Raw genomic sequence first — 72,089 nt, forward strand, 5'->3', positions numbered from 1 at the left:
TTTTTCTGTTTATGTTGTTCTTTAGTGGGTCACAGGACAGCGTGGCTTGTTCAAGCCGTTTCCTTTTGACAATTTTCGAAGGGGGGGGGGGTTTACAGGCGTGTGGCCTCAGCAATGCCCCCCGCGTATTGCTGCAGGGCCCCTTCCGGTCGTCATCCGGCACTACAACAATAGCGGGATTTTCGGTGAGTTGATGGGGCAGCCAAGTGATGTTGACTAGACTCCCGGGCCCCTGTACTACCTGCCAGCCCGTCAGTGCCCCACGGTTTTAGAGCGGTATCCTCACGTTCGTCCCTGTCCAGCGACTTGTCTTATTTCCTCCGGCTCTCCCGAATCCGGCGTTTTCTATCGTCGCTCCCCTACTCTTCACGTCGTTGAAGCCCTCTGAGTTGGCTTTTCTCCGCCGCTAGAGTCCCCAGGGTCCATCGTTTCTATTTCACAATAAATGTGTGAGAGAACGATGGGTATTTCCCTGGGGGCTGGTTCTGGTTCGCGCCGGGTATAATTTCCCGGTACCTACCATATCTGAAAGGCCTTCCCCTATCCGCTACCTGGGGACGCGCCCGGTAGGGGTCCAGTAACCCCTTCCGATCGTTGATTATTTCCTACTTCTTTCAACGACCGGACCTCCGGGAGCTAACCCAACAGCTAACCTAACCTTACCTAACTTAACCTTTTTCTTTTTAGGGATTAAGGGCAAATGCATTATGCAGACCAGACATCACTGAATTGTGTTTTCTCCGGTACTGTGGGACTCTCACCCACTAAACTCTAGACCTCTTTATCAGCTTGGGTCATGGTTCGGGATATGTTTGATATTACTTCGAAACCATGACTTGCAGGAACGATCATTTCATCATCCTTCCCTTTGAACCGTCCCAGTCCATCCTTCGTCCTGGCCTTCCTCTTGACCAGATACTCCAGGTCTCGAGGGGGACCGTACTCCCTGTTCTCCTGTTAATACCAATTGTAGTGCATCGAACCCATGATTGCCTGCCCTTCTACTATTCTCTTACGTTTCGTCCTTTCTAGTTGTTCCTTTCGTGTCATAATGTCGTCAAAGAAAGCCGTAACTTTGGCCCAGTTCGTCCTGTCTTGTCATCATATCCACCATATCCTTAGTACTGCCCTTTGTTGCGACTTCTCTGTGTACCTGCTTATCTCTGACCGCTTTAAGTGCCTGGCAATGAAGAAGAGTATGTTCTACTCCGTCCTTCATTCCCGACACAACCTAACCTAACCAAAACTTTTTTTCTGGAGGTTGAGGACGAATGCATTATGGAGACCAGACTTCACAGATTTGTTCTTTGTCTGGCACTGTGGGACTCTCACCCGCTAAACCCTGAGCCTCTTCGTAAGCTTGGGCCATGGTTCGGGATATAGTTTGATATCACTCCGAAACCATAGCTTGCAGGAACCGACATTAGGCTATTATCCCCTTTGTCCCGTTCCGGTCCATCCTCGTTCGAGCTTCCCTTTAGACCGGGTGTGCAAAGTCCCGGGCGGGGCCTTGTCTCCAGCTCTCCCATAAAAGCCGGCTGTAGAGTATCGGGCTCCTGCTTGTTTTGAGCTTGTCCTTCCGTTATTCTCTTGCGGCGCGTCCTTTCAAGAAGCTCCTTTTTTTTCATAATGTCGTCAAAGAAGGCCGTAACTTTAATCCAGTTCTTCCTATCCTTTGTCATCATATCAACCATTTCCTTTACTCCTCCCTTCGTTGAAATCTCTCTGCGTACGTCCTTATCTCTGACCCCTTTTAGTGCCTGGCAATAAAGCAGAGTGTGCTCTACTCCGTCTCCCATGCCTGACGCGCAGAGTACGCAGGTGTCCACTTGTGTTTTGTCGATCGTGGCCATGTAAGTCTGCAACTGTCCATGGCCCGACAGAACTTGCAAGGTGTGATACGTAAGCTCCATGGCTACTGCGAGTTTATTTCTTGACATCTGGAATTAGATGTCAAGTCAAGCTACCCTGGAACTCTTTTCCACTATTGGTCTTGGAGCTTCCCACTGTCGTTACCATTTGTCCATCGTGGCTTCGAGGACCATGTTGTTGTCGTTGTTTTCGTTTCTCTGATGGCGTTCCGCTCTTTCGCTGGCAAGCAGATCCCATGGGACCATTTTAGCCAGTAGAAGAAGGGCTTCAGTTGACACGGTTCTATACGCTCTAGGCTACATGTATTGCAACTATTCTTTGAGCGTCCAGCACTACGTCGCGGTTGGCTTTTGTTCTTAGCGCCATATCTGCCCACACTGGGGCGGCGTATAGCGCTGTAGCCTCCGCTACAGAGGCTAGTAGTCTCCGGCGGCCCTCAGAAGCTCCCCCTACTCTAGGCAGAATGCGGGGGTTGTTGAAGGCTGTTTTTCCCGCCTTTGCAGCTACATACTTAATGTGTTCCCCTCCAGTCATCGCGGTGTCCAGCATCACGCCAAGGTATCTTGCTTTTCTCTGGATACTGCTTTGGATATCCCTCAAAAAGAGATTAACCCCTCTGGTCTTCTTTTCCCAGTAAGGTATATTGCTTCTGTCTTCTCCGTGGCTAGCCTTAAGTAGTCTACCGGTTTATCAGCTGGAGGAGTCGTTTGCTTTATTTTCTAGGTTCTGATAATAAGAGCCAGATCATCTGCATATGCGATAGTTTCAACCTCTGCCGGTAAATCCGTTACTTGTAGTACGCCTTCATAGGCTAGGTTCCGTAGTGTTGGTCCAAGGACCGATCCCTGCGGAACCCCAGCTGTGGCCTTGTATTTCGTCCCGTCTGCCTCCAGTCTTCTGTTTTCTAAATACGAGCTGATGACTTTGCGTAGATACATGAAGATCTTCTTCTCCTCCAGTGCCGCCATCAGTTTTCCTTAGTTCATGCTATTAAAGGCATTTCTAACATCCAACAGGATCAGAAGCACGAAGTTTCTAGTCTTCAGCTTGCATCTCCTCTCTCGCTATCTTGAGGACCCTATCCACATATTGGCATTTTCGTCTGAAACAGAGCAAAATCGAAGATGGAAAGTGCTTCTCTTTCCATGTTCTCTCTCCGTTGCTCTCCGCTCTGACTGTTCGCGCTATCAGTAACACCATCTCCAGAGCCAGTAAAAGGAGAGCGGTTCTAATAGAGGAAATTCTAATGCTAAGCAACGAATTTTTGCTTTGTTTATATTAAATTGATAGTCGTGTAATATAAAAAAAAGGATCGTCAAAAAAAAATAGCGTTCATAGAGTGGCAGCATAGAACGCTATTTAGCAGTAGCATCGATTGTAACAGCGTCGGCGACCCGGTAATGATATAAAAATATCGAAATGTCGTTATTAATGAACTGATTGGACTACGAAAATGGTTTTAGTCATTTATTATACTCTTTTATGGCTAGATTTATGAAAAGCAAGGTATCACATGTATACAAACAATGAACATCGTTAAATATTTTCGTCCTTTTATTAAAAAAAAAAAAAAAAACGAGTGATACATATACATATACAATGCTACCATGCATACAGGATCCAAGATTCTAGCTTTATTAGAATACGCGATTTCAACGTTGAGTTTGAGCGGTATTCATCTTATGATCCTGTCAATAACAGTATTGCTAAGTTAGCCGGCCATCATGCCGCTACTGTTACTGTGTATTATAAGAAATGACGTATTACGTGGATATGAACAATGAACGTTATTAACTGTTTTGTTCTTTTTATTACAAACAAGTTATACAATATTAGCATGCACACAGTATCCAACAATGATTGCTTTCTGTTGAAAAGTTTGTAGTTTAAAATAATTTTAATGTTAGCGACGGGTACTTAAACGTTCTTAAAATCCTGAACGCACACTAACCTCTAACGTTAAGATTAACACTTCCATATATTAACATCTAGATTAAAACCATTAGAGGAAATACTATGTTGCCTGTATTCGTTGACCGTATCAAGTTGATCAGTTAAGTACCAAATACTTAGAAATCTATGTCAATTTGCTTGTATATAGGCCGCAACAGCACATTCGTTAGTGATTCAATGCACGTTGCAAGCGCGTGAAGCAGAGGGCAAGTGACGGTAGTAAATGCGGCTCGCCTACGAATGCACAGCGATTATGGATTGAATGTTTAACATGCAAGGCGTTCTTGAAAACAAATTGACACTAACTTCGTTGAAATAGGGAGCACTGTAATGTACTTATCAAACTAACACAAGCAGTAATTGTTGCTGTCATCTGGTTTTACCACCACCATTATTCTGATTTTATTGTTTTAAAAATATCTATATACGTTGGGACAATTGTTTTTGTTGCTATGGTCTGGTTTTACCACAACCATTATTCTGGCTTTATCGTTTAAAAAAAGAAGAAAAAAATATGTTAGAGCAGTATTTTTGAAAAAAAAAAGATTTGTAATTAGAGTTTTCATAGTTTCGTGAATACGAAAAATTATGATTTCCAAAAATTTCGCGATGTTGATCGTGGTTATTGCTGTTTTTGGAACGGATCTTTTACTGCCAGCGTTTAATTATTGTATTCGATCTGATAATGACGCAGAATACTGAAATGCAATTACTGATGAACGGATTGACTATTACTTATTATGCTTTTTCATGACTAGAGTGCTTCAAAACATTATATAGTTATCTCATAGCACTTTTTTCCCGAATACAGAAACAGCATAAAATTTGGCTATTTAATTCACTTTTGGGGAATTCGCTGGAACAGCGGAAAGAGACATCGTGAAACGAACAATTTTTTCTATTTACTCAAATTATGTACACAAAATAATCATTACGTTGTTTGGACCGCACAATGTTGAACGGGAATAACAGATATCTTAAGCACCGATATATATATATATGTTTCACTACAATTTAAATATATTCCTGTCAAGGAAGCTGGCAATTACGGACGGCCAATCGGCAAAGCTGGATCGCCTGCAAGCACATTTATATCAATTTAAGAGATTTAATCTTTAGATACCTGTTCTTGAAGCTCTTAGAGACACGCCAATATATAATGCGGGTTATACACTTAAAAAGCTGAGTCTCTGACAGGAAGTTTGAAGCAACATTTATATCAATTTCGAACCGATGTCCAAAGACGGGGCTTAGAGTTTAGTGGGTGAGGGACTCACAGCATCATACGAAGAGCGCAGCAATAAAGTCTGGTGTGCATAAACCTGTTAAAGTCAATGCGCTAGTTTTGCAACTGATGTATGTATGGTCAATGTCCGTTATGATGTCCTTTTGCATTAATTGGCGTTAATAAGGTTTAGCTCATAGGCAAGCTCCATATAAACTGAATTGCTGAGTCTGTACAAATATGCATATAAACAACACGTAGATATGGTTTCAGAAGTGCTGCCTGCTATAACCAGACTATGTGCCAATATAGCATTTGGTTTAGGCTTGGCCGGCAACTACAACATTATGGCCTTTACTGCGGAGAGATCGCATGCTTAATGATTGAATGGTAATTCTTAAAGGGACAGGCGGTCTTAGAAAAACCTTGAATCTGGTGCAATATTCTATGAGTCAGTGTTATGAACTTTTCGCCTTGATTTTAACTAACAGTTTCCCTGAATTTTGAGGAAATCATCGAATTATTCCGGAAAAAACACAGTTTTTGCTTTCAGGGGTTGATTCTTTTTACTTGCTCCACACCCCCGAAACATACTCGATTCCAGTCCAGAACGGGCGAATGACATTCTCTTTTTGCTTTACTTGTAGATTTATAAGCGAGAAATCCTCTTCAAAGTCGTTCAGGTAAATGATCGCTAAGGGACATACTCTAAGAGAACAAGGCTTCTGTGGATGACTGTATCGCAGAACTTAGGTTATTTAGTCAACTTAGTGAAGTGGCTTAAGGTGACAACGTTAACGCTTTGCTCTCTGTACACCTTAGTGGTCTGCTTAGTGTCGTCAACTGGTATAATCAGGTTGATGTGCTGCTTTATGCGAATGGCCTTATGCTTGGCAGAAGTCGCCGTACAAACCTTCCACTTAAATGGTTTTGATCCTCTCATCTATTAGCGTATTGCTCGTCAAGTATATCTCAAGTGGGACAACTAGTAGCAGCCATATCAATTAATAAACCACGCAGGCTATCGGTAAAAATAGCACTGAGTCCTTTCGATTTAGAGACAGTCCAACAGCGTACTTTGGTTTTTCGATGATCTGGAAGCGTTTAGCAATGCTTTCCTATTTAATTACACTGAGCTCGCATTCCTAAAGTACGTTCTCATGCCACATACCGCTACTATAAGTCATCTGGTTGTCGAACGCTACTTTTTGTTGTGAATTTGTAAAAGAAGTTCACATTGCCAGCAACAGAAATCTATCAAAAGTTACAACTATGGACGCGTAAAAAAGGAGCGCAAATTAATCTCGCCCTTTTTCTAGTTGGTGGGAAGATGAATGGCTAGTAAAAGAGGCCGAACAGAGCGCTCCCATTACCTTTTACAAACGATCGTGGAACAACATGAAAGAAGACGTTTGTCGATCTACGTGATGAGCGAGTACTGCATTGGTATCGCGCCGGTTAATGTTTGGTTGTGATGTCGATTCATCTATTTATGTCGACGAAAGCCCATGTGTTATGGCAGCCGGTCTGATGCGTTACGTGAAAGAACTCCCATGTTCCTTTCCATACCGATTGTTGTGCACTGCAATGCTCTTTACGTTCTCTACGTTACGTACGAACCTGACTACTGGAGCTCCTTTGGTGAAGGCAGTTCCAGTAGTCAAGTAAAGCGGTAAACCAATGCGCACAAACGGAGTCTTCAAAAAGAGAAACAGAAACAAAGAACAAATCGTTTGCGATGATGCCAGTCGTTGACTGAGTATGTAGTTAATACAAATGTTTTAAAAACTATTAACAATTTTGGTGCCCGAATTCTGTATTTTGAATCTAGTGGCGAATACATCTTCAAAAAAAAACACTCAGAATTTGTGAATACCTTTCAGCCCATTGTTACGATAGTGTGTACCAATTATCGACACAAATGAAGGTACAGGGTTGTCTTAGCAAGCTAAAAAATGCTTTAACTTATCCATTTAAAAACGGCTAATACGATTGGGCACCATGGTAATAATTCCAAGGCTTATGATTTAGTCATTAGAAAGATACCAGGTGAAATACTGAATAAAGAGCTATACAGTGGCACATACAAGAGCGCTATTTTATTAAATCATCTTTAAAGCAAGTGGTCTAAGAAGTTAGAATGGGTTCGACCAACACGTGGAAGATTATGTATATGCTATTCACTCTGTAAGCCTATTATGCACGTGCTGCGAAAATCTTAAGCCCAAACGTGAAAACAGCAGTATGCCCACTTTGCACGCAGTACAGTTTGAGGTACATGCTTACATTCCGTTTCGTTGGAATCCTCATGACTATGTTACATTTTGAGAGTCGCTTGTGCAGTGTGCCCCTAAATCCACAGAATGGTTGAATTTGATTTCAAGGTGTTTATATTCTGATGCCTTCGGTATTGAGTGACCATCTAGAATTTAAGTTATTATACATGCTGTTTTGTTTGGCACCATTATAAAAAATATGTTTATTTTTTTGGTGTTGCACTGTCAGTTCACAAAGCTAATAGTTTTCCGAAACTCTAATTCATTTTTTTTGTAACAGCTGAAGTACATACTGAAAGGTATTTATTGCATATCGGCGTCTAGAATGGCTTAAATATTAGAAGCTGAGTGCAAGGAAAAAGCTTATACAGGTTTTCGGAAAATTGCATATCTTAAGATATATATAACTCAAACAATTGAAGTTACAAAAACTGAAAAGTAGATGTAGCCCAAATATCAAACTAAGAGAAGTTAAAGCGCGACGTAGATTTAGTCGCAGACGTAATTATGCAACAACCTTTGCTAGATTAAATTATACAAATAAAAAAGTTCAGGGTTAACTGCAAAAGGGAGACTCGTCAACGGCGGTACTAGGAAGTTTTATTCTTCCGATAAATATACTTTCCGTAGGCAGCAGCGGGGTCTTAATGTATTCCCAAAGTAGTTACAAAATTTATATGGAAATGTTGGATATCGTTTTTTAACTACCATTTTATACCTGACACATGAGAGGACCTTACACTAATATTACTAATACCTTCATCGTTACACCTATTCACAAGAGAAAACCATTGACTTTATATATTAATATTCGTATGAAGTTACTTCTCATAGTCAGAGTTTAAGAATGCTCTCGTTAGTTCTTAATCAAATCTAAAAGTGACTTTAGCCAACCTCTTTATTCCAGTTTTACGTCCGGTATCTGATGACTGGCTTCTACCACAAAACGGAGTGTGTCTAAGCTTTTGCGGGGTCTTTAGTTAGCCTAGCACGCTAAAAGTAAGCGTCTAAATGTAAGAAGCCATTATGGCATCCTGACATTATTATAATGAGGTACGATAGTATATAGCAATGGGTGTAACATACAAATATCCCATCATGACCTCAGGTTCTTAGCTCTTGTTCGTCATTTGTTGGGATTTATGTCAGATGGCATCAAGACTGCGTTATAATCACTCACCCCCAACCAAGCAAAATAATTCTTCCTATTAGCTTCGAATATTTGAATCTTGCTTTAGCTGTTTACTGCGTGAGTGTACATCAAGGTTGCACGATCCTGAAATTAGTTGGAAAAATTTCATGATCCGAATAAATTTCCCATTTTTCTGATTTGACACATTTTGAGCAATTTTATTTCTTCTGCTCTGATTTCCTTTTTTATCTGGGCTCAGTAAACGGAGCTTCAAACGACCTGAGCACTTTGCGAAATTCTTTAATGCAGTAACCCAGTACAGTATACGGTAGTAATCTTTAGTTCAACATGCACATCTAAAAAGCTATTTTCAGTAATAATATTAAAATGTAAACCATGACCAAATGATTCAAACGTTTTTATTAAAAATTGAATTCCAATTCTATTTTTCGCACCGCTTTCGTAACCGTGTTTGGCTATAGTTCACGTGGCATTGGCGCAAGTATTTTTTTTATCTATCTCATTTGACACAACTCGAGAATTGCGAGGATTTTTATGTGTGTTTAAATTCAATAACTATTTTAACTATATTTTAGTTTTATTTATTTACATTTATCCGGATAATAATAACTTGACGAAAATATTTTTGTAAAAGCTGTAGAGAAAACACTGTAAGGAGCTCATGTTTTTTATACGTGATTCATGAATGTATCCTCCATTGCATTTTAATCCATTAGGTTTATTAAAGTTAAAATTTCTGTCTAAACTTTTAGTATAGCTTGTCAGATATCACTGAATGATTTACACAAAGTGATGCAGGATTTTGTCCCATCCTAAAGTTCTAGTGAATTTACATAAGGTAGTTTAAAATTTCACAAATCGGGTGTCTTCGATCAAAGGCCTGGGTAGCGGAATAATGGCCTAAAGACCAAAAGAACACGTTAAGTTTGCGACCAGTCATTTTATTTTAATAAAAGAATAAACACCCAAAGTACGTTCAGTTTTTTTTTTGACAATTATATCTTGCAGTATATTAGTAAATTCAACAATGTACATTGCTAACCGAAGGCAGAGGATCGCAAAGGCTAAGACTAAAAATCATAAAACAAGAACCGAACTGTACCAGATGTTATACTAACAATTCCTTCAAAAATCGTGAAAACCGATGGTATTAATAAATCAGTGCGGCCTTTTGTACCCAACATTTTTTCACTTCCTTAAGCTGTAAGATCGTTTCTTTAGATATGAAGTAGGATTTTATAGATATTATAAAGCACAGAATGCATTGTGTGTGTGTCATATATTGTACGATTCACTGAATTTTAAAATAGAGCTGGTTTGGGAAACAGAGGCCCATTTGCCTATTTCCTGCTCTGAAAATGCTCTTGTGATTAGCAGGGTGCGTGAGGCAGCTGGCTAGCTAACTAAACTTGCTCCATGCGGGTACTTGTAAAGGTACAGAGGTTATTATGTTAAGAATAACAGCAAAACGGCAACTTTATACACTTCATGCTCGTGCGCAATGCGGGGCTCATAAAATGCACAAAAAGCTTTAGTATTGTTTTTTTCAGCAACCACTAAATATGGCAAGTAACTAAAATGTGATAAACCCACCGTACAATTATTATTGATCTAAAACCCAATGTGTCGTCTTTTTTATATCGTTATTTGATATTTCATAATTAAACTTGTCCGCACATTGTGTTACACCAGACCTTTCCTACGAGATTGTCCAGCTAGGGGATTTTCCGAAACTACCAAAAACCGATCCAATTCTTTAAACTATTTTGGAATTTAGATTTATGGAATTATAATAGAATCTTGATTACACTCTGGCCTTCGTTTTCCGCCATACAAAAGACTTCATTGAAATATTTATTTTTGTTTAAATAGTCTTAGAAACAAAAGATAAGAAAAATGTGTAATAAAAAAAGTGTATGCCAGCATAAGCAGGTTATATATATATAGCCTCAGAAAAACAGTCAATGCGTTTTCACATGATTATGTCAATGAATGATATGAATCTAACGATAATACTGGTAACTTGAATAACTTCACGATAATAAGAAAATTATGTGATGCACAGATGTGCATGTGCCTCATTTCGGCTCAAGGTGTATTGACGGTCTGTGCACATAGATTCTACCATATTGAAAATAAACGTGCAGTCAAGAAACGTGGGAATTCCCCCCCTCCCCCCTCAGTGACTACTCGTATAACAGTTCTTGTTTATAGTTACGCCCATTTATCCATATCTGACATAACACACACAAAGCCGATAGTACTAAGATTTTCACTGTTACAGAGTATTTTATCCTGAAACTATTGAAAACTAACGGTGATCGCTTGCTCAATGTTTTTCGTAACAGATGTTATTTTTAATAAATATTATACTCAGTTATTTACGCAATACAATAATTTTTTTATGTTTTGCTTGTTGTTTTTAAAATGTTCACAATAACTCCTAAAGAAAACCTAAAGATAATAGTTATAATTCTATAAATAAAACCATCTCTTTGGTCGACTAATAAATTTTAGCTTGCAACTGTGACGCAGACGAATTTAACTAGCAATGTTTGTCAATAGAGCAACGCGGCGCCGGTGCACGCGTCTGCCGAAGACATGTTGCAGACTAAGTGAGATGTGTTGTTCAATACGTTGTATTAAAATAACCGTGGAATACAACCGTGCTTGTCTTCACATTTTTCGTGCCGTTGACTGTTACTATTTAAACGTATGAAACCACGATAAAAAGAGCATCAAGGTACATATATGATGAATATTTGTTTGTTTCTTTATTTAATAACACGTCCTATATACTATATATGTATGTCGAAAATATATACATCGACGGGGCGGCTTAAAGGGCCAAGGATGTATATATATATTCAATCAGATAGTATCAACTTCAAAGACCAATTGCGCAGTACCGAGACATTTTTAAATGGTTCTTGACTACAAAACCAGTATTGTTCTACTACTACTAATGCTACTCTACATGCCGACGAAGACACCAGCAAACATTTTTAAATCGCTGACAACCGATGTGATGTGGTCGCGAGCAATAGCATCTCATGGCGGTGCCTCTGGCAGTGGCACTTAGCGCTGCTTTTTGCAGCATACTTTTCGTGCAGCTTTTCGCTATCTCAGCCATAAGTGGATCCTATTGCCACATATTACCATTTTTTTTTCATTATTTCATATATCAACGTTTCTTGGCAAAGCTACTACTCTTGAACCCAATGTCTTTGATTAAACAATGAAGCCCAATTTTGCACACAGCAGGTTTACGGTTTTTTATTATACTCTGCAAGGCATTAAGAGACAAACCTACTTTTTGAAGTTAGCAACTGATCATATGGTCCTTCTACTCTTTAGTATAACTTTTTACTTTTGTTATTAATTTTACGCGATGATGAGGTTTTCTCTTAACTTTCAAATTTAATGATTGCGTACTGGAAAACATGAAGTGTTTTAGCAGTTTCGTGTCGCACATTTATTTTGTCGCAGCATTGTGCTAATCAGTGTTTTCTGCCCCTTAGTAACATCCGTTCTTTTTCCAATTTCGATACCTTACGTAGAAAGAAACTCAAACTAGTCACGCTTACCTAAAAAGCATCATCACTTAGTCGTTCAGCACCGGTCACAGTCGTGAGTGTGAATGCGCTGGCTCGTATATAGTACGAGATGTTACCATGAAATGTGAAGTTGGACTCACTAGGATCCGACTACAGCAAGTCATCATATTTGCGGTCGCTGAAACACGATGTGTCAGTTTTACGTATTTATTTAAAATTACTTGTAAAAAATTTAAGCCAGGCATGCCAGGTGCTAGTGTAATGGAACGGTAGAATTTGTGTAGTGGAATAACGTCGCATATGTATGTATAGGTAGAAGTGGCATAAAGTTTACTACATTTATGGATCATTCATGTCGGAATAATTTTTTTAATATGAAAATTTGAACACAAAACCATACTTTGCAGTTAACTATATTTCCTGTCTCAGTTTACTGATACCGTAGTTTTGAAAAAGCCTACGGTACCCCGTTTTATTTATAGCATATTAAGTGCGCAGATAGTTTTTTCGTCATCGAAGTTGTTATTCTGATGCGTATTTGGATTTTGTAGTGCTAACCTATTTGTCCGTTATGGCCTACAGCATTTTTTTTAGGTTTAAGTCTTGAAAATGACTAGACTAAATTATAAAAGGTAGTCTTTTTTTTAGCGGGAAGCCTAACTTCCATCAGGTGACATCAAAGCACATGCATTTTGAATTGAACCTTTTAAATGATACTGAAAATTAATTCAACATTTGTTTCTATTTCAGTGTTAACCTTGAAAACTGATAATTCATTAGCAGCGTCTGCTTGCGAGCCCAGTCTGGTATTTTTGGACTCAGGACGACAACAATTTTGCACAAAAAATTATTAGCACCAGACGCATAAGTCATTTTTCTGCGAAGGGAGACATTTACATAGTATTTATGTTTGGTACTTTTATTTAGTAAGCACAATTGAAAACTGAATCGGGAAAAAGCCGTAATTTTCAAATCAACTTCACCTTATACTAATGTTATCAAAAACTTTAACGGAAATTTACTCGTTTCTCTAAACTTATTATTAGACTGCTCATTCGAACCGCGATATAATATATGAAATACCACGATCTGGCGGATTTTATCGGTTGGTTGAGATATCGGCTGAATATGATGAAGCATTGTTACGCCATTACTAAATATAACATTGTTAAATATAACGCCAGAAATAAAAAACGTCTCCCTCAACTAGGGCCACTGAAAAATTCTTTTGTACAAAAGTTTCTATCTCAGTGTCTACACCAGTCTAGTCGGAATTTGTGTGGACAAATTTGTTTGTCAAAAGTATATACGATATGCTCAATACGATTTTCAACCTGCTTTTTGCGTCCCTCCTTTAGTAGCGAAGCTTGTGCAAATGACGATTCCGCGAGGAATTGTTGTACTATATATAAGATTGTGGTTCGCGGCTCTAGTTCATATCGGCTGCTTTCTATACTGCAGATGTCGAATATTCTTGATAACAAGCAGACAGCTTCACGACAAGATAACGAGTCATCAAATTGTATTTAGGATACTACTTAATGTAAAAATTCTTGTGGCCGTTTTTGCACCATCGTCATTTTGTAGCGAACTTTCTATCTTGAATGGTTTTAATACCGACACTACTTGGAAAGAACTGCGAAGAATGACAATGCTACAATAACCATGTATGAGCCAGAAGGTGATTTATCGAGGCTATTCCGTCTTTACCAGAGAGCGGGGGAAACCAACAAAAGGCAAACGCCTTTTTTGGTGCTCCAGAACAGTAGAATGTGTTCTGTTCTGCGAACTATGGCAGCAGTTTGCCGCGCAGGAACAGGCTCTGTTGTTCTGTTAAAATTTATAATAAATCATTTTAAAATTAATTTAGCTGATGTAAAGCTATTATATTTTCAATAGAGTATCTGTATGTAGTATTGATCTCAGCAGCTGAGCATGATAGAAGGCGACAAATTTCGACAGGTTTCATATAACAGTCAGTATGATTTAAGCACAATATTATATACAGATATTTTGTTGGTAAATGCTTGTCTCTGTCATATTTGGCAGGATCTCACTGTTGCAGTTATGGATCTTAAAATATGCCGAGTATAATCACCTTTCCGCTTACCACAATTTTTATTTTTGAAAAATTCCTTTACGAGATGTACCAAGTTCAACGCGCCAAAAGATGGATATTTATGATACCTGTTTTCCAGTTCCTAAAAAATGATGATCTACTGGCGAAGAATGAGTGTGCTTTTATTAATGTAATAACATTATAAATGTTTTCATCTGTTAGAGCACTACTACTAAGAGAGAGAGAAACGTTATTCATGTTTTTGTTATGCGCTCTCTTAAGATGAACCTATCGGTGGGGGAACCCTTTGTGGAGAAATGGTTTAAAGCTGGACGGCTGGAGAAAACTACACTGACGGCTGAACTGGAACAGAGCATGAGTCAAGCGCCCATACTTGGATGGAAGTTGTTACACGCTCTTCGTGAAACGCTAAAAACTGGAGATTTGGATGCAGCATGTTGTACACGCATTGCACTTGTAAGTATAGAATATTACGAAATTTAAATATTCATCAGTCAAATTTTTGCTCACATGTAATCCATATTTGTCTAATTTTTTTGACTACAAAAGGTGTTCAAAATTATTACCATTCTGGTCAATACACTGCTAATAACTGTAAGCTATTGATTGGCAAACTCCAATAAATACTACATTTGATGTTCCGGAGCATTCTTGTTTACTCACGGCTTAAATCTTTTAATGTCGTCGATTTTCTGGCCTAGATAACCTAGATTTTTAGGGTATTCCACAAGAAAATCCATTGGCGTTAGAATATTCTATAGCACCTTTTTGCTCAGCCCACCCCATTGGAAAATTTCCATCAATGTATGCTTTTATATCACGAAAATACCGTGCGGATGCTTTGTCTTGTTCAAACTAAATCTTTAAGAAAGCTTTGTCGAATGCATGATGAAGCAAACGCTTGTAGTAAATTCAAGTTACTGATTCCACTCACCGCTCTTTCAAACAAGAATGGTCCAATTAATGCTTTGTTTGAAATGCCGCACCACGCTACAGCTTTTAGATCGTATAGGTGGATGGTGCTTTTGCGTAACATAGTGAATTTGCACAGTAAGTGGAATTATGTCGTCTAATTGTGCCATTTAATACGGATATTGCTACCCTGCTCCAAACAATTGCCCCTGATAGCTGTGTATTCTGTTCACATTTCTCCAAGTATCATTCGAAAAGTAATTTCTTTCGGTACTGTTCTTCTTTATTGATAGTATGTGTCACTCTTTGAATGTAATGTCTTTTTCATCATTTACAACGTTTTAAAGTGCGATAGATGCATGATTTATTGACGACAGTTCTATAAATTGACCTTATTGATGATTTTGGTCTTCCAGAACGGTGCCTTTGAAAATCCTGAACCAAAAGTTTTAAACTTTTATTTGATCAATTGTCAATCGTGTGGTTGCATTATCCTGAAACTTCTTTCGTTTTCGATTGTCTTTGTATTTTGCGCTGCTATTTCTCATACTTTCAATAACGTATTAACATACTCCTTTTTTTTTTAAGGTTAATTTGTTAACGCTATTTTTTAAGGTTAACGCTTTATTTCTAGTTAAATTCTGAAAAAAAACAACGATCAGGAACTTATGATGTGTCAACCAGTGTATATTTATTTAGGAAACCCTGTTGATTTTCAGGTTGTTCGACTATCTGCATGGCCTTGTAATTATAAAACCTTTATTATGGATTATTTATCGATTAATAATGTTGATTGGTAATAATTATAATATAATAATAAAAATAAAATTATGCACAGAAAGCCCTTTTTGTGCATATAGCGTAAAGGTGTTATAAAAAGTAATATTTTTTTCGATCTTGTAGACACTGAAACCCGCGTTAGAATTGCTGAATACTATGGACAGTGAAGGGACCAACGATGCTGAAATAATCTTGCAAGCAATGATTTTCTTTGTGACTGAATTCATGACATCTGTATGTCTCAATGAAGGACCTGATCTAATCGTGAGTAAAACAATTTTATTGTGTGCGATGTCCGAGTCAACTTAAAAACTACGCTTAAAATATTTGGATGCAGAGCTCCTGAAGTCCTCAGGCCAAGCTTGCCTAGCATACATAAAGAGTTTATGCATATAAAACAAAGTTTTAATGATTTTTTGAAAAACAAAAGCGTAGGCTTTTCCTAAAAAGAAAATAGTCAAATGTTTCAAAAATAAAAAACTACCTGACTATAAACAGTTGCTATAAAGTACGTAAGAATCATCTCTACATATTTTGTACAGTGAATAATCCATACCCCTCTTGGCAATGCGTGGTAATATTTTTTTAAAGCATATTGGGATCTGCGAAATACTATCTTTCAGTACGACCTTTCAACTTTCCTCTACGAGACGCTACCTCGAACGCCACTCTTTGTAGAACTCGTCAGTGCCCTTCAGAGCTGTATCGTGGACTACAGTACCGCAGTACCGGACAATAAATCACCTTTAGACTTAGAGAAGCAGGTGAAATTCTGGAAAAATGGCATTTCATACGCGATTGAAGTGTCCAGGTTTGTTGGCCTTACTATTTGATTATCTATAACATTAACAGACATAGCTTGTTTACAATACGCTGTACTCTTCTCACGTCAGTTGTTTAAATGTCTTAATGCTTTTTAATGTATACATGTGTTTGTGTCAAAACGTGTTGTGTAAGACACTGCGTACATTTCCTTAGCTAAATGTTCTATAAGGTCGTATTATGCATTTACAATCTATGTGATATCGACGGATATAAAAAAAGGTAAAGTTCAGTATATATGAATCATTAGCTTAGATGCTGTACTCTGAATGGCACGAAGCTTTAGACGAAAAGAGGGGGAGGTTCATCCTGTTTTCAGATTTCCTATCCGATAGAACAGTTGAATGAAACTCATATCTGTACTGCACTGTACTAACATCTATAATATACATTAACCTCCCAAAAAATTTATTAATTCTCTGTCAAGCTCTTGCGGAGTCGCTTTAACGCCTGTTGCCATGCGTGATCTTGCGTTGTTGTAAAAAAAAATGTGTTTGCCTTGTCTATCAGGTTCTTTCCGTTAGATAGCCTTGTTTAACGAAGTAGCTAGGTCATATATAGATCCTTATTGACTGAAGTGGTAACGATGTATAAAACCCTTGCAGTCGCACCAAATGTAAATCACGGTCTTTTCGAGATAGCGATTTGGCTTGGCTATAAGCTAGACGTGTCTCTCGAAGCTACCCATTCCTTTCTCTACGTTATATTGATGCAAAAAGTCCATCGGTAATCATCAATAATAATTTTGTATTGGGACTTCTCATTGTTGTTTGCGTTGGCTGCTACTGGTACAATGACGAGAGGTAATGGGACACCATGTTTCCTTGTACTCTTTGTTAAGTTTATAAGTACCCAAGGTAATAATTTTTGAGTGAATTGCATAAATACTTGGTAATAGTCATATGACTCTAGTTCCATTTCTAGGTGAATTCACGAGTCGCTTGTTGGCGGTTCGGCTTCAAAAATGCCTTTAAGCGGTCTTTATCGAGCTTTGACGGTCGCAAAAAGTGGAATGCACCTCTCAGTTCTAAAATGCGTTTACTGACTTCACAAACCACTTTTGAGCAGTCCTTTCAGACAAGGGTTATACATATCGAAGCAGCTCGAGATATATGTATCTCGAGCTGCTTCGGCAGATCTTTGGCCTTGACAAGTAGGTGTCGAATATGCATCTTTTTTTTCCAAGAGCATCTATCTTTAAAGCTCTGGAACTTAAATTTCCTTCTCTGCATAATAAAATTGCAGGCTTATGAAGGAGAGGGAGCATTTTCAAACAATATGTAGAAGCATATAAACTGTGGACAAAAGAAGCGAAAAGAAAATACTTGAAAAAGCATATTCGCCATTACTTATATACGTCAATCTAGTACGCATTATTAGGGATGTACAATTACACTCTCTACGACGTTCGCTGATAAGATGAACCATTGGTATTTTTTTGACTTGTCTTCCTTTTGTAGTGTTTGTTTTTGTCCGCAGTAAAACCAACAATTCCTTCTTAAACTTAAACTCGCTGGCCTGGTCTCTTTTTTCTTAATTTTGTTTATAACAACGTAAAAAGTCCTCTTTCCATAACACTGAAAAAAGGAGTTGTACCCATTGTACGCATTGATAACATATACATCTAAAAGTACTACAAATAATACAGATTAGGGATATTTTATCTGATAATGTTTACAAACCGAGTGGTTTTGCTGTCATAGTGTTCTCGAAGTCCCGTATATTTATTTTATTTTTTTATTTATATTTTGATTTATTTATTTTCTATTATTACATGTTTACCATACACTAAATAAAGCTTTAATTTCCACTTTTTTTATTCATGCACTCCTTTATGTTACTCATGAAGGAACTTGTTTGTCCCACTTGTTGTTTCACATCCCAAGAACAAAACACATGCATACAGAAAGTTGATTTTTGTGTTTGAGAGTGCGTTCCCATCGTTTTGTATCAACACTTCGTTTTTCTCTCGCTATATTCTTATGCTGTAATGTGTTGCCCTGAAGGACAAAAAGATGTAGAAAAACCTGTCCTTACGAATATGTGTGCGAATGTTAGAACTTGAAAATGGCATGGAATTTCACGAGTAAATATTGACGAACACTTTCATTGTAAGCGAATGATACAAATACGCGCATTTTCTTTTAGATTTTATAAGCGTATATGACTTTTCTTCTTTTAGATTTAATCCTCGGTCGCATCAGGTTGTGACTCTGTGCCGTTCAATAGCTGGAGCATTTTTTGGAGGTGCAAAGCTGGCTTCCGCTATCAAAAAACTCAACGATATGACAGGACAGGTGGATAAGTCAAGATCAGATATTGGATACCTGTTCGATCACCAGGCAGTGAAGTTTGTCAAGACGTTCGCTGAAAATCGAGGTGTACTTATGGGGTACGTTTTTCTGATAAACACCGTTCAGTCGATTTGAGAGATTATCACCCTAATGTTCACATTCATTCGGGCTCGTGTGTGTTATGTCGCAAGGCTCAAAGCAGCTATGATATTGCAACAATACGCAATAAGTAATAAAGTAATAATAATTATTATTTATATATTTAAAGACTGTCTTTTATTAATAATAATTAATAAAAGGCAGTTCTTAAACGTCAGGAAAGAAAGTGGAGCAAATGGAAAAATAAAAAAAGCAAAAAAAAAAGTGTCTGAACGTTATTCTGACAAAAAATGGAGAATTGTGGACTGAAGCTTTTTGTAACCCTGTACATTCAGCAAGCCTTGCTTCACAATATTGTCATTTGTAGTAAGATGTGAATTTCTTAAATTAATAAATTGTTAAAATCAATAGACAAGATGGGGTTAAAAGCACTGTTACTAAGATCCTAGAGTCTTGTGTCTTGAAATTTTATAATAGAATAATAAATAGATTATTATTGAAAGGGCAAGGCCGAGTTTCCAATATAGTTGCATACTTAAATTGGCTGAGTTTTCTGTCGAAAACATTAAGCTTTAGTTCCTAAAGATTCCAGATCCTGAACAGTTTAAACTAGCTTTTTTAAAAAATTTCGCTATCGAAGCTATATCTTCATACATGAAGGTTGTTTGCTTGTCTATATTGCTGTACTTGTTCAATGTAAGGAACGTAAAGCACCTGAGTTCCGCGATTTTTGCTTTTACGAGTAATCCTTTCCAAAATCATACCATATATAACGAGTACGTTATATATGGAATGATTTTGACACCATGACTGCTCTTTTGTTGTCTATGTTTCAGTTACTCATTTCTATGGGCTTTACTAAATGCCTTTCTGCTTCGTCTAGTGGATCAAAAAGATTATTTAAGTGCACTAATGCTGCTTGTTCATTTTCTACAAGCGGCCGGAGCTCCCATAAAATGTATGCCGACCGCCTCCATACTTGAATATCCGGTAAATAATAACACCAAAAGTCTACTATTAGATTAAAACTACAAGATTTTAGTCACTATTAAGCTGCTGTAGAGTAATCTAGACTTTTCCAATACATCATTTTTACTAAAACCAGAGCACTATTCGAGAAACCCCTACGTCATTTATACTGACTACTATGTTCACGACGGTGGCCAATATTTCATATTCAGCATTTAATCCGTATTATTGATAGTAATAAATTATGTCAATAGGATAGTTACGAACAGACACATGTGTATTAGTGGCTCTATGAGATGATAGCTCTCAAAAAAGTACACTACGTGTTACGTTCCCTATTTAACGCAGCCTTTCGTTATACCATCATTAGTTCTTAGTCATAGCACCAGCTAGTCCAGCACTTGCCAAAAAAAAGATGTAGCCCATATTTTTTCACGACCTGACAGATAAAATGTCTGGCTATATTCTAAACATGCTTATGTACGATAGGCATGTTTATAATCTAAAGCGTTTATCATTGCCAGCGGGAGGTAATGACGTATCACCTGTTTCAATTTTGTTATTTTTGTCCTAACCTATAATTTTTGTTTGCAACCGAAGCGTTAGACTGTCGAGCCAGGAAATCGGCAATCAGGTTTAGGTCGAAATCAAGTCAGGCCGAGACCTACATTAGACTAATCTAAGGGCTATTTTTGAAGCCGTGTCGAGTACAGCGTACGATAAAGAAAGTGTCGTTGAATTCTGCTTCATAACACAAAAATCTTGTAAAAAAGTCAGTTAGAGCAATTGCGTCTTCATTTCAGAGACCTTTAAAAACGATATTTTAGCTCAAGATCTATGCCTGTTATCTCCGTAAAGAAAATAAGTGTGTTGTGTGAGAGACAATAGCTCTACAAACTACAGAAAGAGCACGTAGCTGCACGTTCACGGCGTCTATGGCTTACCGAACCATCTGCAGCTACTCCAATACGTAGAGTAGTAAATTTTCCCACATGTCAGTCAGTCTTTAGTGTCTATTTTTGCTTATGCTTAAGTATCTCCTAATCGTAACAAAAGTTATAGTTTGTTCGTTGAGAAAAATGTTTTTCCATTACTATTATGCAAGTGCCCGTTCAGTACAATATATATATATATATATAAAGTAATAGACTATAAATATGAAAAGTTCCGGCGCTTCTAGAAAACTTCCTTTCCCGATTTTCCCTCATTTGGTGTACTCCTCAAAGACGATTGCTACAAGTGGACAACAGTGCGTTTTTGACGCCTGTACTATGCATTTCGTCAAGGCAAAACGCTGTAGCCACAGCTTGGGGAACTCATGATAACTATGTTAGCACTAAAAGGACTGGTCAAGAAAAAAAAACTCAACATCCGGCGAGATGTTGAGATTCAGCTTGAAACCGCAATTATTTCTTTAATTCAGAGAGGTACCTAAGTTTCAAGTTCCTTCCATTTTTTCGGCCAGTTTTCGAGCTGCTTGCTGAACTTTTCAATAGCACCCTCTATTACTCAACATCAATAGGAGCGCGAAGCACCCTACTTTCGATTTCTTCTCGAGTTTCACAGCTGGTATTGCCATTTGGCATCCAATCATATGGCTGGGTTCCATCACAAGGAACTATACCAGATAGTTTCAAACCAGTCCCACAATTGTACCTTTCTACAGCACTTACGTGACTCTTTTAGTTTTAACAAGACAGCTCTTCTATTTTTATTTTCGTTTCAGCAATCTGAATTGGAGGAAACGGAACGCTTATTTCATGTTGTTAAACTGCTGGAAGTCTATATTTCCTCTGGCATGTACCATCCATCCGTCCTCATCACCACCAAGAAGCGGTTTCGTGGAACCCTTGTATTTAACGACATACTAATGTTTATTATAAAACACCCCGCTAAAGGATCTTCCGATTGGTATCGTGGTTTACTATACCTGGCTACTGTCGCTTCGAATGTCGTAGTACAAAAGCTGAGGACTATCTTACAGAAAGCTTGGTTTGATTGCGTTCCAGATGATCCTGGAGCGCGAGATGAATTCCTGATCTTTCTCATTAACATGTATGACAGGATGCATAAAGCGGCTGAGTTTTATACCCGATTTTTGGGAGCCATAAATGATTATCTTGAGACGGGTGTTCCTGAACCCTCGCTGTCGGAGGTCGTTTTAATCAGGATGAGAATGAATTTTTGTGCCCTTTCTCCCGACGATGTTATAAAAATATGGGCTGACTATGTAAGATATCTTCTTCAGGTTCTCCAGAAATGGAAGGAAAGAGCTGGAGTGATTAACAAGAATCCACAAACATTTATTTTGAAGGTATTTGCCGAATTTATGCAACACTGTTCCCTTGTTCCACTGATGGAAATTACCGCAGAGCAGTATACCACGATGGACAATACAATAGAGAATACGTTGAAACTTACTAAGCTACTACTTAATTTAACCGAAGAAATGCCTGATATAGCTAAGGACACGGCCCTTCACTACGTTAAAATAAGCCAAGCATTTATAAAATGCCGTTTTATCCGCACCTATTACCTAGAAGGAAGTGTTACTGATTCTGGTACTGATGATGCAACACGTTTTCAAGAAGAATTAGTAGCATTAATCGAAGATAACCTAAAATTCTTAAGACAAGAAAAGGCGTTAAAACTTGAAGTGCTCTGCAGCAATATCAAGCTGTCGCAAGAGCCAAAGTCGAGAGCAAATTTGTGCTTAGAAGATATTTGTGCCAACTTTGACAATATAGATTGGCAATCTATACTTTGTCGTCATCCTCAGGTCGTACGAAACGCCTCAAAAAAGAAAGTGGAGCACTTTGTAGCTCTACTTTTCGATTACCTAGTAACGCATAGAAGCTGCACATATGTCCAATCGCAGTTATTCCGGAGCGATTCGAGGCAAGTATTTGCATTTGTGAAACTTGTCACACATAATTTAGCAAAAGTTGTCAGTCAGTCGTATCCACAAATGATCGATACTCTCGAGATAAACAATCGGGAAACGCCAATACGTTGGAAGAGACTACAGGAACTCCTAACAAGAATCCACCCCAAAACCAATTTGATCGATATCGTAGCTAAAACAAAAGACCTTTTGACCTTAGTGCCGGTAGTCTGCCTTCCTCCTGAACTGCGTTTGAAATTGTTTGGCCTCACCCTGATAGTCATACTGGGGCAAAGTACACTTACCGAGAAATTCTTGTCTGATGCGTCTTATTTCTTCGAGGATCTTTCTTCGGCTTTTAAGTTCAAAGGTTGTTGTGATGACTCAGACTTAGGGTCTATTTGTCATCTGGCTACACTCTGCCTTGACAAAGTCCTTGGACTCGATCCTTCGACGTGTATTCAGCAGTCACCACCGGTTAAAAAGGTTCTCGATCTTATCCATTTTGTACAATACACGGTTGTGAAACGGATGAGTACCATCGAACCTGTCCAAACAATCTTCAAGCAGTTCGCACTGCAAAACGATGCTGAATTCTGCGCGGCCCTGCATTTAACAGTAACACTTGTTCAGGTACATCATAAGAAGGTATCCGCAGAAAATATCGCGACAGTCTATCGAGAATGCAAACAACAGATTGACAAGGCTCTGGTAAAGAGCGCTTTCAAGTTACAAAATATGATTTACATAGCGAGTAAGTACGTCGAAGTATTCGGAGTACATGATGCACTACGTGTTCAGAGCATTAAGCTGGCCTTTCAGTCAGCAGGTGAGACGATATTGGCACTTCAGCAAGATGGCACCGCTATGCGGTTATGTACTTTGGTATTGCGTGACAATAATAGCGAGATACGCGAAGTTATACCAGCAAAGGCGGCTGTCTTTTGCGCACTTCTAGTCGGAGGCGAAAATGAGTCAGAGCTCAGAAGAACTATGGATGCCACGTTGGCGAACGAGGTAAGCCAAATGTCATATACTAACGTTCTTAGCTAAGATGTCTGAGAAACTTCCAAGTGTTTTAGTCCGAAAACTTGAAAATTCTGTGCTATGAAAGTATCAATAACAAAAGGTTATCAGTGAATTTTGAGTGAATTTTTTAATTCCTAGATGAATAGAGGTCGCCTTATCACAATGATTGACAAGATTGGATTGTTTCCAATCACTTTTTCAACTCATGCTTTATTATCAACACATTATTACCACCTATCCTAATTAATAGTTATCTTCAACAAATTTTGCTGTTTTGTAGTGATGAGGTAGTAACTCTCAGATAAAAAACTGGTAAGTAGGCGACATTTTGTTACAAGATTACTTACTGCGAAGCTCAAGGAAAGCGGTAATTTTTAAAACTCCGACACAACGTAATTCTAAAAATGAACAAAGAGAATCCTGAAATAGAAATTACAGATGTCGAGAAAACCTCCTACAGCCCAGACGCAAAAACTAAGACAAATGCTGTCTCACCGAAGCAGGTATCTTCGCCATGCATTCATCTTTAGTCCTGACGTTCGTAGATTTCTCGTAGATTTCTAATTTACCTATTGCTTTTGAGAAATTTTCACATTGGTCGCATTTTGGAACGCGGACATGCTCGCAAAATAATTTCTAAGGAGATATTTCTGAAATGAAGATTATCCGTTGTTATGGGTTCGAGCGTGAGCTACGTGATCTACTGATAAAAAAAAATTAGTAAAATCGAGTTCCTAGAAGCTTCAAAGAAACCCGAACGGAATTGGCAAGCACAGTGGGGGAAATCAGATTGGTAAAGGCCATCACTTATTTATCGATTTAATTCCTTCTTCCGATTCATAGAAGTTAGAAAAGGTGTCTTAAATGAAGGACAAACGCTGCCAACATATTAACGATGCCGAAAGGACACATCGAAGTTGTGTAGTTGCGAAGCCAAACTTAACAGAGTTCACAGGCGGCCCAGCTCTAGGCTTTCCTGAGATGAAAAAATATTAATTCAAAGAGTGCGCGGCCAAAAATACGTATTCTTGCGATCAGTGCAAATTGATGAGAAGAACGGGCTAAAATATATACGTCTCAAGACAGTTCTCATTTTTTTCTAAGTACAGGCAAAACGTTTGTCCTATACCTGCAGTTAGAATCGACCCTGGAGGAACTTTCAGATTAGCGCAGCTTTAATAACCACTAGTGACGACTATTCTACGAACTCAATTTTTATAATAAAAGATATAATAATCGCTTCGGGTTCTACCTCTGATACAGCCATTGAACATTGCTTCAGACGGCTGGCCCGTTCAAACTTAGACCCCTAGGTCAAAAAGAAACGTCACCTGTTTTTAAATTTAAAAAGTACACATATTTCCATTGAATTACTACGGAGACTAGTAACAAAATATATTAGATAATAGATAGCTAATAATATTAGAATATAACAAAGCATTTCTTGTTTTTTCATTCATTAAATTTACATATCAGGATGGAATAGTGTTTAATCTTTATTTTACGGGACCTTCACTTTTTGAATGAAAGCGATCACTCTATTCATTACGAAACTGGTTCTGAAACTGTCAGGTTGCGCCGATTTCTGCGTAAATCAGATTAAGAGATTGACTTTCGATTAATATTTTTTCTCAAAGTATCATGTCTGGTTCAGGTCTTCTTTCCGGCTCTATAAACAGTTCCCAGATATACATATCTTTGTCTCTAAGTCTCCTTTCTACTCGCTTTACGCTGGAAGGAAACCCAGGCTATCGACACACCCAACTAATCACATTCTTTAAAACACGGTGGTTTATGATTACTCGAGTAAATTTCGGAGCGTAATGAGCTCAAAACCATCAAAAAAGCACAAATAAAAAAATCAAACGTACAAACTAGCTGGCATTTGTTTAAGATGATCATGTTGAACTACAGAAACAGAATATATACCAGTGTTCTTCTTCGATATTACGCGCCAGAGTCCTAAACTCATCATTTACATGTTTACAATAAAACTAGTCGTGGAACAAGTCGAAGGATATATGAACATGTATATCATGAATTTGAAATAACACTAATGATGCACTGATCATGATTGCAGTTGTGGCCTGTGCTTTCATCAGTGATGGATGATCTGCAGGAGATTTCATCATTTGTGGAAAGTGTGGTCACCGATTCGTCTGATGTAACGTTCCATAGAAACCCTTTCCGTCTAGAAACACCTTTAGGAGTTGTAGGTGGCGATGATATATTGAACCGTTGCCTCTTGCTGCTGACCTCAGTCACAAAATATGGCAATGAAAATGTCGTCCTTGACGTCATTCAAAAGGTAAGAAATTATATGTTGATTTATAATAGTTATATTACGTATTAACTTTATGGGAACCAACGAAATACGTATATTTGAAATTTGTATATGGAGACTAAGGTGAAGGTTAGATGGCATTAAAGAAAAATAGCTCATGTTCGTTAGCAGAGCAATAGACACTGATTCTCCAGAGCTTTGAACTTAACGAAATTTGCAACAGTATGTATATTTATATATATATGTATACTGTGTCAAATGGGTATACATATGTTGACATATGCATTAACTGTTTACTAATGCCAATTCTAAGCTTATGATACGGTATTCTGAAATTTATGGATAAAACGATTTGAATGACTAGAGTGGCCATCGTTATACCTATTGCATTATAAACACATGTTAAAGCTCTAAAATTACAATAGTAGGGAGTATAGGGATACTAATGTGGTACCCCATTAGTAAATATATATATATATATATGTATATGTATTACAGCGATAAATCCATCCCTTGCTGCAATAATTTGTTTAATTCGTACGTCCGGCCACTTTAACAAAATGAAGACTTTCCCACTATCTAGAGATTTTCGGGCCATCCTGGATATGTTCAAACTTCAAAAGGACACATACTACACGACGAAGGGTCATATACATAGCAAGATTCTTCAAAAAAAACCTAGGAGATTTTTGTAGCGACTTTGGTGAAAAATTTTGGGCCATATAGCCTTTTGTTTAAGCCACAAATAGCAATTGTTTGAAACACTCTATTCATGTCAATTTCACTAAAAATATATGCACATATGGCATTCAAAGCTGGTTAGAACTTCCTGAGAGAAATAATGTATAATTGTTAGGTTGAAACATCTAGAATGGCAGTTTTTTTACCTGAAAAAGGCAGAGTTTTATTTGAAATGCACCACCTAAGTCTTAAAACATCCTTTACTAACAATGTGTAGTGATGAATTTAATCTACCAGTGATTGGAAAATGTGGGTGTAAGCTTTCATTCAAACTGTTGCAAGGCAACTTTGACAATCAGAAACAGAAAAACGTTTGCCTATGGTTCACTCAGCAGTATTATAGTGAAATAGTTGGCTGGAGTAATACTATTACACCGACTAACTATTGGAGTTTACTATATTTCGTGTCTTTTTATTAGATTAAGAATTAATATGTATCAAAAGTACATTTTATGTACAAGGTAAAAACACACGTTTCGGAAATAGCTAAGTGACTACGCCGGTATAATTAGAATCTGGCTTTGCATAGATCAGATGGTAAAAAGATACGGAATATAGGGGCTGCATGATATGGTCAATGCCTAGCATTCATTCGTATACACTTTTTCAGTAATGGCCTCATGTGGTAACGTGTCTAACTACTGGTCTTTTGACATGTAAGACGTGCAGTGAGTACGTTTGTTTTATTTTGAAAGTCAGCCGGCTAATACAATACAAAAGCAGTTATCTGAACATTGAACCTGATCTTTTTAATCTAATTGGCCTAAGCTATACGAAAAAGCCTCATCATGCTAAAAATACTAAATTCATGAAAACTGAGTTTTCATATGATGAGTTCGTGTTAAGATTGGTTCTGAAAATGAACCGTATTCAACATTTCTAACATGTTTGAAAGTTATGATAAATACTATTTTATAAGTCCTGTCGTGTCCGGCTCATATTTTTTTCTCCTCCATCTGAGCCCTGGCGTCGTCTGTAGCGCAATCTTATTGTATTACCTTATAGTTCTTAAGAATAGCCATTTCAGGCTCTTCAACTTGAACTGAATGTTCCAGAGGTTAATTCAATTTGACTAACACACTTCGTGCAACTTATCAGTGTTAGTAATGCGTGTTGGTGCTTCTGAGTTTGATTCAGTTGGGTGTTAGATATTCTTGGCGGCTAGCTAACAACACGTATGAAACAAACAAAATCTATCATGAGGTCATGCAAACCTGATGTCTCAAACATGGATAAAGGGTTAAAACGTCCAGACGTTTCAAAGACACCTATGCGACCTTTGCATGCCATGTAAGGGCTTTCCTATTTCTCATTTCCCGCCTCCCCTATTGTTATGAATCATATTCACTCGTTGTTATTGCTCCGCATCCTTTGCCCTTTCCTCTCTTTATTCCAGAGTTAGGAGAAATACACAGAGCTAATACTGGTTTTAATAATAAATTCAAAGTGAGCGACAATGATAATTAGTCCAATGACGAGCGAAACTCTGATACCTTATTATTCTCGCTTTTCCTGCATTACCTAAGAGTTGATTACATTCCTAACCTAATCTAACCTAACTTTACACAAAACTTCATATATCTGCATATGAAGCAATACAGTGTTTTTACGCCTTGGGTTCCCAATTTTTATGCATCGAACGATCATTTATATGTATTTTTGAAACAGGTTTCATTACTCATGATTAATCGAGGCGGGTCATGTATACGATCCATTCGTATTGACTTATGTTGCTCAGTACTGGATGCTGCAACTCGCCGAAAGCCTTCTTCTGAAGTGTTAACGTTCCTTTACTCAACGATTGCCAGGCTACCTTTAGAGAAAATGAACGATTTACCTGGTAAGTAAATAACTTGTTTTCCCATTCATGAAACATCTTGAAGCTGAAATGTTTTTATAGATATGGGGCTGTGATATGAGGCTCTTGTCGTATCCACGGCTCTGGCAAGGTGTGCGCTAAAATAATGTTAATCGTTTATTTTATTTGTATTAGTCTACCTATTCGTCTACCAATAGTTTCCTATAGTTACTTTAGGACAATATATGCTTTTCTCTACTAAAATAAAAAACAATTTTCTATTGCGTTCCCATGTCTGTTAGTGACTTCTAATGTAATTTTTTTTTATAAATTTGGAGCTTTTAGCTTTAAGTAAGCGTAGCTGAAAATTGCTGAAAAAGTGTAGTTTATATGCGCTTCCAGGTCATGTAAAAGCTTTACATCTGTAGGTTAAACAAAACAAAAAAATAAGATTTAATATCGAGATTTGGCATGATCGAATAGGGATCAATATTTGATATAGAGACCACCCGATGGCGTATATATATGCGGATCGAGATACTTAAAATGGACTCGCTCATAAAAACATAACTGGATATTCTTAGCCTTTTTTAATACAAAATCATGGTTGTGATTTCATTACGCGTAATAATAGATAAGATAAATACTATTGCATATTTTAATTAATAGTGACTAATTACAGGCCTCTTAGTGCGACCAGGCAGTTATATCATGTGAAGGCACGTCTAAAGGGCGACCGGAGCATTGTATAAAATACGCTGATCGTTCTAATAATGTCAATAATAGTTAGACTGTTTAGTATTTCTATACTCAAGAAGAAACCTGAAGTCAAATGAGTTAGAAAAATTGCAATGAGTAAGAAATTCTGAAGGTTGTGTGAGTGAATTTCTTTTCAATTAAATGCATCACTTTGTTCATCTTGTAATAAACAAAACTCCTCTTACCTGGGCACTTTTAACGTAAACATCTGTAGGTGATAAGTCTCTATGAAACAAAAATTGATGCCAAATTTCCGATTGATTTCTGTAATTACTATGATTAGGAGTTACTGAGAGGTTAATAGCAGACTATTGCCGCTTATGAATGGACCGAGTCTCTTCTACAACATCTGACAGGAAGAAACAATAAATATTATAAGCCAGTTCACCTATCGTTCTGTGTAAGGATACAAAAAAAATTATAAGGGTTCTAAAAGTTCAAGCCATTTTCGTTTACCAAAAGTTGTTAAGAGGCCACTAAAATTTCAGTCGAGTCATAGTTGTTATCAAAAGGTTTCCAATACTTTGCTAGACATCATTGTCATTTCTCTGTCGATTTACTGATTGCAAAAAATGGTTTCCATGGTTAGATGCCGGAGACATCAAATGTGCTGTGATATTGTTATCTTCGATATTAAATTAGAGCCAAGAAAATGTTAAAGGCAGTGGACTCCTCCGGGGGTGGAATGAAATGACCTCTACAATATACCGTAAAAAGAGGTACTTAAAAATGCTCAATATAATTAGCCATTTTTCAGTGATACTGCATACTAACGATCATACTACAAATGGCAGTCCTTAACATTGTTTTGAATATTATATGTCACTCAGGCGACCGCTTCGATAGTTCTTTACGGGCTCTAGACAAAACATACATTTTTGGACAAGTATTTCACATAATTAGGACAATTGTCAAATTTCAAGTTTATCAAATACTGTAATTTAAGCTGACTCTACGATCGGATAGTCCAGTAAATTTTGTTTTTGCAAAAAAAAACACAGAAAAACGTCTAGCGGCGTTAATTGGAAATAACTAGGCGGGGCAGCTATGGTTTCGGTGCTTGATGAAAAATTTTGCATTTACCAAATTTTTTTTTCAGTAACTCCAGCGTCTCGGACGTGCAATGGCAGGTCACACCGTTTTGCTGGAACCACCTATTGTTAAAGTCAAACCCATGTTAACCACAGAAATTTTCGATATGTATCTCTAACGAAAAATATTTAAATAACAGCTAAGTTTTTAGTGATTTGGTGCCATACGGTTGCTTCAAGCTCAAAATATAGTTGTTCATGAACAGCGTATGACCGTCTGCGGGAATTTTGTTCACTTCGAGTCAAGCAGATATGCAAATCATCTAAAAAACCTAAGAGTAAGATATTCTCAGGATAGAACTATGTGTTATTAGTTGTTAGATCCGCTTGTTCTTGATGTAGTATGAAATTGCCGGAAACCACAAGGCTTAACATAGCCCAATGTCTATGTTTCATGTTTGGGACAGTGGAAGAGTGGTGTGCAATTTTAAGCTCTATTACGGAACTGGTGGGTCGTGGGCTATCCTCAAAAGGACATCAATCGTCTGGAGTTGCACAGGTTCTTATAGGGCTTCTCGGACGCCTGATCGAAGCCACTGCAGAACGTGGAGATCGGGCCACGTCTGCGGATGCTGTTAGTCTTGCCGCGGTTGTGCATGTTATCGACAAAGTAAAACGGTAATTTTTAGTGTTAAGCAGTAGCATTCCAGGGGACGACTGGGTATTAGTATCTACCCATAATGCTGACTTGGCAACCTTACAATCCAACTATCTAACTTTTTCCAGTTAACCTTATTATAGATTTGGTAAGCTTAGTAATAATAATTATGATTATGATCAATTATGATACGTAGGGCCCCTTGCCGCATTTTACACTTTGTAAGCTGTATGTTTTTTGCTTTGTTGTTCTTGTAGTGTATTGTTTTTTGTTCATAGGCTAAAGTGTAAAGATCACCGCAACGCCCCAGCCTTTGAGACAATAGGCACGTTTCTGATGGCGTCATACCTGCGCGTCGCAGTAAGGGTGTCCCTAAATCCAAAGCTTCGAGAAGATATATATGCCATGGCATATATGATCCTAGCTTTGTGTAATTCGAAAGGGTTATTTGCTCTAAAGCTAGAAAGCGGCTTCTCAGAACAGGAGGCGCTCCGAAGGCTCGTGGAAGATTATAAAGCGAAGTTTCATGTAAAAAGGCTTTAGGAATGGAAAATATTACCTCAAAGTTCTAATCCAGCTATAGATTTTAGGATATAAACCGCTTCCACGATAAAGGCATTTTTCTTTGTTCAGAAAGCCAGCAGTTGTTGTCGAATGATAATACTGTAAATCTGTATATTTGACACTTCTACAGAATATAACAAGTCGACTATTCATGGATAAATATTGACTGTTGGCTGCTGAGTGTCACTTTGGTAAATAAAATTAATTTCATAGTAGTTTTAACTTTTTACTTAAGTACGGAAAACTAAGAACAAACTGCCGGCTAATAAATTTTTAATAAGTCTCTTAATGGCTTTAAAAATTGACTTAAATGAAACTTCCGCGTTTTTCTTGTTGCATTAGTGCTAAAGTATATCAATCAATCATTTTATTTGCTTACCATGGATAATACAATTTCAGTATATATATATATATATATATATATTATAATCACTAAAGATACAGCATGAAACGTTCATTACAACCTCTCTTATTCAACTTCCTCTTTTATTCAACTAATAGACAATAACATACCGAAAGCTGCGCCTATTACTACGTTTATTTCGAGTTATAAAAATCTATTCTAAAAAAAGCTTGTATTGAAAACATTTTGCGTTTTAATTTACATGCCAGTAAATTATGCTACAATTGCTGTTACGCTATTTTGAAATCGTAAAGCCAGACATCTTAAAATTCCATAAAACCCGAAAACAATTCAAAATATTTGTCGTTTTAAAATACTCCTAATATTTCTAGGAAATAATTTGAAGCTGGCAATTTAGCGTGCCAGTAATGGCCGATTAGTCAGCTGTTAGAAATTCTCGATTTCCGTTTTTAGAGAAGCTTCGGTAAACAGACCTTGAAAAACGTACAGTTAAACATTAGCCACAAACACCAAAACGTTATATTAATCGAAAAATGTCTCGTTTATAGAAAGGAAAGTAATAATATTTTATACTAAAAATTATGACCTTTAAATAGGATAGGTTATGAAAAATTTATGTGGGGTTGAATCTGTACCGTCTGTCCATCTCGTGGTTTGTCGGTCTTCTGACTGAAACACAAAAGCCATGAGTTCAAATGTCGATGAAAAACGAGTACTTAGCTGAAAGATGGCTATATGTGATAAAGCAACATGAAGGGACGTAATCACACCACACGACACGTATTGTTGTCTGATTTGGACCTAACAAATAGTTCCAGTTTTTTAATCCTATTACGTACTATTATTGACTATTAATATTACTATTATTAATTAGTACCGGATACTATTATTAACTACAGGATCTTTTTAGTACGCAACAAACATGATTATCACCACGCACGGTTTAGAACCTAGATTATTTCGTGTACCCCTGGGTTTAGTAGGCAAATACGGTGCCACTGAACCATCATAAAGACGTTCAGTTCGCCCGCGCTTTATGCATATAGTATGTACACTGTTATTTTTTGTCAGCTTCTTGGTGATATTATCATCATGCTAATACTTGGTTCATTACAGTCGAACACTCCACTGTGTCCTTCGAAAATTACATGATATCGTGACAACCTCTGTGTAATATTTAAGTGAACTGCAAACGAGAATTCAGGCCATCTCTACTGTTCGGATGAGTATGATGCCGTGAGATTGGTGCTACAGAATGTGCTTTGTTTCGCTCAGAAGCTTAAGAATGGACATGATGGCAACTATTACAAATACCTCTAAGAATTAAGAGATCAAGTCAAATATTGGTTTATCAGTTGAATATTCATGAAACCGTAGTAATACAAGTAAATAAGATACAATTTGATAACTATTTTAAAAACAGATCTATGCTTTACACAGAATAGAATGTCCTGCGCGTTGCACTTAAGCTGTCGCCATCTTATGTTTCGAAATTAGGTACTTTTTTTTCGAAATAACGCTTATGGTTCACACCGGTCTGTCGATTTGTTGTGAAGCGGCAGCGAAGGCTGCATGGATTGCAGCTTGGCTTGTGGTTAGGTAAAATACTGATTGTTGCTAGAAAGGAGAAACATCCGTGCTTCTGAGTTTGTTACGATTTGGCGTTTTTTTCACTGTTAACTGTGTCGTCTTGCAATTGTCAATAATTGTCAATCATAAGCCATCCACAAAGTGCCTGCCGGCAGGATGTCGTTCCAGGCACGTAAGGATGGAGGACCTAATGTCAAGTTTTTTGAGTCTGCTGACACTGTTCAACAATTCGAAGCAGTGAAACAATGGCTGGTAAAACAATGTAAAAAATATACTCAAGCAGAGCCACCGACAGCTAAGAGTCTCGCCCAACTCACCGTGCAAATGTGGCAGTTTCAGGTAAAAGATTATTGACATATATATCCATACACACCATCGCTTTCAATAATGTCAGATACCAATTTAGTAATGTTACTTTCGATTCTGGCCGATGTTAGTACATTCTTATTTTTATTATACTGAAATATGATGTTGATTAATTTATTGTGCCTTAAAGAGTATATGTGAATGTGTATTGATTCGAACCTCAGGCTGCGGGCGGTATAAATTAGTGCCAAACACATTTCTTTAACAGTTTTAATTGCAAAAGTGCACACGACGTAACGCTGGCTAAGTATGTTCTTGTATTTACTAAAGCTAGATAAAAATACTGGTGGAATAAAATTGCTCGTCTTAATCTTCACCGCATTCATGTATCAATTGTAGAAAAACAAGATATACATCACATGCTTTCTTAAATAAACAACGAGACGTGACTAATTAAAATAAAAATAAGCCTTCATATGAAAGATTGTTAAACTGATTCTCGAAACGGCCCTTCTTAACTTGTAGAAGTTCTAGTGTTCTATCACTTGTAATTAATTAATTATGTATGATACATATGGCAATCAAGATTCCAATTTATTAACGGAAACGGATGCATATTGACACTACCGAGATCTACGCATTTGCACTAGTCTTTCATATATAAATTGTAAATTTAATTTACGTATTTCTGGTACTTGCGATTCGTGGAAGATAGCGAACTAAAATTTGATCCTCGCTTCAAAGTTGCCTTACGATATCTGATTCTTATTCCTACTAGGTAGCAGCAAGGTAGACATCCAATTGAAGTTCGAAGAGCGTCACCTAATATGTACTTTGTTTGCCTTTTTCACATGCAAATTCATATTATTGGGGCAGATGAATGTATTAACTCCACATTGAATAATAATTTAGTATTGCAATTTCTAAGAGTAATTTACTATGTCTAGAAAAGCATGTTTGTCTCTTCTTCTTTTTCGGTTTTTCCTTTTTTTTTCTGTTTTTTGTCTAATGTTGACGCGGAATATTGAATGATAAGATTCAAACACTTGGCGCATAGCGCGTTGACTATTTATGAGTTAAATTAAACAGCTGAATAGAGAAAATGATTTTGGTCGGTCAACAAAGCTGTCAACAGAATTCACTATATAACGACTGTCGTCCCAGACTGCCTTGAGAGCGAACAAAATCATCTCCAGTTTAGGCTAGCCCACCTTTCTTGGCCTATTTGCCAAATTTGGCTCCTTCAGACTAGCGTTTATTATACAACTCTGCAAAACCTCAGTCAGCATGCTAAAACACGCCTGTCGACATTTGAGGAAGTAAGATCAATAAAGTATAGCCATACTGCTCCAAAAGGGTGACAGTTCTACCGTTAGAGATGCATAAACGGTCTGTTTAGCAGAAAAGCACCGAAGGTGCTTTTACCATTTAAATATGGACACTGTACTAGAGCCGTATAACACGTTTGAACATATGAAAAAAATATATGAATCCTTTGTACGTTAGGCAAAAGGTCATGAAACTGAAAATACTATTGAATACATTTTGCATTACATGATATACATACTGTGTGTTATCCAGAATATCCCTGTAATGAGAATAATACCATAGTTGGGTTATGCAACAACCTCTCTCGATAGCTATCGTACCTAAAACAATTTACTTTATGCTGTATCTTATTCTATTATTGTATTTCAGGAAGATGCCCTTGGAAAAAACTCAGCTAAGCCCAGGCCTCTAGCTCGTCTTCCTGTGCGTGTGTTCCTGGATCTGAAATCTGGTGGAGCTCTTTGTCATCTGTTAGCTGCTGCATATAAATTCAAAGCCGAGCAGGGATGGCGTCGATTCGATTTTGGATCTACAAATCGTCACGAGAAGAACATAGAATTCTTCCATATGGCTGACAGAACACTGGAATCACAGAGACTACTTGATAGGCCGACCGTATTTGTGCAGGTTTGACATTGAGAATGCGATGCAGAAAGATAGCCGTTTTTATTTTTAAAGCAAACATCCCCCTTAAACATTATTGTTAAAGATTAAAATGTTTATTGTACTACGGTCATATATACCTCCCCGAAATTCAAGTTGGCTGTTTAATAATGAACACTAATAGCCTTGGTAGCAAGGTTTCTTCTCACGGTGTATACAACGATATAGGTTCGACTTCCGTAAGACATGTAGGTTTCCCATCATATTACAGGCTTTTAATTGGCACTAACGGATTAGTAGCTAACATTTATTAATTACGTAAGTTATAAGATTGGTCTTGTTAATTTCCGTAAAGTAAAAATTACACTCCTTTAAACGAATTTTCGGTTTCGTCATTGGACTATACTACCACTTCTCCTAGTTACATTACTATAGAACTTTTATGGTTTATGGGTCAAAAATTGCGACAAGTGATTGAAACTGAATGAATACTATTAAACTCATTCTGAAAAGACCAAAACAGATGGCAGTCTGGCGATGTAAGATCCGGGATATGCGACGGATAATTAAAATTCCCGTCCATGTTCTCTTAATTTTTGCGGGGTAGCTGAGGGTGTATGTAGTCTGGCATTGTAAACCATCCACTTAGACAACATAACACAGTGTTTTTTATTATTGTACCGAATGCGCTGGTATACATCCTCATAGGATGCCAAACTAAAGGAAATTGTCCGAAAACTGGGTGGTGAGTTGACAAGTTCTGAGGACGATGCGACACACATTGTTCGTGGTCCAGCAACTCAGCCGGAAGACGCATCCGAGACCTGGGTACGGGCCGCTCAGAGAAAGGATAACCAGGTTTGTAAGGTCTTTCACACCTAAAAGTTTACCCAATAATCTGCAGCAAGTGAAACTACAGTCGAGATCTGAGTAACTACTATCAAAAAGTATTTTACATTGATAATAGTGATTACTTGATCTTACTACTAGTTACTACTGGAACGATCGTCTTTGCTTCACCAAATAACAAGTTAATTTTTCTAAGAGTTAGTGATTAATGATCTAATCCAAATTAACTTCCTTGATTAGCGTTGTTGTTAAGGCCCCTATAAAGATCTGTCATATGAGATATATATATATATATATAACATATGCCTTTTCGTTTTTCATATCAAATTTGGGTACAGGTTCTAGTTCATTTTTGTCAGACTCCCGACTCATACGACTGTTGGACCGAGGTTGAGGCAGAATCCATGGAACTGTCTCCAAGACCCGCCGAAGGTCAGACTTATGAGGTAATATTTTTCTGCCAGTTCCATGTTTATTCATTTTTTTAATCTATGCATGATATATAGAATGTTACTCTCAGAAGTGACTGTAGTAAATCTCAATACTAAGGTTAGTTTTGCATCCTTCTGTTCCGTGTACAAAAATCTGGTGCGCATGAACATTTCAAGCAAAGCTTATACTTTAAATTTTTTATTCATGAGTCATGTATATTAAAGGGTCCTGCATATTCTCGTTGTACAGTAAGTGCACTGAAGCTATGTAAGTTCTTTAGTCTATGCTAGATAAAATAAATCGTTTGAATTGAAAGTCATTTGCAGATACGTGAGAGTGTCTACGGTAAGCCATAGTTTCCTTTCAACCGAAAGGCGGAGTTGATAGCCCCACTGTTTTAAACTTTAATGCTTCCGTCTTCTTTCTTAGGGCTTTCAGTAAAAAAACTTCAGCTAGGAGATGCCAGTTGATCTAACAGTTATTACACTTAAAAAGTGGTTTGAAACGGTCCTTGTCCCGCTTGGAATTTCGAGCGAAGCACGTTGTTATCTCTAACATGCCACTATTGAATACTGAAAGCATTTATGGATTACCTAAATTCTTGCAGTATGTAGCACATCCTGATTTTTTAAGTGTTTAACCTCAAAGAATGGCGAACGCGAAGTTACAGGTGCTGTTTGTGCAATGTATCTGTGCATCTCGAGCTCAAGATAATGTTTTATCATTCAAAAAAAACAATTATTATATTTAAGCATCAGCAAACCAGTTGGAAAAGTTAAGCAATCAACGAAAGCTTGATGACTAACCTAATAAATATAGAGAGAGATCAAGTTCATACGCATATGTATAATGTGTAAAATTAAAGCCTGTGGGTGTCCATTGGTCTCCCGCAGTTCCTCGTAATTTTCCTCTCGATGAACCCGTTAGGCTTCTATTGTATTTTTATTTTCATTTACGGCATTACATTTCTCAAAAAACAATACTGCTGCAATAACAAAACGACAGGTTTGTCTTCACTTCAAGTACAAAATGACTTATCTTTAGGTGTATTAGGTGGACCTAGGGTTCGCTTTACTTCGCAACTTATTTCATTTTACAAAATAGCCGGATACTGTAACGCTGCTGTCGACGTACGAGAAGGTAGTTTAGAATGTCGGAGATGGTGGCATCCCGTACCAACTCATTTTTTCTGTAATAAGGTCTGTAAAATGGTCTGGTTTACGTCCATCGAATCCATGCGAACCAAGTGGTTCTTTCATAGAGGAAATCCAGCTGATCAGAGGGCTTTAGCAAATGTCTCATTGATCTGTGGGTGTTTAGTGGACCTCAAGCCCTCTTGGGCTCTAAGGCATACCGAGAGTATAACTGCTATATTTATCCAATTCATACCGCATCGACAGTTATCATGAGTATGCTTAGAGTAAAGTTGGCGCATGCGCGTAGCGTTATCACTGGAAATTTTTCTACCAAAAGAGAGGAGACTGTGTTCGATTAGGTTCCGACATTAGCGTGTCTAATATGCAGCAGCCTCATGTGGTATAAAACGTGATTCGCAATAGTATGCCTGTTCCTAGAAATTTAGTATGTTATTTAGTGAAATTCGTAGTCTTCTAAGAGCTCCGCAAAGGCTTACAGCACGCATCTGGGTTTGCAAAAAGTGTTCCTAAGTGTCATTCGGATGAAACTTTTTCAGAGGATAAAGACGAACCGAAGCGAGAATGTATGGTCGGAAATTACAAGCTTAACCGGACCAAAAAAACCAAAGTTATGTAACAGGGCACCGTTGCGCAACCTAGCCAAGTACCCGAAATTTTAAAATTGTATGTATAAACCGCATCTTAAAATGACAGGCGCGTATTGATAGTTAGTGGCTACTAGTCTTTTAATTTTTTTTTCAGTGTAAATAAACTTTGGAAATCGCCTGTTTTTTTTTGAACATAAAGTAAAAGATCCGCCCGGCTAAGAGTCCAACCGGGTTGGTAGTTGCTTAATTATCTGGGGTTACAACAGACTTACAAAACGGCACCACAACCATACAAGCAGCTATTAATTTTAATTTTGATCCCCTATTTTCCTTACGTTTTTCATTATCCGGATAATTAATTTTTGGTAATAATTTTTGCCAAAGACTTAATTTAACGTTGCAACATACTTATTAGCTACGGTTACCATGGTATTGCACTCAGAAGTGCGCATTAGCCACGCAAATCACACCGTCCCGTCGGTGTGATAAGCTCTTGTTAATCGAAAAACGCATGAACTCCATTCACATACTACTTTAATGATTACCTGACATGACTAAACTAAAATTCCCGCAGTTCTTACATATTTCATGCTTTCAAAAGTTGTTCAAATGATAGTTAGTAAATAGGTAGTAGATCTGGGCAGAATCTCCGTATTTTTGCATTGCGATTACCCGCTTTTCATGTTCTATTTTTTTCATTTTATTCGCTTTTTACACTCCTTCCTACTCCCACTTTCTCCAATATTTCAGATATGCTGAAGGGCGATCTTAAAGGCAGGCCAGCTTTCCGTGGATTATCAGCTAGTTATTATCGACGATTGTCCAACGATCACAAGAGAACCTAAAAATTAGCTTATATAAATTTTCTACAGCAGTTCTGTGATAGCATTTCGGCTAAACACAGTGGGAACATATAAAGAGTGCGTGCTTCTGAGTAGTTCTACGGCGGGGCTTCTATTTGAGACCTTTTGTCTACGACTTCTTTTGCTATGCAGACATTACATATATATACATATTACACAGTACAAACCATGAAACAAATCAACAACAGAATTCAGTTTCAGTAGCGAAAAAAATAGTGGGAAATTATCATGCTATTGTTTAGTAAAACGGGTTTGCAACGAAGGTACGGTTTTTTTAAAATTTCAAATATAATGATCCGGTATAAATATACCGACATCCAATGGGATTAAGCAGGTTTCGAAAAAAAAGCAGCGCCAAAAAAGTGGAGGACTCCACGTTTGTGGAGCATGAAGTTTCAATAAGAAATCTGAAGATCACATAATAATGATTGTAGTCTTGTAATGCCAGATTTATAAACGAAGCAATAGGTTACGTCTCTTTTGGACCCCATTTACCAGTGATTGACTATAACCGTTTTTATACATTTGAAAATGCAGGTAACGACGCAATGGCTTCTCGATTCGGAAATATACAATGAATGGATGAACCCAGAAGATTATGATATTGACCAAGAGAACAGACGCAGGTAAAAAGTCTTTTTTTTTTATAACACATATAATTGCATATACAGATATTACTGTTATCATTATTACGTTAATTTTATAAAACGCTGTACGTAAACATTTAGATAACGCATTGTCTATAAATTTACATTGTTAATTGTTTTTATCTAATATCTATGGGCACATTAAGAGCCCTTTATTGATCAAATCCTCTATTCGAGTTCTAAGGGAAATCTTTATGTAATGCAATATAGATATTTAAAAATGCGATATTATAAAATACACATATTGTGTTGTATATACAAACTATTTTTTTAATAAATAAAAAAAAACAAAGTATTTAGTCTATGTTGTACTGCTTTTTTAAAAGGTCAAATCTACGTGATATGCATTTGAAGATCCTAAAGCTGGAAAGCGTTTTATCATAAAGCATGCTTATTATAAGTTGTGTAGATAAAGATTGTATAGTCTTTGATAGTAAATATATATGAACAACTTTGAACACTATATGCTAGGCAGATTCTCGGGATGTGCTAGTATGAGCAAGTGAAAGGTAAAAAGAAATGGAAAAAATTGAAGCATGTAGAGGAAGAATTCTCCAATAATGTTTGAAGAAAGGTATGATTTTTTTGGCAATCGCCGAGATATTTCATCGAAGTTTTAGATTTACTTGCAGGTTGCGAAATAAATGATTGCGAGATCGCAAATTGGTTGAGTAGCGTGCGTGTGCGGAGGGAAGACGCTAATTGAAAATTTTGTTAAGACGAGTTTGTAGTGAGAGTACAAAATGTACAATTACAAAAAACCTTAGTTTTCGGAAGAAGCTAATTATGTGAAGTTTAACCAGACGATAAAAATATGATAAATATCTAATTCTAGGTGCACAATTGATGAATTATTGTGTGGTAAAAGAAAAAAGTCGGCAGCCGGTAAAAAGCGCGGTCGCAGTCCGTCGCCGCTTGGAAGCAAAAAATCTCGAAAAAGCAAGGGTGGAAGAAAAGATGACCTTACCAAGGATATGGAAGATCCGTCTCCTGAACCTGCTCTTGAGAAAGTCGAGGACGGTGGGCTACCGCCCAAAAGCCTAAACCTTGCAGAACTGGTACCGGAGAAAAAAGTATGTTTCCAATTGACTCCTTCAAAGCAATTGTATATTGCGGATTAGGATATGTATGTGAATTGGTTATCCTTATACAATTTTTAACGTACATTCACGAGACATGCAGCTAGTGGTATCTACCGCATATGCGGTTATTACATCATGCTACAAAATAATGGGTTAATCACGATGAATAAATGGCATCGATGTATTTGCTAAACCGGAAAAGAACAGTACAAAGGAACGGAGAACACAGGATCAGCTGAACCGCAATATATAGGTTATTGCATCTGTTTAGAAGTGCTCTTAGGATATGCTCCCGGAAATGTAAATTTTCCGGCACTATTTTAGCGCGCCAATGTTTACGTTAGCGAACTTGGGTATCTGTAATCGTTGTCATTATTTTCTTATGATTTCATTTACGTCAATCTTTTTTCAGGTCATGCCGGAGGATATAGCAACAGAGCAAGCAAACCATATTATAGTGCCCTCTTATACAGCATGGTTCGATTACACAGCTATTCACGCAATTGAACGTAGGGCCCTGCCAGAATTCTTTAACGGCAAAAATCGTTCAAAAACCCCCGAAATATTTATGGCATACAGGTAAGCCACTTGAGGTGGCCGTTTTCTTCTAAAGCTAGCTGTACTAAGCCCACTTAGGCTATAACTAAGAAAATCGACTTTTTTTTTTTTATACAGAGTAAATAATCGATCTCATTCGTTTTCTTGGCTTTAGAAGTACTAGCAGACCTTAACGGCGTTTTAAGCTGAGTTTGCCAAACTTTGGCAAACCTTCCCTTTGTATGATAGTTGATAACAAGTATTAAAAAAAGGATATAATATTTCGTTTAAACGTAAGTAATGCTGTGATTATTCATTAGTTAAGTTGTAATAAGGCGGTTTCGATTAATCATTGCATTATCGTCAGCCAAACTACCCTTGCGCTGCCTAATTTTGCGCCGTCTGGTCTCTGTCCTGGTTCTCCAAGAAACCGTTTTAATACAACGTAGACACACGCACCCTGCTAAAAAGTACCAAGACCACTTGACTGAAATAGTTTCACGAATAAAAATGATGCTGAGTGAGCCGTATTGACAGTTTATTTTGTTTGTAGGTTACTGAAATGAGTCTTCGTAAGTATAGCAATACTACTTAACTTCGTGTTAATAAGGCTGGCCAATAGTTGAGCCTTGAAATTTCGCACCTTCAAATATGCTCTGTTCCAACTATTGTTGAGAGCTATAGCGTGCATTTTCACAGTATGGAAAAACGTGATCATGTGAATAGAACGGTATTAGCCAATGGACTCACGTAAATGCTTCGAGCTTTGTCTGGAACCACCATTAAGCATTACATTAGACCGCCATTGAAGTACCTATTTAAAATTTACGCCAATTGCTGCAAATTTGACCCTAACTGTTGCGTATTTCGTTTAGTATTTACTGGAACTGTCCACTTATTGGTGAAACCAATTTTTGTTAATAATTGTTGAAAACAGTGAACTAAGAAATATTTTTATGTAAACACAATGGTGTCCACAGTCAGAAGACCACTAAAGCAACAGGCTAATTCGTGTCAAACTCACAATCTACAAACATATATAAATCTTGAAGACACGGTAATTCATTTGAATCTGAAGTTCAGACGCAGAATGTACATTTTGGAACTTGTTGGGATTGACAGGATCATGTCAATTCAACGACGTTAGCCATGCAAGATGAAACGTTCAAAAGGTTAGCGTGATCAACAGTTTATTTTATTATAAAAAGTCCACGTTCTTTACCATCACTTTCAGAAATTTCATGATCGACACGTACCGCTTAAATCCTACGGAATATTTGACAGTAACAGCGTGCCGACGAAACTTAGCAGGAGACGTGTGCGCTGTACTTCGAGTTCACGCATTTCTCGAGCAATGGGGACTAATTAACTACCAAGTAGATGCGGATTCTCGACCCACCCCGATGGGGCCACCGTCAACAGCGCATTTCCATGTACTTGTTGATACGCCATCCGGGCTTCAGACATTAAACCCACCACGCGTTAATCAGCCTCAAAGCGCGGCCACGTTTGGTTCAAGTGCGACTGGGGCGAGTGCAACTGCCAGTGGAAATGGCGGCGCAGGTAGCGGCAGCAATTCATCTACTTCTCTAATGGTTAATCTGGAAGCTATTAAAAACGATAATTCAAATGACTCCACCTCGGGCGGCAGCAAGGATGGCAGCAAGGCAGCAGTTGCATCAGTCAGCGATAAGGACGCGAAGGACAAGGATAATAAAGAGAACAGTCCAGTAGCCACAAAAACAGAAGCTGGTGCCGGTACTGGAGTCCAGACTATTGGGGATATGCTCGCCCTGAAAAGTGATCAGTATTCGAACGCAGCCAAAAAGGCCGCACTCGCTAAACAGAAGACCAATAGAGATTGGACGGAACAGGAAACATTGCTACTTCTTGAAGGATTAGAAATGTATAAAGATGACTGGAATAAGGTAAATTTGACTACAAAGAATTTTCCATTGCATATTTCACAATGATATATTCAATAATATCGTCCTTAAGGAATAGGAAAATAGTGTACACAGCTTTTAATAAATTGCTAATTAGGAACCAGCATTACTTTTAGATTTTTTAGAGCTTCTAAAAAAGGTGCGATATGAAACAAATGTCTTTTGTCAAGCCATGAAACGATTATATTGAGTTAACTTTCTCTTTGATTAGACTGATAACATTGGCACGACGAGTTTATTTTTTGTATTATGGACACTAAAATATATTAGCACACGTACATACTCATACACGCAGAAATGCACGTGAGCGGTCCGAGTAGATGCTATCATGTTTTGTAATTATTATTATTGCAACTGTTAGGTTTGTGAGCATGTGGGCAGTCGTACGCAAGATGAGTGCATACTGCAGTTCCTAAGACTTCCTATAGAGGACCCCTATCTGGAAGGGGACGACGGTGGTGCTCTTGGTCCCCTCGCCTACCAACCAATACCCTTTTCTAAGGTGAGCGTCATCTACTAAACGTATAGGAGGTCATGTCATTTATGTCGAGTTTCCAAATTCAATCAGCCCAAAGGAAATTTTTGTGTGTAACAAACTAGTTTTGCTTATTTAGGCCTCTCTAATTAAATTAATTGCATTATACTGTTTCATTTAATACGTTAGAACTGGAGCAAGCCGTAATAATGTGCACAATACTTCTTATTTATAAGCTTTTTGTATGGTTACGCATAATGCACAGTACCATTTGGACTCTAATTAATAATGTATACTGTATAGGTTGTCGAGATTTTACGTATGCTTTGTTTAACTAAACTGAACTAAAAATTTAAATATTTGATTGTTGAATGCAGAACATACACAGGTCATAAGATTGCAAAAGTCTAAACCATTAACATACTGTTAAAGATCTAAGAATCGTTTGGGGTTGGCGTTACTGGTAATTGACTTCCTTATTTGAAAACGGGCCTCGAAATGAGCGAATAAAATCCTAGCATTAAATGGCTGCTGTGGAATACTTCTAGGCCGGAAACCCCATTATGTCAACGGTGGCTTTCTTGGCATCTGTCGTTGATCCACGCGTCGCTAGTTCGGCGGCCAAAGCGGCAATGGAAGAATTCGCCAAAATCAAAGATGAGGTAATTGATTTCTCTATGGATCTACAAGTATTGTCTTTCATCATATTTCTCGTTTGCTGAAGCGAGTCACTGCGATGGTAAGGTCTTTTGTGAGTATCATTCTCAAAGATAATATATGTGATTTGCACTCAATTTTTTATGGCCTGTGTACCTGGCGTAGGTGCCTTCATCTCTTGTAGAGCAACATCTGACCAACGTGATTGATAAGGCCGTGACGGAGAACAAAGAGCCTGTAGTCGACGGAGAGCTCGATCGTAGCGGTATTGCTGGTACAGAGAAAGAAGCCGCGAAGGAACCCAACAGTAAAGATGAGGAGCCAATGGATACATCCGAACGGAAAGAAAATCACAATGCCGAGGACGCAAACGATAAAGAAGACACACACGACAACGATGATGAACGCAAGAAAGCTCACAAGGAGAAGCTTAAGGTATGGTCTTGCGCGAATTTGCAATTAGGCACATGGCACAGTAATTAATTTTTTAAATGTTAGTAAATGAACTATATCAGAAAATAACCGCCGAGGGGACATTTATTATTTTGGCCTTCAAAATATTCCTTTTTGCAACCGAAGTCTTTGGGCTTACCTGGTGCGATGTTAACCTAAAGAGCTATAGGAAATCTGAGTGTGTATTTATGCTTACTGCTCAAATTTGGCGTCCACATAATGAATATATAACCAGACTTTCCCTTGCTACTCTTTCTAGGCTGATGCTCAACTTTCTGCAGCTGCCGCCGCTGCTCTGGGCGCAGCTGCTGTAAAAGCAAAACATCTAGCAGCTGTTGAGGAACGAAAGATCAAGTCGCTAGTAGCGCTGCTTGTTGAAACCCAGATGAAAAAATTAGAGATTAAGCTGCGTCACTTTGAAGAACTTGAGGCGATCATGGACAAGGAACGAGAAACTTTAGAATATCAACGACAGCAACTTATACAAGAGCGTCAGCAGTTCCATCTTGAACAACTGCGAGCTGCGGAGTTCCGGGCCCGTCAGCAAGCCCACGCCATGATGATGGCTCAACAAAACCAGAACAACGCTCCTGGGGGAGGAAACGCTGCATCTGGTAATGGAGGAGGAAATGTTAGGCCTAATACCGTGTCCGGTCCCTCTTCCGGGAGTGGCACGGGTAGCGGTTCTAATGGTAGCAGTCCAGCCCCCGCTACAGGCAGTGGTGTGTTGTTGAGCGCCAGTGGGGGAGGTTCTCCTGGGCCTATTCAGGGTCAACAAAGTAATCCTGTCGGAGCATCTTTGAGTAACACTCCACCATTGCAACAACACCAGCAGCAGCAGCCGCCACAGCAGCAACAGCAACCACAGCCCCAAGGACAATTAGCTGCTTCTAGAGCTCCGGAATCGTCTACACAGCCGCCAGTTACTACTAGTACAGCTGCAGGTAACCAGGAATAAAGGGATTTCCTTTATGGTAGCATCGCCTGTAAAAGACGGTTAACTTTTTTATGGTAAGATTGAGTCTATTCATAAAGAAGCGGTTTCTGCCTTTGCAGAAAAACTACCAGTTTCTTTCGACCTATACCTGGTACGCAAACTGTTTTGTTTGATTCTCGAAATTATATTGGACGTACATGCAGTTGCTCACAATAGTTTGTCATATTTTTTCTGATAGGCATACGTATATTAGGGACTGCGTTTTTTTGTATGATCCCGAAGGTCTCCAATGATCTTGGAGGTATTAGCTTAAATTCGTATTGTACGGTTGTATACAAATATATAATATGCAAGATGGGCACTGCGCACTGAAGGTGACTTGTGAAAATTATATATACATATAGTTATATAAAACTTAACTGTACGTATAAATTATACGTATAATAATAATTGAACGACCGCCAATTTTGAAATATACATATATATTTTTCCTTTTTTCTCGTGATTTTTTTTATTAGTATTGTACGTGGTTACCAAGACAAGTTAGTACGGATTCAGTGGAATCGAGTTGGGTTTGTAAAAAGTCGGCGGCGATACCTTCATCCTATCTTTTTGATTATTTTTAACTTATCTCATACACAATACATGCTGACGCGATACAGAATAAACAATCTGACAAAGATAGAATATTACGAGTACTTATTCAGCTGCAGTTAGAATATAGCAATAATAGTGCAGTCGGATTTAGCAAAAGGTCCTTTTGTATTGAAAAAGAAATTTAGGTGTGAAAGTCTATCAGTGGTCGACTCCACATTTAATGAGAAAAATCTTATGTAGTTTGGTTATTAAAAATCTATTCAATAATATTATAACACGCTGTAATTCTCAACAAAGGATTACAAACTGTATTACAGATTAGCGGTGGGTATTGCGGTTTGTAGATCAAGCAAAAAAAACCATTGATTACTGCGTGTCTTGCAGTAGCTTTCGCTAGAATACTTTCAACGCTGCGGATATTTTTTTGAACTCCATCGGAGAGGCGCTCTGCTTTATTATCATTTAAGCTTATTTATTAAAGCATTTTCCCATTGTTTTTCCCAATTAATTGAAATATACCGTCATACTCTACGCCATGTGTTATGATATTACACCAACAGGCCACTTATTTTTTATGTGAATTTTTCTGCTTTTTTGTGATCATAGCCTTTTTTCTTGTTAAACCTGTGTTCCTTGTTAAATGAATATTAGATGGTGAAAAACGTGTTGTCTATAGAATTGTGTGTACAATCTTTAAAAGTAAATTTTGCTTTTCACCTGTTAGTTTACTTTAGTAACTTTAGTCACAAACATACTATGATCCTCATTAAATGTCTTAATTTTTTATATATGGGCTATAATGCTAAATAAATAAGATATTGAAAGGTCGATGATAGCATATTGTTTTTGAAGCCTCTGCTAAATGGAGGCACAACGTTAAGTGGATAATGGTTTAGAACTTCTGAAATATAAATCCACAGGTGTACAACAAAGAATATATCTTTTTTCGATATCCTCTTCCATACTACTGCTAAAACCATTATCTTTTCCATTAATAAGAACTGCAAGCCTTATGTAAAGCGCAAGAGCAGCGAAATTTTGTAAATCACCTGTTGACCACATCCCAAAATAATTTTATTTCAGGTGGAGCACCTCTATATTTTTCAGTAAAGTAAAGGAAATCTTTTTGGTTTCTTTAGTAAGGCATAATGTTCGCTATTTTATTAAAAGAATACTTTCTACTATCGAAGCTGGTAAAAAATATTCCAGAGAAGTAAGGTACAGTTTGAGTATCCTCTACTGTAAACGTACAAATAAATACACCATAGCAAATAATTAATATTTTATATATTTTTATGATTACTCTATTAGCAAATAAAAAAAAAACGTTAATTCTAAATCACAAGTTTCCTTATAGGCATTTAGATCAGTGGTAAAATGAAGGTGAGTGAAATGCCATATCACAGGTATAGTGTATCGTCTCGAATACGCCTTATTGATTTTTCCGAGTATTCTTAAGAGTTTGAACATTCTTATATAGATAACTAAATCACTCGGAAATAGAAATAAACAATTCATAGAGATTTCATTTGATAATTGGACCAATCGTTGTTTGCTGAGAAAATCGAATTTGATTGGACTAAAACATCAAGGTCACAAATAATTAAAATAATTTGTGACTTATATGTTTTAGACCGATTTTTCTAAAAAGTGCAGAAATGATCACAAAGCCATCCAAAGTAAAAACATCATTCTTCGCAAAAAGTAACATCCCATAATTTACACACCAGTTAAAGGTAGTTGAATGTGCTAGTTGCAGCTTAACTAATATCCTCAACAATATCGACAAACGTGGGCCTAGAATGCATATATAGAAGGTATACATACTTCATTTCTTTTTGTTGATTAATTTATAGGAAACTCAGGCTATTGTAATGACAAAATTTAGCCAAAAATATGAAACGGTAGCGGACGAACTTGAACATCACGGCTCTTTAAATAAATATGCGCGGGTATGACTGGTAAAGTTTACAACGTGTTTCCCTTAGGCAGATACTAGGATCATTATGCGAATTACACCAATGTGATGATTGAAGTAACTAGATAAAGCAGTACAGTCAGACTACATTTTAGTTGAACGACTTGTACCCAAGTTTGACATATAATATTGGACAAAGCAAATATTTTTAGCGTTAAGTGCTACAGTTTTCCAATTTGTGCTGCAACGGGAAGAGATCTTAAAAATGTACGTGCCACTTACTCGAGTGAATCTCTCTGTACTAAATTCAAAGAATTTTTTATTTATAGCTTTTATTAATAGTTACGGTTGGTAAGTCACGGCTCTGAAATGAGGTTAAAATTAAAAGAGGCTGAATAACCATAGATTTAGCAATCGACTGCAGACTAAGCAGTAACCTAAATTAGACAAGCATTTGGCTCATTATTTTAATGAGGCTGGGGATCATTCTTAGTTCGGCGGTTTGAATTATTACCTAGTGACTGGTAAGCATTAAGGCGCGAGACTGTATGGATCCCTGACTATGTGGTGAAACGCGCGGGACGATAATTAAACTAATCGCGACGATGATGGTGGTGCAATTGGGTTTAAGGTGCAAATTCTATGAAGCGTTAAGGTAGTTCACACAAAACCATAACGTGAATGATGGAGAGGTAGAAGCAGTAGATCAAAGCTTTATTTTAGGATTTCGGTTATGATGAAGGTGAAAACCGGGTTTATATTTGGACTAACGATCTAAGAGGCGCTTTGACTAAGAAATCTACAGAGGCGAACAACTATTTACAGTACACGTCATCTTACACTATGGTTTTCGACATAGACGCTATCGGAATCAAAGTCTTAAGGCAAAACCGTAAATAATAGTTCTATCGATTGTATAGCCAGGGAAAAAACATTTTCTTGTGGCATCTTAGGATGGAGGACGCTGTTAAACTGACACTCTAATTATTATATAACTTGAAAAAAGCGTTTTATGAACAGGTTGTTTGTGCCAATCATTTATCTGACGGAAGCAACAGCTGTTAAATCCATTGCCGATTTAATCTCAAAGGCCAGACGCTAAATATCTACTATTTGAGAACATGTAAAATAATTTAGATTTGAAGCCGCGAGCATACACATTTCGTTTCTGTCCTGGAAGCAGTTGTCTTAAGCAATCCTGAGAGGCAATACTGGATCTGAAACTTGCAATGTTCATAAGATGCGGCATATCTGATCATTAGTCTTTTTATGATAGCCATCGAGTACTGATGCCATGTTTCACAGATTTGAATGGCCAAAAATAATTGCGATTGTTACGTGGTAGGTGCTATTTTGAAAACGTTGAAAAAAATTTACTGCCGCTGAAAGAATTGGATTGAAGAGACCACTAGCGGGCAGAGACTGCAATGATAGATTCTGATGAAACCATTTATTTGTGATTGTATAGCAGCAACCGCGAAGTGACTAGCTGCCACCATGAATTCACTGCTGGTGCTGTTATTGCACGTTAGTATCGCATAATTATGCCCTATCCATACATTGCAAGGAACGTGGTTTTTTCCACGCGGACCTGGACGACCGCTTGTATACCGTGACTCATGCTATGATCATCACGTTATCGTCCTGAGCAATCGCACTTATTTAGGAATTAAAGAAATAGCGAATTGTACACATTAGGTCTGTCAACCTTGACCTGCTGTTTACCATGCGCATAACCTGGGACTAAATGCGGCTGTCACTAAACTGTAATATGCATACAAAGTTTACTCGCTTTGTTTAAGGAATATTACATCTACACTAATTAATAATCCGGCAAGATTTTTATATGCGTTTTAAATACGTTATTTCATAGATGTTTCGATGATATTAAATAAATAACAGACTACAGACTGTCACATAAACGAGATGCTGCTATCAATACTACGAGAACTTATTCACAATTTTGGCTTTTTCGCCTGTGAAGAAATTAGTTTTTTATCACAAGGTTTTCATCGCGCAAATCAGAACAGAAAAATAATTAAAATTTTTGCCGTTTCACAATAGTTTTCAGCTCAATGTAAATATCGCTTGCTTGTACTCAAACCATTGTGTTTATTTTTTTGACAAGATTTCCTAGGCTAATATTAAAAGACGCATTTATTAGTCCACGTTGCGCCTGAAGTAATACCTGTGGTGCGTATCTTCCCCAACACACTGCCCTATATTCCTCTCGTTTACGGTCAGTTTACGTGATTAAGAATCGATGGCTTTGTAGTGTATGGTGCCACTTCACTCACATTTAAAGAGTTCCCCGTAGAAGAGTCGCCACTTCTTGGTCAACCTCGGCATTGCCTTCTGGGGTTCTACTAGTATTGTCCTAAATTCCCGCGGGGCGAACTTCTTCTGCTCAACCTGCGTTTTCATCATTGTAGTCGGCCATACTCATCTTACGCAATCCGCGGCATTTCCGCTCCCGGTGTTCTCACATAGAAGGTAGTATGGCTTGTAGCCGTAAAGCAGTTCAAATGGCGTCTAAGGTAAACGTTTGCCTGTAGGCGCGTTGAGCAAAAACTTTACTGAAGGCGGCATCTTCTGGAACATATTGCAGCTCTTGTCTACTAGAAAGCCTAGTCTATTCACGGCCGTCAATACAATGCGCTTGATGGATTGCTGCATCATAAGCGCCTGATGGCTCTTCAAATGTGCCATTCTACGAGATCGATTTGTGGACGACCGACACATTCATTGAAAAAGAAATAGACGGATGGACTCAGTTTTGGTGGTGTACTATGTGGACTCGTGGGCTTTGTTCTGCGCCTACTTTGTCATTTATTTAACGAACTTGATTTACTAATATTACAGCAAATCTAACGGAAACTATAAGATAAACAGTTATTCCGTTACAACTATTCTGTTCTACCCGACCTAGTGCAGTTATTTTATCAGTACTATTGTATTCTTGTTATTGTTGTTATGTTGTTCTATATTATTCTATCAGTATTGTATCAGCTTTTTGTACATTTTTACAATTTGATTAATTGATTTTGTTTCCGGAACGCACGTGGTAGCGCCTGTCTCTGAGGGACAAACGTAGGTCAAGTAGGCCTTCGACTCATTTTTAATAAATGTTGCCATTGATAGAGTCGGTTATTTTTTTCTTTTTCTTTATTGGAAGCTGTTACATATACTACTACATATCCTACTATTTTAAATAGGATAAATATGATTGATATGTTTTGTTTGATTGTGTTCCCGAAACGTCGTCAAGGTTTACCGGTATTTCACCTATTTTTTTAAATAAGTAGGTACATAGAAAACGCAAATAATCATACTAAATAAAGGTCTAATAAACATTTCATGGTGACTTTATAGGTCTTGGCTGATATATTATCTCTGTTTTTAGGACATCACCAAAGCTTGAAGACTTTTCTGATTTTTTAAAAATTTTCCTTTGTTAATAAATCATTTCATATATTATATATGCTAATATGACCCATAGGGTATTCGCAATTTACATCCAAAAATATATATTTTAGGTATAGGTATATGTATTAGATTTGTATTCATCGCATCTAGATTTGTCAACTGGTATTAAGAAAAACATTCTTTACACAGAACATCACGTCAAGTTTTTACGTCCAAAACGGCAGTGTCAACCTTAAAATTGAGACTTAATTCTATGAACATGTATTGCATTTTGATTTAGTGTCGAGAGTTTATTTATTCTTTTCATTGATACTAAACAATACCCCCGACATGGACTTCCATGCAAAAGATGTTCACTCCGGTGTCGCGCAAGTGAAAAAGCTACCACATTCGGTTTTTGACCTTTTTTCACACCCAATAGTCCGCTTTGGTTATAGGAAGATTTATGAGTTCAGTAGTGTCCAGTGGGCTCGGACGTATGAGGATAGTAGTACTTGGAATTTTTTACTTTAGCGGCATCTGCTACTCTGAGATACTGGCGTAAAATGAAGGAACAAATGCAGCCTACTGTTCCGAGTTCCTCGAGAGACTCGTGGACCGTCAGTATGACAATCGAAAGCATGCAGTCTGGTTACTTGATCACAATACCAGATCTCATCGCCACGCCTAAATTATTTTTTGGATTGAAAAAAAGAGAATCCAACTTTGGCTATTACAATTCACTTATTCTCCCGATTCAAGTCCATGTGATTACCGGAAACTAGCGGGCAAGCATATCCTACTATCGATTAACTTCAAAAGCCATAGACAAATGAATTATACATGGTAACAGAAATAATATTTTTATGGTTTTTCAGAAGCTATCAGGGCGGTAAAACAAGTGTATAAAAAGTTGTAATTTTAGCCCAGCTACTTAAAAATTTTTTAAATTTTAAATTCTATCGCATTAGCTTGTAGCAACCTAATTTCACTAAAGTTATTTAGTTGTTTTCGTTTATTTTTAAATCAGCATTTTGATTGAAATACCATCCAGCACAGAGATGGCCTAAACGACGAAAGTCCACTAAGAAGGCAGATAAAGTCTTAAGGAATTCTACCGAAGAGCCTCTCCAATTGTGTATCGTTTTGTCCGCCCAAAGTAAATAAAAAATAATTTAATTAGTTCTACGAGAGAGTGCATATTATTATTATTATTATTATTAGTAGTAGTAGTAGTAGCAGTGTTATCGGTATTATCTCATCCTTACTTTACCGAATGTCTGCCTCTTTTACCCATTTTATTTGTTCCAGCCAGATGATTTGAAGAAACGATAAATGCTTATTTTTGAACATTTTATTCAGTTTTAACGGCTGCATATGAACCATAGGGTAATGGCAGGTATAAGTATATTGTCATTTTTGTCTAGAGAGATACTGAATTAACAGCTGATCTATCTGAAAATTACGAGGCATCATTCAGATTTATTTTTACTAGCGTGCGTTTTGCCCACTCCATCGGGCCAAGAAGCGTACCTATGATATTGTTTTATATAAGCTACATAAAACAAAGAGTCAAGCAACTTGAAAGTTAATTCGCTGTGGGTAAGTTTTTAAATTTCCGGCCGATGAGTAAAATTCACGAAATATTTTTTGAACTATTACCACGTCGCGTCAGTTGTAGTAAATTGCGTGAAGGAACAAGTTTGCGGTCGAGATCATTGAGAGCAATGATCTTCCCATTTATCGTGAATTGCTAGGTCCCATCATATCCGAAGTGCGCATACATAGAGGCTATAAAGGGATCAACCAATCTCATCTAGAAATATTCGCGCGTGTTAAGATTTAGACGTTGGACAAAGGGCCCTGCCTATCTTATACATGCACGGCTGCTATGCTTACGATTTACATGGAGCAGCGCGATATAATTCAACAGGCACCGCCCGATCTATTTACAGAAGAAGTGCTTTAAGTAATTTTTTTCTGAAACCTTTGACAGCCTAGCTACAATCGTTCACTCCCGAACAGTCTGCAGTGTTTTATTGACGTGAAGTTTGATTCCTGTTGTTGTTTTAATCTTCATTGTTATTGCTCATCCACCCGCATAGGTGGGTAGTTCTGCACCATCCGGCAGACGTTACAGTTATAGTACGGCCTTAAAAGCCATGTTCCAAAGCAATGGTTCCGGGATAGTGTTGCAAAACCCTGTCAGTCGTTAGCGTTGCCGTTTGATAACTCTTACATGTAGGTATTTGGAAATTGCTGACAAGATACGAGAGAATCTTTCTTTTTGTTAAAGTATTAAGGATGACCTTCCACGGGAGGCTAATAAGGGCATTCCACAGGAGCTATAGGCATTGGGCGCCATGCCCAATAGGAGGACTAGCAGTAGCTCGCGCTTCTTCAACGAGGTCCTCTGTGCCACTTCCGACTGGCCAACATATTGCTGATAGGGTTGCACGATGCTTCCGGTATCCGAACCCCATGTCTGTTATAGGTGCATTTTCTCCCGCGATTACTCGGAAGCTCTTTACTATTTTCTATGATTGTTTTAAATCTTTTGTCAAGTGAACTTATGGGGCATATGGGGTCTGTGTCTCCTGGTACCTTTCCAGGTTGGTACAATTTTTGCCGATCTGCACAAAACTGGTATTTAGCCGAATCTGATTGTTCTCGTTGCCATCTCTGCAACTATCTCAGAAAACTCTTCAAGGTGACATTGACCGCTATTGGTGGGATTTCTTCTGGCCCAAAGACTTTACCTTGCTTAATTCTCTCAGCTGTCTTTAGTACCTCTTGTTATATGACGGCTATAATTTCTCTTTCAATTGCATTATCTGCAATTCATATTTCGTATGGAGCGAATTTCGCCTACTATGGAAGTAGTTATTATCACCGAATGTGTTCGGAAACTGTATGTTTCGTACCGTATAAGGACTTTTACACTCGGTAAAGATTAAGCCGATGTCTCGCTCCTGTTGTAGATTGGAGTCGGAGGCAGAGACATATCGGTAGTCCGGACGACGACCATCGAGCGACTATGCCCAGGAAGTACCGAATGGGCCTTAAGGGGAGGTTCGGATGTTTGCTGTGTGGCTCTCCGTAGTCTCTTCGTGGCCCAGTTCCTAAAGGTGGCTTTCGACCAGCGGCGCCTCGGCATTGCGACGTAAGCGGGTAGGCGTTTCATGCATTGCCGCTCGCTTGCAAATGTCCGCGATAGTGGTCAGTCAAAATCAGTTGAAACAACGAGGGAGAACTAGAGGAAGTTGCTTTCAAGCGTTGAAAATGGGGAAAATTAGCTACCGTTGATTCATTACATATCGAATTAATATTACTCTTTATGAGAGAAATATATTTGAGGAAAACAAACGTTTCCCTCAAAGGGCAAAATTATTTGTACAATTGCCTACATCCCAGGGCAAAACAATACTGACCAAAAAAATCAGTCCAGTCTGTTCATGCTAAGTGGTCGATTTGAATCGGATAAAGCGCGCTATTTTATACTTTTTGTAGTTGGTATATAGATAGATATACAAGAATGGCTTGCACGTTTCTACTTACACTTATTTTATCATCTTAAAGGTTACTTAATTAGAGCTTTACAAATACGAACAATCAGGTTCGTGATGAAACAAGGGTAGTGAGGCCTTATACGGCGGTTGTAGACGCGTTCGTCGAACTAGCGCGTGTTCAAGGCTGGGTCACGCCATCCTTGAGTGCGGATTGGTGAAGTAATGCTCATGTAGAGGTGCAAGGGGCAAATCACTGTAGAATAGTGGGTATTACAATATTTTAAGCGTCATGCTTCTAATTCAGGATTACTTCAGTATGATTAGGGGTACATACGCGATTCAAAGTAATGTAGAGTTGATCATCAACGAAGTCAGGATGTTGTCGAGCGTTTGATCTGTTTATGAATGGTCATAGTGAAACACAACGAAGTAGGAAATTGGCATCAACCTAGAAGATTATCCTCATCGTGGAAGATTGTTCTCAATTTTTAATTTTTTCAATTTCAATTTCAGTATTCTCAATTCCTAATTCTCAATAGTTAGACGATGTGGTCTCGAAATATGTTTGTGGCAATTCCCATGGAAATGGGGTTAGGGTATAATACGTGAACCACCGACATGGTTTTACTGCAAAGTTTAGGGGAGTGAAAGCTGGACATGGTGATGATAAGTGATCCCTTAGACGCAAAGGAGCCTAGAGAACTCGAAACTGTTGAGAAAGTCAATTCTAATATGTGTTTCGTCAGTTGCGCCGAAGGTTTCGTCGTACTGATTCAACATAATCTGAAGGCATTTGAAAGCTAGACGGACTGATGCCAAGAAGTGTTTTTGAAATAAATAGTGGCTACTTCGTTGGTACAGTATACTGTCAAAACTAAGCTATTGATTGAACACGAGCGGGGCAAAGGTGGAACGAGCTGTACGTAGTAAGTGTGTACAGCTAGCATAATAAGAAACATATTTGAAAGTAGACGAATTGTAAAAACTAACGCTAAATCTGGACTAAATCAATTAAAAAGCGTGTATTTCCAATTTCAAATTTGAATCACCTTATATGTCCTTAAAGCTGTTGGGCAAATACATTAGTACTGCATTAGTAAGGAAACAGGTGACATTGATTGTACTAGCCGATGCCGTACTGCAAGTCAAATAATACTATTTAAAAAGTAAAATCAGAGCGAAAAAAGCCCGTAAACGTATATTGATAACGGATGGTCAAAGTGCTGCACGCTTAGAGATGCTATGTGTCTGCATAGAAGTTGCTGGAATTTGTGCGCAATTATACGGGGGGATATGGGACACATGCAACTGCCTGAAAGTTCTATTTCTGCTAACCTCCTCTTAATGCTAACCTATATCATCATAGTCGGAAAATCATCTTTACTCTCACCACAGACTCTAATATAAATGCGCCTGGTCGACTCCGTGCTTCATTTGTTTTTTGATTTTACAAGAAGCGACGAAATCTTTATTGTAATTAAGAAAACACTTCAGCGTATAAAAAGGGCAGTTTCTTAAAAGATGCATAGTTTGCGTATAATCAAGCTTTTGCAAACTTTGTATATATGGTATTTTGTTGAACGCATTAGCAGCTCCCGTTGCCGCCAAAAGTTGGAAGATTCTGCAGATACAGAAGTAACTCTATATACACTAAGTTTAACGGGTCCAATGTGCATAATGAAACCGGCACAGTTTCCTACGGTGTTCGTCAAAGATCGTAAATTCTCGTCCGTATGGTCCGTGTGGAGATCATTGCTGTGTTGCTGTCTGGGAAAAGAAGTTAATGCTTTTTATTTCGGCAAAAGTAGTCTCATTCTTTTAGTTATTTTTATTTGCTGCTCTATGCGCGTTTAAATATAATCGATTGGTAAAACCGAATTTACATTATATATATATATATATATAGGTATCACAATTGTTATAATTTTCGAATGTATTATTGTGTAGAGGATCAAATGACTTTTCAGAAAATATAGTTTTTCCTTTATGGCATCCTGGATACAATTTTTTAATGTTGGAGTTTTCAGACAGTAGCAATGAAACGATTATTTGCAACCATTAGACAGTCAACTAAACGCCAAGCGATGTTTCATGGAATGATCGTTATAGTTGACTTTTTGCCCAAGGAGATCTGTCAGCTTACACGTTTGCAACTGCAGCTACATGACAGCAGCACACCTTTCTTAGTTGCAGCTGCTTCCGGCACTAGTACCGCCATTTATATATAAATGCTATAACTAAAGCTCGAAAAGTTGAAATAAGCAATAGTACCTAGTGGAAACTGCAGGGTGGAAACGAATCAGTCTAACTGTATCAAAACGGATAACGGTGTCTGATTTTCGATGTCTGTATGTGAACGTATTGCTCAAACACCCATAAAAAAATTAATGAAGATGTTCAGGCAGCTGGGAATGGTCAGTCCATCTTAATAACGACTATGTTGCTGAAAAGTGCTGTAATGATGGTAAAAAGAATACTGATATTGAATGTAGTAGAATTATAAATAATGTTATTCAATTCAATGCAATGCAACAACCTGGCCGAATATTAGTAACACATCTAATGAATATAAAGTCGCGTTACGTAGATGTAAGTATTACGAACTTTGCTATACGACAAATATATTTTGTTCTAAAATGGTGTGTATTCCACTGGACTTGCTCTTGCACATTTAGGTCAGTAGCGCAAGATAGATGCACAATGTACAGCGGAATCAAGAAGGTCGAACCAGCTCTCTCTGGCGTTTTATCCAAGCTATTTGACTATCTTGAGTACCGTTCCTTCAGATGTTTCTAACAGATAATTAAAAAATGTTATTTTTTCATCACTCATTAATATCTACGCGGAAGCCAGTGACGCTGCGAGATCAAACGCTTTTAATTAAGGTAAAATAAACTTATCAGATTTCACGGGTAGCATAAACAGTGTCCGATAAATGAATGGGGTCTAGTGTAGGTAAATTAAGATATTCGGTTTCATTCATGCAATCCTGCTGTTTACAACTTAACAAATAAAACATGCTGGAATGATTTCCATGTGTTGCGCTATAAGCGTTTATTAAGAACTCTAGCTAGAACTATATTCATGAGTGAACAGAGCGAAGTGGAGCTACTTTTTAGGTTCGACAGAACCATTCTGTAGGTGTTAGTATAAACAAGCTAACCGGAATACCAAAACCAAATGGTTCTTATCAAAACGACAAACATGCAGAGGCCGTATTGCTATTAGACGTTTCTATACTGTACTATTTTTCTTTATGTTGTTCAATAGTTTTAGTGGTTATGGTGTATAGTAGCCCGAGAATTACGGCGAACTTCGTTCACGGTGACAGATTGGGAACATAGTCACGCAACGGCAGGCCAGTTGCCATTCGATCGCACAGCATAGTCGCGAATAACACTGGCAGCAGCACGCTAGCAAGACGATGAGTATAAGTAAAAGGATGACACGACAGAGCCTCACGCTGTTATGGAGACATAGGAAGCAGTCAGGGCGAAAAGAGAGTAAAGCTGGCGTCGCAGTAAAATGAGACGCTCCTGCTACGTTTCTATTACATAATACGAGTAGTACTACGATATCGCCCTCGTACCCATCCAAGATACCAGCACAATGTTTGTTAGCCTTCTCTTTCGAGTCGGGCTTCTTTTTATTTTGCAAATTCTTGCCTCTGCAGAAGCACCAGCAGCAACATTTACACAGAAAACAGCTGTAAGATGAAACGACGTCGTCCCTTATTTTCAGAGTGGGACTGCTCGTCCGCCCGCCTTCGCCGCTCACGCTGCCGGGTTTCGCCAAACAAGTCTCTCTACTCGCACTAAGTCGTACCTATGTGTTAGTCTGTTCCGCCTCTTCGCTGCTTGCTGCTGTTTTGAAAAGATCATCGAGGCAACTATCTAACCGCAACGGTTTGGTAAGGCTAGTTTTGGAGACAATGAAGGTACGACAGCTTGTCAAGTGTAACGGCCAGGATCGCAAGTCGCACTACAACCTTTTTCCTCAGTTAGAGGGGTGGGCTTAGGGTGGCTGCATTGAGCAGGCGGGAAGTCTTTCTTTTCGTACATCGCCTCCGGCCACTTTGTGCTTCCTAAATGTAGCCACCTACAGCAGTCAAAACGATATCATTACGCACCGATGGGACAAAGTGCTGTGAGCGAGGACGATGAAGGTAAAGGACGGTTAACGGAGCTGAAAGGAAACAATTCATAGGATCTGAGGACCAGAAGAAAGATCTTGGGGCGGCGCCAATAGTCCCAACCAGTGGACTCCTGCTGATTTCAAATCTATTATAAATAAGACTAAATAGGCATAGTACTGAGGTAGGTGGATTACACTATGGAGCTTTATGGAATTTTGTATCTATAATGACCATTATCAGCTAATTCAGTAGGCTAATAACAACGTTCACAGAAGTCTGATTCATCTTGTACAGAAAAAGGCGCACAAACAAGTTTACACATTAATTAGGAAGCAGTACCTAATATCAGAAACTATTCATAAATATTCGTGCTATTTAATAGATGCGCAATTATACGACCGAAATATTTTTGACGACCAACTTAATCTTCGTATTTCGGCTAAAAACTTTTTTATTTACCGTCAGACAGTTCGACTGAACATTACTGTTAGATACGATTTGCTTATACTTGATCTGTGGTAAAGATGCTACGTTGCTGCCCAAACATGCCCGACTAAGTGGCAATTAGTAAGATTGTTTTTAAAAAAATATAAGAACAGTTTCAAAACAGAATGTACAATGAAATATGATTTATAAAGAGGTGTTCCACTTATGTAAACGACACTGGACTTATTTCCAAAACGCCGTGTTTAGCTCTAAATACAGCAATTATTTAAATTTTGACACTTCTAATTGAACTAATGCTAGTTCTATTTAAGCTAAATTCAATAAGCATTTTTGTACTGTTAGTAGAAACTTCTCTATAAACAAAAGTCATTCTTACATAATGTCAACCTAGCGCAGACGGCATCAGCGGTTTTCAAACTATATGAACTATTAAGACGAACGGCCCTCTTTCAACTGCTAGTGAATTAAGAAAAGAGATATCTAATATTAATAAGAATAATAATATTGCGATAATAAAAATTTATGTGGCTTTATTTCATCTGTGGTGAAAAATGAAAAAAATGATAGCCGTTTGTTACTCTACCTGTCGCTGTTGTCACGAAAGATGGTTTTTAGGCTTTCTACCTAAGCATAAACCTTTCACGCGCTCTATATAATATCATTCATTACACCTCTTCTTAAAAAATACATTAAGAAGTACTTATAATAACTGATGATTAATATTCTTTTACACAAAAAAAAGTCGGGTGAGGAGCTGTGGCAAAGGTACAAAAGTTTTATGCGAAAACTACAAAAAAGGACAAAAATATAAAAAGATAACAAAATACTATTATATAATATTTGATTTCTTCCAATCAAAAACATCTTGAATTCAACACTCATACCATATTCGCACTAAAGTTACACTTACCTGAAAGATATTAAGCAGTAAAGCACAAGGATGTAACTATTCAAAAGGGGCGATCCAAATTCAGTTAGCTTTATAACTCCTAATCCAATCCACTGCTGATGCATGCATTCTCATCGCGATCGATAGTCAAATAAATACTGAATGGCTAGCTGAAAGGATAATGCATGAGGCCCACTTGTCCCACAATCGATATCACTTCCTTGAACACAAATAAAACGTGTTATGAGTCTTGCTAGACGGCGCGCAACACTATATATTAGGGTATATAGCTATAAAAGCCTGCCTTGTCACAACACCCCGAGGAAACTGTGATTGGAGCAATGCTGGTTGCCTTTTATATTGTAATAACTACTTTTGTTCTTGCATCTTCAGTAGAATTGAGCGTGTTGTCCCCCTAGTGATACAATGGGACGGTCTAAGCTCAAAATCCAAAGCGACTATATTTTTTGTCACATCATGAATACAAGAGACTATCTCGGTCTGATATTTCAAAGAGGCCAAACGAAATAACTCTTTCAAACGTATTACACAAGGCTATTTGCAATCATACTTCTATTTTGCATTGCCGATCACATTACATATAAGTCGTAGAAGGACAACCCTATTTTTTTAACAGATCAAAAGCACACGAAGAGCCGACCTCAGGCAATAATAATGCGTTTGTCTATTAAACCTAGATACACATGAAATAGTCTTAGTTCAATAACAGATTTAGTTTAGTGCTGGGAGCTAGCTGCTTAAAGCAATGTTTAACGGCAGTTTGGGATGTGGAATTCGAATCATTTATTTACTCCACACTTTAAAATTTTTATTAGGGTAGTGTGAAGTTGTACTTGGCGTTTTCTAACTGCAGTATTTCTGACTACTAAATTTGCACCTTCGTGGTTCGCAATCCTTGCTCTACGTGCGTACTTGTTTTAATAGTACTTTCACTTTAAAAGAATGGTATTTTTCATTTATTTCAAGACAAGGGGCTCTCTGTATATTTTTCGCTTCGGTTCTTCCCTGGGTCTTATAGTTAGTTCTAGTATTGATCTGCTAGGGCAGACAACAGCTTTTGTTGTGCTTTCACACTCCTCCTATAGCTTCTCGAAGGATATTCTTCCTTGCCCTTACGCGGTTAAGCGTTTAGCCCTTACACTTCTCTTCCCATCTTTCAATAATAATGTTCCATAGCATCGTTGTATTTATGGTTGTAGCGGTAAGGATCAAGGATGCAGCAAATGCTGACTCCTCGTAGAGTCAGCTTCGGCTGTGTTCTCCTTAGATAACTCAATATACGAACACAATGAACTGCAAAAACTATGATGTCAACTTAACCATGAGCAGTAGGATAACAGTAAGTTTCAACGTTTTGCTTTAAAGAAACTGCCCTCTGATGGTTGCCTTCGGTAAAGGAGCAAAACTTTTATAATCGATTTATGTTACTTGATTATTACGATTACGTTACAAATTTTGGCGAAATTAACCTATCGTACATAAACCCAACGTTATATATAAGGACGCGATGCTAAGCATTATAGGTCACAGGGGGATGTTACAGCATTTTGTAAACTAAAAAAGGCTTACAAATGCTCCAGAGGCAAAATATAAATTCCTGTGAGAAATAAAAAAAATATAGGGATATTTCTATATCTGTCTCTAATACATTTTGAAATTATTTATGAGTCCTCAAGAGATGTTACAGAAACCATTTTTGCATTTTATGTAACGCGTTCATAATTTAAAATTCAGACATTTCAATATATATTGCTTTTAGTTGAACATGTAGTGTAGTCACAGTAATAGTCCCATGGAGAATGCGCTTCGAAATAATCCACCTTAGGCGTCTCGGTCATCTAAAAATAATTCTTTACTTGTGAAAGTGTTGAGTAAAAATGCAATTTTAGGCAGTAGCTCCCTTACCGGATGGCAACGCTCGGCTATCAGTGACCGTAGCCTACCCGTGATTGTACAGACCTAACCTTGGGTAGAGATACAATAGACGAGCATTACGAAAACATAAAGAGCCTTTTCGAAGAACTCACGGGATCCAGGCCAACCCTTCCGAAGAGTCGTTTCGACTCCAATAAAGCGCATCGGGCCCACCTGTATCCCTGTTTCATCGTTGTACTCAGAACCTGTATGTTCGCCGGCAAGCTCAACCTCAAACACGAGCGCGTCACAAAGCGATCTCGCTTATACATTTGATGCTCGGGCGGAGTCTAGGTTTGAAGCACTCTGTTCTTAAATGCCTCTGCTCTCCGCAGAAGAAGCACATGCTAACGCCCAGTGAGGGAGCCCTCCCTACCTAACTGAAGCTTCCTCTGTCTGCAAGTTCAGGCCTGCTCTCGTCTGACATTTCGAAAAGGCGCACCAAAGTGCTTTAAAATCGGCAAGAACGGGCGTAATAACGTGGTTGACAAAACTGTGACTCCCGCAGACTTCTATGATGTCCCTCACGAGAGTCTTAAAAACATATGGCAGTTCTGCTCAGCGCATCCTGGGATGTTTTTTCTTGTCGACTCTAAAACAACTTAAGGGTTACCCTTAAGAAATTATGGTGCGACCAACCTTGAATGTACATGATGCATTCTAGTCGTAAATAAAACCTATCTGTCGGGCGCGGTCTAGCCTAAACGCAACATATTAGGCGGAGGAATGGACAAAAGAGTAATAGTGCTGGCAATGTTCTGACAAAGTAGGAAAATGAAGGGTCCAAGAGTAGTATCTACTTCAACTGCGTCCTGGTCGCTTGCGTATAGGCATCTGTCATGAACTGGTCAACGCGCTATCCCATTCTGTAGTAGGTTTGCAAATATAAGCTCTATCTTGGAACTACAGCTGCGTAGATGGCTCGTTGCAGGAACTCTGTATTCGGTGAGGGATCTATTACTGGAAACACTACAAGCCGTTGTCTCAAATGTCTCAGTAAAGCAATTTTGAATTCGAAAATGGCTAGTGTGGAAGACCTTTCCGAAATTCATTAGTAAGATTGAAATAGTAAGGTTGAGAGCAGTGGTGAAGCCCGATTCATCTTTAAGTACACGAGTGTTATCATTCAGATTTGATGTATGTCAAAATGCCACACTTGTTTACGTACGTTAGATTAGTAAGACAGATAAAATGTACATATTGATGTAGTTTTGAGCAAAAAGTAGAACGGAAACGTCAAGATGCTTGTTCTTCTTCGCTCTCACTTTAAAATAGTGACTCATTCTTGCATCCAATTGTGACTTGTCAAGAAAAACGTAGATTATGCAATAATTGCAAACTGCTATATCATCGACCGGATGCACTTGAACCGACGCACCACTCTGAAAAGCTTACAATATATTTTCCATGGTTTAATACGACTATTATCTACTGTAGTTTCGTACATTTTGGTTCACAGATAACGTAGACTATGAAACGTCCAAAAAGATTATAGACAAATTCCGCATTAGGTAACAAACAGAGCTGAACCTCTCCTATAGCACGACTACGTTTTATAAATATATATATAACTATTTTATTGATGAACTTCGTCTGCTTCTTCGGTTATCTCGAAAACTGCTTGCGCTAACCAAAGGGTGTACATTGGTTGCCTTACAAAGCTAAATTAAAGGATCAGCCTAGCTGTGAAGAACGAACGTTCACAGTGCCTTGATAGCATCTTATGTCGTTACTGTTTCTTTGTCGTCAATTAAACCAGGTTTCTAGCCGGCGTAGCAGAAATTGAAATTCATATTATGTAAAGATATAGTTATAACCATGCAGTTGACCTGAAAGTTAAGTGGATAATCCGATTTTGACCGAAAGAAACAGTATCTACTGTGAGCACTGCAAGTCGTGCCACTGGAAGAAGTCTTGAAGGGATCAGAAGTATTTGGAAAGTGTTATTCATTGAATTTTTCATATATTTAAAGCACCTAAGATAACTAGAAACGGAAGATTCTTGTCATAGGGTGCCCGAGTTTTGTCGCAATGTGGCACGCAGGTTCTTGGAAAGATGATCTAACCACCATATTTTGCACCTATTGCTGACAGGATACTTCCAAAAATCGTCCTTCAGAAAACTGACTGATGGTGCAGAGTATCGATTCAGAGTTCCTAAATGGACAAATCTGGAGTGTTCCTGTTGAATCTGGAATATGTCAATAAGCCAGTGTCCTTATATCTGGGTACAAAGCGTCTGGGCATGTCCACAAAAAAGTACGCCGAGAGCACAGAAAAGTATGATGACACTCACATTTTCCTTATAGGAACTAAACATGAAGACAGCACTGGCAAAGAGGCAATACTAAGATTTGTTTGTGCCTGACAGAGCTGATATCAGGCACATTAAAACTCATATTGTTACATTCAAGTGGTGGTTTAAGTCCGTTAATAGCAAAAGCCCTTTTTTGCTGGCCATGTCGACTAGCTTCGTTTCTAAAATATAGGAAACCCAATGGCTATGACAGCTACAAATGGCTTTTTGAATACACATTCATACTTCAAAAGCGAAGGACCATTTTGTGGCCCGTAAGCAATTAATGACCATTTTCTATGTATACACAATAATACCTAGAAAGAACATTGCCTCTAATAAATGTAATAGACGAACAAACCATCTATCGGCCGCTGAATAATAAACCTTCGTTATTTTTGTTTTGTGAGACCAACAACTCGTGTTTTCGCTTCCCCCAGTATATTACGGAGCTCATTCGCAGTACTCGCAGTAACTGCCGCTTGTCTGAACTACCAAGATTGGACTACTTACTCAACTTACAAGTTGATTGCGAGGTGCTAACTAACTCTTTACATAATATGAATTTCATGTTCTGTTGCACCGACCAGAAATCGATGATTTAATTCTCTACAAAGAGACAGGGACGACATCAAATACTATTAAGGCATCGCAGTGGTACGTTCTTCACGGTAACATCAACTGGGTCGACAAAATCGTCCAAGTAACTAGATTCGATCTTCAAAGGCATATATATATGTTCTCTTCCTGGCTAATAGGAGCAGTTTTTCAGGTATTTCCATCGTAAAAGTAGACATAGTTCACAACAATTTTTTGTTCTGCAAAATTGCAGTGGGCCTTTTGCCAAAATTTTAGCTATAGATAAAATGAGCATATACATAACAGGCAACTTGTATAGTGTCATCTAAATGGGGTCGCAGCCCTGATATTGAATACAAAATAGTATTGTAAAAAAACCATTATGTAAAGCAACCTATGTAAAGGTAGGACATAATAAAATATAATTTTTATGGAGAAACTAACAAGTAAGAACGCAGTAAGGTAAGGAACTGTAGGACAGGGTTCGAAATGGTATTACCGCAAAGTGCTCCGCGTCTGTAGGTTGCATTTTATGTGTGTGTTTTTTTTTATTTTATGTGGAATGGATTTTATGTTATTTAGAAGATGAGATTTAAAAGCCATAAAATGTTTATTTGTTCCAAGCAGGATTGATTATCGAAGTAAACTTGTCAGGATTTATGTCTACGCCACTCATTCTTATTTTATAATTCTCGTGAACAAAATGTTCATGGGTTACCCTTTCTCCTAAGTGAAACTGTCACCTCAGCTCCTCGACAAATAGCGGTATTCTAGAAGACAGGTACACGAATTAGCTCCTCAACATTGCGTACAGCTCCAGCATATGTTTAGGACATATATTTATATATATTTTCCATATTAGTCTGACGATCCATGAGGTTTTCAAAGAAAGTAGCAGAGTTTAATTTGCCAGCAAAGCCAAGGCGCATCGATTAATACAATATTCGACTATAATGATTTACAGGTATATTAACCGCAGAACTTTTACTATGATACCATTTCGCAGCTTTTCTTATGCTTAAATACGCGAAATATCTGATCTAATCTAATATTTGGTCTATCTAATATAAATCTATATATAATGTAGTAATAATATAAAATTTAAGATCGGTAGCAATACACAGAGAGGGTTTAACCATTCTATCTATCTTGACCAATTTTTAAAAACGAAAATATTTTTTTTTAAGTCTATTTTTTAGCTATTATTTTCACGTCAGATAAGAATTTTACAGTGCTTTCCGTGGGAATTAATTTTATATTCCTGTTCTAATTTACTAAAACGGAGTTCGAGCGAACAATAGGTTCACGCATTAATCCTGACGGTAAATATTCGTGGCCGGGCGACTTATCTTCATTGGGGCTTTTTAAGTAAAAAAATTAAGACGATGGCCTTGCCTTCATCTGTCAGGAACCGCAACCGTATCAAGCTCATATGCAAATCCAACTTTTCCAATTTCGGAGGATTAATCTCTCGTCTACTCGGTCCCCTTTGCGACAGGTCCATTCGTCAACGAATTTATATAGTTGAGTCGGGTGACATTTATACTCTCAGAGCCCACTGTATTATTTGTTTAACAAATTAATTACGTAGTTCTAGTTGCCGAAGCGTGGCTTGCAGACATCGTTTCGATGTCTTACTGGCGAGTGAACACTGGGTGCCAACGATACTTTTTAACCGGGGCATTAAGAGCAGCATAGTTTCCGATTACTGAGCGAATCGTTTAGGTGCTCGTAGCGTAACGTATATCGACGAAGCGATCTTGTTAATAATCACTTCGGTACTCGCACAATATAGTTCACTCCCTTTTACGAGGCTACTTCAGGAAATGGTATTATTTGAGGCAACGATTTTTGATACCCGGAAAGTTCTCGCCATCCTTTAAAATACCGATTCACCAACATTTTCGTAAATTTTTTTTTATTGATAACGGATTTCATTGCTACTCATAGAATATTTAAGACCATGAAACAATTTTCTGCTTAATTGAGTCGTTAAATGTGATACTGATTCCATAAACAAGTTCGAACATAGTAGAGCGAGCTATTTGTTTGCTTTAACTACAGGATGGTCGATTTTCTTATCCTGATCACTGGCAATCTGCAATTAGAATATCGGCTCCCTCTGTGATAATTACGAAGAAGTTTGTGTTAATTTTAAAGTAGTAAATTGGCGTCATTTCTTTGTGAATTCTATTAGTTTGAAAGACATGTACACTCGTTCTGATGAATATTCTGTGCTGTGTTTTTTTTTCCAGATTGCTCGAGTAATCCTAGCTGCATTAAGTTGAAAGTTAATGCCGTAAGCCCGAACGTCAGTTTTCCTAGGACATATACAAGAGAAAGTCCTCAACAACCAAAAGCTCTATAGTGCTTTTATTAGGCTTTGATTGTTCTATAGATCTCAGCTTGTCATCCGATACATAAAATAGCCCTTAGCTGCACCAATAAGCGTTTGAAGAGTAAGGAAGCAATACTACTTTTTACGTAAGAAACGGTTACAAATAATCTAGAAAATACAGCAAAGCTCTCGAAGTACTTTTCTTCACTATTTATGAGTTATATCAAAACATTTAGAGATAATGCTTGGAAACTCCATTCCAATTAAGATACCACTAACAATCACGGACCAAAATATTGCACAACAAAGCCGGCGAATGTCATTCAAGTGCTGTTTTATAAACTTTACTTTCCTTCAAAGAAAGCCGGGTTCCTGTCCGTAGCAAAGTATCTATACGGCGATACTTATACTTAGGAAAGCTATAATACAGAAAACTGCAGGTAACTAGCAGGTTCAGTCAGATATTGCGTGTGAAAAAGTTTGCCGTGAAGCGTGCAATCAGGTAGCTTCCAGCACGACGCTCGATTCTGAATTTAGACTACTCCTATATACTACTAATATATATATAGTCGAGCGTTATTGGTTTATATATATAGTTTTAGGATATATATATATACCTATACTAATAACACTCGACATAACTATTGGTTCATATAATTGGACTTCACTTCAGCCGATATTACGTAAACTCAAGCTAATTAATGTCATGCCTTTGAATGAGAATGTATTCACTTCTAAATAATCAAATTTAATCTGCTTTTGATCTGTATAGGAAAATAAATGTTGAAGCAACTTAGAATATGTACGCGTTTTTCGTAGACGAGTTCTGCGAAAACAAATGGCTATGTAAGCCACAGAATGGATTCACAAAGGACAATGTTCGCTTTTTTGGATGAGACTAATGGAAGTACATTTAAGTTGTGCTTAGTACGGGGCTTACCTCGATACTGTACTATTCACTAGACTACGAGTGTTCTAACCTGGTAGTAAAGGGCCATCCGGCTTTCAGGGATGTCTGTTGGAATGCGTTACCATTATTTTAGTAGTTCTTTTTTCCATCCACTCGCATAATCATGTCTTCTACACTTTTTTTGTTCCACGCCCATTTTGCTCGGAAGATGAGCATCTCGCAGATAATGTCTTTTACTGTATCCTAGTAAATATAAATATATCCCTGATATTCCCGGGCTCCTCGCAATGCGTCACATCTTGTAATTGTGTGTTCCACACCTTTTGTTTTGCCCGACACACTTAATACAAACGCATCCACATTTATTTTCTTAACCTCTATCATACATATTTAAAATTATCGAAGTCCTGTGAGCATCTGAGTCAAACTTTTGTCGTCGACACCCCTTTAATGCTTCGCATGTGGTCCTATGTAGGGTCCCTCCTTTACCTTTAACTAGTCTTGATTTGCGCGTCACTGTCACGTTCAGTGTCTCGTGTAGCTTTTTCGCCGGGAGATTCCATAGGAGTATTCTAACGAGCACTGTTACCAATTTCCGTCAATACAGTCTCACATGCCTTGACAACCAGTAGTGCAACGGCTTCTCACGCGGACAATACCTTTTTCTTGCTGCTTTTGAAGCTCACTATAGATTGAACAGGTGTACAAAGGTCTTAATTCCACTACAAGAATTCGAAGAGCAACATTTATGTAGGTCAACGCTATTTTATTACTTCTTTCAACGTTACGTAAAATACGATTTATGTATCGAAACTGAAACCGGAATATACTACCGAGGAAAATCAAGTTGTGATCGGTTCGACTGACCCGAACATGTTTTCATTAAACATTCATAACGTTAATATACGGTTCCTTTCGTGCTAGCAAAGCTTAAGAGGCTATTTAGCCTAGACTTTGGTCCTTTCATACATAAAAAAGATCAGCATGCTAATAAATCCAACTCAATCTGCTTTTTCTCAATTTCAGTCTCAGATCTTTTTTTTGAACGCAAAGTAATTCGTAGAGGATTGCGTCACACTGAGATTTTAGGCTTTTTACGGGAAGTGAGCTCGGACTTTCAATAAGTTCAACTTGTTACGAGATATACCTACCCAACAAAATATTTTAAAAGTGGCTGAGGATAACGAGCTATGCTTGGAGACAATGCTCTATATTGCAGTACATTAACTGTTTACCGAACTGCGCTCGCGATGTGAAAGGCTAGTTACTCCACGTGAAAGCCACGCCCTAGGGAATGTCACTTAGGTAGTAGAATTCTACTTCACTAAAGAAAAATCTGGAAGCTAAAAACTGGAATCTAAGAAAAACGATACCTTACGTATGGTGATATACGATGTAGGAATTGCCCATCACCTGGCACTAATAAACACAATCAAAAGATTAAATGTAATAGTTTGTAATTTGATTTTAACAAGCTTATTATAGAATATTTTTCTCTCTAATTTTTAAAAGAAGGTTAAAGAGAACTTAGACAACAACAACAAAAAACAGGCTACTTCATTATTTATGTTATAATTTTATTTTGCAAAGTACCAAATGCACTGCGGTAGCACATGCCGGTGACACAGTTTTTCTGTCCCAAATAAAATTATCAATTGTGTTTGAACGAAAACATGCAAACCGCTCTTAGGACCTTGTTATAAATTCGGCCAAACAAACTTTACGCTGTTCAGTTTCGGTTTTAAGCAAACAGTGCATCGGGCGTGTATAAAATGATTTTAAAATTATCTCTGAAAAAACCTAAAATCAGTGCGGTCAGATCCATAGTGAGGCACGAAACCGCACACAAAAATTTGTCTCACAAAATTAATCGTTGTAACTTCGTGTAATGCATTTCCTACATCATAGAGGCATCTATTTGCTATTCCGATGCAGTTAGCAAGTTATTTTTCTGTTTATTCGCTGCCTTCCTTAGCCCTCTGAAGTAGTTCCGTTCCGCAGGCACTTTGTCCATTAGTTATTTTCAGATGATGGTACACCGCAACCAGTAACACGCTCTCAAGTCGCTTACTCGTTTTCTATTATACTTAGTCTGTTGTGCCGCACGTTGCAGAAATAATAAGAGACAACAATGATATTTAATAAGAAATAATGTACATATGTTAATGAGGTAGATAAAACTTTCCATTCATCTATCACTCGACCATGCATCCGTTCAATTAATCTGTTGGAGGCGTCGGAGACGCTAGCAGATTGAAAAATTCTTATCATACATATAAAGTGGTTAACAAAAGCATAGATTCCATAGCGACCTAGGACATACTAAAAGACATAACTATCTGAAATGAACCCCATGCAGTTGTAACCAAGGCATCATGTCGGTTGTTTACTAAGTTTATCATTAGAAAAAAATACACAGTTAAGCTTTTTAAGTCAAGCCATTTTAGTCACATCTTGTTATCTTGGTATTATCTTGATAATGGTGGCTTCCTTTGTAGTTATTCGTCGCAGTTCAAATGTCCGAAACGAAATAAATCAATGACACGACCACTAATGCAAAAATGTAAAAGAATAATG

The 72,089-nt window shown here is 37.8% G+C and overlaps 2 protein-coding genes and 1 long non-coding RNA gene across 8 annotated transcripts; 2 read left to right on the forward strand and 1 right to left on the reverse strand.

The window, feature by feature from the left end:
• Positions 1-3,457: 3,457 nt before the first annotated feature.
• LOC147757144 (uncharacterized) lies at positions 3,458-12,176 on the reverse strand. Its single transcript, XR_015323282.1, has 3 exons — positions 12,067-12,176; positions 6,424-6,747; positions 3,458-4,902 (listed from the first exon to the last, which is right to left on the reverse strand). It is a non-coding gene; the product is annotated as an uncharacterized LOC147757144 (long non-coding RNA).
• LOC111246195 (uncharacterized) lies at positions 11,044-31,955 on the forward strand. 6 transcript variants are annotated; one of them, XM_086982948.1, is made up of 12 exons: positions 11,044-11,222; positions 12,787-12,936; positions 14,378-14,572; positions 15,932-16,072; positions 16,432-16,619; positions 18,813-19,022; positions 19,860-20,013; positions 21,719-23,893; positions 25,986-26,213; positions 28,599-28,770; positions 30,986-31,196; positions 31,434-31,955. In XM_086982948.1, the coding sequence occupies exons 3-12, from the start codon at positions 14,378-14,380 to the stop codon at positions 31,717-31,719; spliced, it is 3,960 nt and encodes a 1,319-aa protein (XP_086839074.1). In that variant the 5' UTR covers positions 11,044-11,222; positions 12,787-12,936; the 3' UTR covers positions 31,720-31,955. The 6 variants fall into 6 exon arrangements, 5 of the variants coding, with proteins under 5 accessions (XP_086839074.1, XP_022651138.1, XP_086839073.1 ...); XM_022795403.2 differs by lacking the exon at positions 12,787-12,936; XR_015323281.1 differs by lacking the exons at positions 11,044-11,222; positions 12,787-12,936; positions 31,434-31,955 and adding exons at positions 12,098-12,228; positions 30,587-30,856 and having other exon boundaries at positions 30,986-31,126.
• A 1,716-nt stretch (positions 31,956-33,671) lies between these two features.
• On the forward strand, positions 33,672-47,241 carry mor (SWI/SNF- related protein mor). The gene is made up of 13 exons (XM_086982951.1): positions 33,672-34,033; positions 35,699-35,956; positions 36,641-36,790; positions 37,120-37,227; positions 40,358-40,446; positions 41,303-41,540; positions 41,962-42,128; positions 43,321-44,014; positions 44,394-44,534; positions 45,056-45,169; positions 45,330-45,599; positions 45,877-46,561; positions 47,073-47,241. Exons 1-13 carry the CDS (start codon positions 33,851-33,853, stop codon positions 47,099-47,101), a joined length of 3,126 nt encoding a protein of 1,041 aa, XP_086839077.1. The 5' UTR covers positions 33,672-33,850; the 3' UTR covers positions 47,102-47,241.
• The last annotated feature ends 24,848 nt before the right edge of the window (positions 47,242-72,089 follow it).

This window comes from Varroa destructor, unplaced genomic scaffold, assembly GCF_002443255.2.
Source record: "Varroa destructor unplaced genomic scaffold, Vdes_3.0 BEIS01000003.1, whole genome shotgun sequence".
In the NCBI taxonomy this organism is placed as follows: Eukaryota; Metazoa; Arthropoda; class Arachnida; order Mesostigmata; family Varroidae; genus Varroa; species Varroa destructor.

Bases quoted from the DNA above. Each gene is read 5' to 3' on its own strand.
- LOC111246195 (XM_086982947.1), top strand. From the start codon at position 12,154: ATGAAATGTGAAGTTGGACTCACTAGGATCCGACTACAGCAAGTCATC. The intron at 14,573-15,931 runs GTAAGTATAGAA...TCGATCTTGTAG, and splicing joins GTTGTACACGCATTGCACTT to ACACTGAAACCCGCGTTAGA. The intron at 23,894-25,985 runs GTAAGCCAAATG...TCATGATTGCAG, and splicing joins ATGCCACGTTGGCGAACGAG to TTGTGGCCTGTGCTTTCATC.
- mor (XM_086982951.1), top strand. From the start codon at position 33,851: ATGTCGTTCCAGGCACGTAAGGATGGAGGACCTAATGTCAAGTTTTTT. The intron at 41,541-41,961 runs GTATGTTTCCAA...ATCTTTTTTCAG, and splicing joins AACTGGTACCGGAGAAAAAA to GTCATGCCGGAGGATATAGC. The intron at 44,535-45,055 runs GTGAGCGTCATC...GAATACTTCTAG, and splicing joins AACCAATACCCTTTTCTAAG to GCCGGAAACCCCATTATGTC.